General features: G+C 33.0%; 2 protein-coding genes across 3 annotated transcripts in view; one reads left to right on the top strand and one right to left on the bottom strand.

Annotated features, from left to right (window-relative positions):
• Window positions 1-13,006: 13,006 nt before the first annotated feature.
• LOC110030729 (methylmalonate-semialdehyde dehydrogenase [acylating], mitochondrial) lies at window positions 13,007-39,351 on the bottom strand. 2 transcript variants are annotated; one of them, XM_020733617.1, is made up of 19 exons: window positions 39,205-39,348; window positions 39,084-39,130; window positions 38,918-38,992; window positions 38,679-38,840; window positions 38,510-38,588; window positions 38,229-38,383; window positions 37,925-37,988; window positions 24,328-24,407; window positions 23,780-23,845; window positions 22,958-23,008; window positions 22,677-22,828; window positions 22,461-22,551; window positions 22,151-22,231; window positions 15,270-15,347; window positions 14,952-14,987; window positions 14,752-14,795; window positions 14,586-14,664; window positions 14,228-14,318; window positions 13,007-13,271 (listed from the first exon to the last, which is right to left on the bottom strand). In XM_020733617.1, exons 1-19 carry the CDS (start codon window positions 39,230-39,232, stop codon window positions 13,162-13,164), a joined length of 1,569 nt encoding a protein of 522 aa, XP_020589276.1. In that variant the 5' UTR covers window positions 39,233-39,348; the 3' UTR covers window positions 13,007-13,161. The 2 variants fall into 2 exon arrangements, with proteins under 2 accessions (XP_020589276.1, XP_020589275.1); XM_020733616.1 differs by having other exon boundaries at window positions 14,586-14,795; window positions 39,205-39,351.
• Window positions 39,352-46,201: 6,850 nt separating this feature from the next.
• The window catches only part of LOC110030725, a 61,674-nt gene continuing 52,820 nt past the window's right edge, over window positions 46,202-55,055 (top strand). Inside the window, exons 1-2 of the mRNA XM_020733610.1 lie at window positions 46,202-46,884; window positions 46,976-47,160. Of these exons, the coding sequence (XP_020589269.1) occupies window positions 46,202-46,884; window positions 46,976-47,160 (868 nt within the window). The remainder of the gene's footprint in view (window positions 46,885-46,975; window positions 47,161-55,055) is intronic.

The following is a 55,055-nucleotide window of genomic DNA, read 5'->3' as shown; positions in this document are numbered from 1 at the left end:
TATATATATATATATATATCTTTGATGAGTAGTCTTTTTTAAAAATTTAATTGACTACAAGGCTACAAAGATTTATATTAAATTAAAAGTATTAATGAAGAAAATAGAATAAAAAATATTAAATTAGATTCAAAATGATGTTTTAAACCTTGCCCTAAATTTAGTCCCAATCTTTAACATTCTACGGTTGCGTGATTAAGAATGTCAAAAAGATTATTTGTGAACGGCTCGTATTCGGCTCGCTAAGCAAATGAGTCGAACACCAACACACTTTTTGAGCTCGAAATATAAACGAGCCGAACACGAGCTGAGCCTATAATTACATAAGAATTGAGTAGCATGTATGTCAAGCTTCCTTCTCTTTGCAAAAAGATCGATTCTTCGATTGGAAATGTGCTGAGAAACCAGTTAATGACGGAAAAAAATATTATGCGTGGATAGATAGGTGTGAATTTAGTGGTACCGTGGTGTTTATAAATCATAATATCATCACAATATAACCAATCCGCACATACGTGCTAAATGATATTAGTGTACTCCGAATGGCCTTGAATGCCCATATTGTGATCGCCACACCTAAACATCTCTATCGCCGTCTTCTCTAAGAAAATTTATTGCTTCCGAACACTAGACGTAAATTTGCATCCGGTGTTCAATTGAAAATACACCTGTTAGGATGGGTCTCACTCTTCTAAAAAACAACAAAAATAGTATATTTCAGTGGGACTTAAATTTTGAGGTGACTGATTTTAATTGAACACCGGACATCCTCTAAACGAGCCAGCACTTCCGCAATTGGTGATAGCTCCCACACCTGCGTCACTCAAGTTTTGCTTGGAACTTATGTGTGGCATTTACATACATATGACCCTAGTTTTACCTCAATGATCATTAGTTCAATCGGAGTTGAACCGGATATTGATTCGGAGATATAACCTAAATGATGTAATAAGGATAAATATAAAAAAAAGAATAAATTAATAATAAATAAGAATTCGGTCGAGCCGAATTTGAAGGCTATAAAGCTTTTGTAGTACAAGCCTACACGGGAGCGGTGCCCTTAACATCGTGGTGCGACACCCTTACGCCACTCGGGATTGCACAGAATTGGTCGTGCAGAGCTAATTTGTGGATCGACTAGTTTGCTGATCTATATGTTAAAACCACCAGTTCAATCGGTTCTGGGCGGTTCACAGACTGATCATCGTGCAGAGCTAATACATTTTTTCATGTATATGTAAAAATCGAAGTTTAATATTATGATTTGTATGCAAAATCATAATATTATTTTAATATTTACATAAATTTGATTAGCGATTTAATTTTTTTTATTTTAAGGTTAGATGGATGGAGATGTTTATTTGGAGAAATTATTTCATACGAACAGATGCATGTGCCGTCCGATCTCGGCCGTCGATCACAACTTTTTTTATTTATTTATTTAAAAAAAAAAATTTGGGCCCACCGAAATACAGTTTTACTGTGATCGACGGTCGAGATCGGACAGCACATGCATCTTTGTCAGTATGGAAAAATTTTTTGTTTATTTGTGGCAATCTTAAACATTTACAAAAAGGGTATTAATTAACAAACGTATAACATAGTATTTACATATCTAGCACCTAAACTTTAATTTTTTACATTTATAACACTTATATCTTCTATCACATTAATAATGACTTAAACAGGCGATATGCATATTTTCAATATTAGTGAAGTGGTATGCTTTCAAACATTGATGAAATGGTATAAATGCAAAAAATCAAAGTTTGGGGTCTAGATGTGTAAATAAAAGAGAATTGAGGGGTATGTATGTAAATCTTCCTAAAAAAGGACTTGCCTACTTTTACTTGTACAACAAACAAAGGAACCAAAAACTCTGCGTAAGAGAGAAAATAAATCATGAATGGGCATTAGGACTAAGGTTTAAGAGAGAGAAAAATAAATGATGTATTTATATGATGATGTATTGCATCTAATGTTGAAAATATTAGATTTAAATTTCACCCACATTAAATCTTAAAATGAATCATCAAAATGAAATCTCGATTATGATTAATAATGGAGCATTATATTTTACATTATTCTTATGTTTTCATAAGCATATTTAGCGCGCATAATAGTAGTATATCAGACATTTTCAGTCTAATTGAACATCTCGACGGAAGGAATCCAATGATGCAAAAAAATGATTTTATAAGAGTCCAAATGAGCCTAAATTAAGTGCTTGAAGCATAGTTAAAAACTTTAGAATATTAATTGGATGGGTAAATTGTACGGTTGAATACCACCTAATCAAATTCAGGCTCGAGAGTCGAATGTGTGCTAAAACAGATGATCAAACTTCTCATTTCTATCTTGCTAAGCTAATGAGCTAGTGAGTATGAATAGCCGAGTACAAGACTCGCCAGGCCGCCTATCATGATCAGCTAACTAATTAGCAAAAGAGGATTAGATATGACTCATTGAATAAAAATTCGACTTAATTGGGAGAGCAATTGCTCCAATGTTGAATTATGAAGTACCAAATTATCATGAAGTTTAGGTAGATTAACAAGGATGTGACCCAATAGGCATATTAAAAAACAAAAAACAAACATCAAGATACAACACTATTAGAAATAATATTAATTATGATGTCAAAATAAAAATGAGACAAAAATTGATCAATCTAAGATCTTCTGATAACTATGTGTAATAAGTATGTATTTTGTATTATACGTAAGAACACTCAATAAATAAGGTGGAATTCATGTAATACAGGTCAATCTCAAAAAAGTATTGAATGATAGACATTCTTCTTATCCTAAAGAGAGACATCCTTCTCATCTCTTTTGATTAACTCACACTTCTTCCTAAAACTTCTCGTGAGGGGTGAATCTACAAATAAATCAAGTTCCAATATCATGAAATGTATTGTGAGCATGAATCATGTCACAAATGAGAAGAAAAGTAACATAAGAAGTATAACCAACCAACATAGAGGTAATCTGCAACTTCATATGGGTTGTTCCCTTTGCAAGTATGGATTATCTATGGTTATTATCGCAAACAGTGGCTCCCAATTCCAGCGAACTGTCCCATTATCAATAATGATTTTTGCAAGCTGATTAAAGAGAAATCATTTTCTTCTAAACAAACTCCTTAGTATTTGCTCCTGTAATTTTAGTCAAGGGCTCTGCCTCCACCCACTTAATGAAGTAATTAACGGCCAAAATCTCAAACTTCCATTGTCAGCCTTATGAAAAGGTCCTACGATATCTATCCCTGATTGGGTTAACAATCAAGGACTTTGAAGAGATGCAAGTTCTATCAGCGGCATGTGAGTGAGACTTAAATAAAATTGGCAATTTTCACATTTATTGGTGAAATTTTGTCTATATTACTTCATCGTTGGCCAGCAATAACCGTATCTAATTATCTTGAAAGCAAGAAATTTTTCTCTTAAGTGTTCACCACATGTCCCATAATAAACTTCTCTTAATGCATAGTCAGTATCAGTAAAAAAAAAATGTATTTAAGGTATGCCCAAGTGAAAGCCCTCTTATAAAATTCTTTATTTATGATGGTGAAATTTGTTGATTGCCATCTGACTCAAAGAGCTTCATTCGTGTCTTCAGAATGTGCCCCATTTTGAAGGAAGGGGATGATAGGATCCATCCACAATCGTTCATTCATCTCCTCCATAGATTGTATCTCTCAAGCGTCAAGAATATCAGAAAAATGTATATTCTCAATACATCTTTTTTATGAATCATCGATTGTTGAGGTGACCAGCATGGAGAGAGCATTAACTCGAGTATTATGTTCCTAGATTATGTGAATTATCTGGTATATTTGAAAAAAGCATTGAGTGGTTTCACCAGGTCAAGATTCTGCTCCATCTAAGGATTTTGGATATTAAAATCTCCCTCCATTTGAGATGCTATTAGTTATGAATGAATATAAGCTATCAGGTCATGAATCTCGCAATTAATGAAAAGTCTTAATCTGATGACAAGGTCTTTGTATCCAGCGACATTATTTGTTGCAAGAAATTTCAGTTGAAGCACATATTTTAAAATATCTTGTTTAGGAGAGATCAACAAAACATCGACACCAGCTCCAAAATTCCTAGAAGCTCTATCAACATACAAAGTTCATCAAGAAAAATTTTGGCATGCATCAATTTTACATGATTTTACCTCTGTTTTTCCTGCATTTTATATGTTATTTTTACTCATGTACCACAGATTTACACTTGAGAAAGTTTTTTCTTGATGTAGTGTAGGTCATAGGTCTTTCTTGATGTTGTGCATGTTACATATGATTTATATGAGCAATTTGAAATGAGAAAAACTGATGAAAAAGCGACCTAAAGTGGCGTGACAAAGCTTAAAAGTGGTGTGACCACACCACTTGATCAAGAGTTGTGGCGTGAAAATACCAGATACAACATGACCGCGCCATAATCTGCAGACCTTCGTTGTGATCACGCCAAAATCGAGTGTGCCCACACCACCCTATTTAGCACCTAGGTGTGACCACGCCAACGAGTGGGAAAATACTTCTGGAAGGAGTTTTGCTTGCCAAATATGTGGTATTTCCTAACGTTAAAGACAGCTCAATGCAGAGTTTAGGGAGATTTTGTGTGCTTTCCCTTAAGGATTTCTTCTTCTAGATGTTGAAACCTTTATGGGGTTTTTTTCATCTTCTTATCTAATAATTTTAGAGAGAGTATTGTATGACAAGAAAAGTGATTTTTGTTGTGGAGAGGATAAGTTATTATAAGTTTAACATGTTTATGTTTCTTGCAATGAAATCTTGCATAGTTTTCTTTATTATGGTTTTCTTGACAATACGTGGCTACTTTCTTCTTAGTGTCTCTGTGATGTACGAGTAGTGGATTTTATCATGATTTTTTCAATTTTTTTATTAGCATTTTTGTTTGTGTTTTATGGTTTATATTGTTGGTTAACCAATGAACGACTTTTATTTCTAGTGTGGCAAACTAGAATATTAAAATATTTCTTAAAACTACTATATCTAACAGTTGCGTAGAATAAAACGTCAATTGAACTCCCTTCATCTATCAGGATTCTTTTTTATATTGTTGCAAGGCTAACCGATTCTAGTGCTTACAATAAGAGGTTCTTTAAGATCATATTCATCAAATATCATGGAGTGGTTGATACGAGATTTCTTCAATGAAGGCTACTAATAGGCATTTAATAAGAACTTGCTTGACCACAGTAGTCCTCCGACGATAGCTATAATCTTGTCAATAGTTTAATAATTCTCAAGTTGTTGATTAAGAGCTTGTTGCCAGTCAATCGGGACATTATTGTGTGTGGGATCTTACTTTGAATGAATTGCACAAGTAACCTTGTCGAATTAGCCTTTTAATCTCCTCATTGAATTAAAAACAAGCTTCGGTCTTGTGACTAAGAATTTGATGAAAGTGACAATATTGTTCCTAATTCACTGTATTCAACTTCAATAGAAGTGGTCATTTAAGAGTTTCCTTATCATAAATTAAATTGCCATCAGAATGTTAACAAGTGAAGTATTGTGCAGTGTATACTCTTTGTCGAGTCAATATTTATGTCTCTGCAGTCGAGGAGGCAAACCAAGGATTTCCTGTGATTCGAACTTCTTTCGCTAAGATGATTGAGCAATATCTACGTGATTCTTCTTATGTTTTTCTATTGCGACTCAAAATACTTTTTGTTTATTAATAACTTCATCACCAGTAATTTGTGCCTCAACAATGATGAATGAGATCAACATATGATCAAATTGTCTCTCGCATAAAAAAAAAAGAGTAAAAAGGACCAAGGTGTAGTCACCTCAAGAACACAACTCTCAAAGACTTTGAATCTACTCCTCGGATTTTATGAGCTTCAAAGGAGAAACATAGAAAAATAATCCTTTGGAGATTTCCTCTCACTATGACAAATCTCGAAGATGTGAAAGGAGTCCTTAATGATCCTTTGATTTACAATGAATTGCTCCATAAACACATTAGCGAGCTCATTGAATGTACAAATGCTCCCTCTATGAAGTGAGTAAAATCAAGCGTACTCTTGAGAGTTGTAGGAAAAACCTGACAAAGGAGAGCATCATGAACTCACTATATGTGCATGATAGTTCTGAAGTGATCCCACATATCCATATGGGTCATAAGTCCCATCATAAGTATCAATGCATGGAAGCTTAAATCTAGTTGGAAAAGGGTGCTGACGGATGATCTCAACTAGTAGAGAAGACTCTTGAGATCCACAGCGAGCTGAGAAATGGCTTCTATCCCGCATAGAGAACTCCTTACGGACTAGATTTCATAACGTTTCATGAATTGTGTTAGGTTGAGATGCATTTTCCATGTGTGTTAGGGGCTTGCTACTAGACTTAACTATATGAGGTGGATGTGTAGAACAAGAGTGTCCATGAGTGTGACCTCTTGAAAGGGAGCTTCAATACATAGAAAGGGTGCCAACTGCATACCTCTCATCAAAGGATCTTGATGTAGTTGTGTCTCGTCCCTCCCATATGTAAAACCATTAGTTGTTAGATTTCACATGGGAGCCTAAGGAATTTCATTATGAGATTCCTTTATTCTTCGTACATGATCTTCAAGTGGTGTGAGGGAATGCGTATAACTAGGTAACTGAGTAAAGGTTATGCATCCTAGATTTCGAGATTACACCCTGGAATGATGGGTGCTAGAGCAAGAAAAATGTGGATTACATTTATCATCTAATGATGAAATGTATACTTCTATCAACGGGACTTCATTTCCCTAAGACTGCAATAAGTTGTTATATGCTAGAAAATTTGTGGTGGTAGAGTAATAATTTAATATCAGTGCTTTATAAAAATCTAACACACACAAATAAATAGAAAGTAATAGGGAAAATATCAGGTCTTCTTACTTGGAAAACTTGGTGAGGGCAAAAATCATAGGGCCTAACCTAGTCAAAATGATCCACTATAATTTTGTAAGTACAAAGATAAACAAACCCTTATCCTACAACTAGAAAAGGGATATAATATTACACCAGGTACAATGTCTGTCTGTACACAATATATAGAAAGATTTGTTGTATTATAAATTCAACACTCAAGAACAATTGCCACTGAGAGTTATTGTCAGATTTTTAATACATTGTGTTCTAGGACGTCATTACGCAGTATTTGAGATACTTTGTTACTTAGCAGAGCCCTTCGTTACTCAACAGAAAACTTTATTACTCAACAAAGTCCGCCAATTGTGGGGAGCAGAGGGCGATCGATCATGATTAATGATGGCCTATGAACAGTAGTCGACTGTGGTCGGTGAATAAGGAGGTTTGAATGCATCAACGTATTTTCACTATAGAATAACATGAAAAATTGGCTCATTCCCTTCCTCCCCCTAAAGTGAAGAGAGGGAGTGGGAGTCTATTTATATGCTCTCAGGGAGAGGCATTTTCGTTGTATTGGCAAATAACTCATGCAACCACATGATTGAATGACCCACGTTGATTCCTCTTGATCATAGAAAGTCTTTTGATGATGACCTAAGACCCGTAATGATCTCATAATTAAAGGAGCTTAGGCTCGTTGGATTTATCATCGATTTGATTATAAACGCGTCAGATTGAACCAGTTTTTGGTATCATCAGGTCCCTCTTATCGAGTCAGTTAGTTTGACTATAAGCATATTGAAATTAGAGCTCTAAATGATATTTAATTTAACTCAAAAAAATTCTTGCTCACAAATATGCCTCAAGAATCATACCAAATTATGAAATTTCATAATGACACCCCAAATCTTATATGTATAAGATGATTAACAAACAAAAAATCAAATCACTCAATAATAAAATGCATTCACAAAAAAATATTATATGGAGTGCTAGTAAAAAAAATTATTTTTTAATTGTGATCAAAATAGTTCTGGACAGACTCTGTAATATTTGGTAATATATTTTTGTTGTAGAGATCTTAAGTAGCTACTATATTTTTAGTAATGAAGTCTTTGATTAGGGAATGATAAAATGGAAGATTCTTTTAATTTTTCATTGCTCCATTATTTCTTCAATTAACATTGGAAGAACTAAAGTCCCTAAATCCGAAATCCTACGAATCGGTGGAGAGCTTCTGATTGTCTCCACCGGTCATACCTACTTATTAAATCCTCATTAGCCGTTGTTGGGTGGGTATAGATAAGGAATCAACAGGCAGGCTCTGTCAACAGGTTCGGTTACTAGGTCAAGGTCAAGGAAAAAATACTTCCTGAACAGGTGGTGAAGGCTAAGTAGGTTCAGCCACAGGTTATAGGATTTAGTAAACATGTTGCCACATGGATTTCTGGCTTTAAACCATTTAGGGTTTATTAAATTTAGATTTATAAGATTTACTAAATCCTAATAACTAAAATCGCATTTATTGTCAGACAACCACCTAACGATTCAATTTCGAGATTGTGTTGGGATCGGCTCAAAATTGGTATGAAAAAAATTTGATTCAATATTTTACTTTATAGCTCGGTTTGTTTATTTCAATCTGATCTTGATCTAAACTATAATTTTAAATTAATTTTCACATGATTAATGTTTTTCAAGTTAAATTCATTAAATTTACAGTCCTTAACTGCTAACAATCTAGTTTTGGGCCTAGAAATCAGCTTCAATCTCGATCGGAGTTGAAATTTGAATTAATTTTCGAACAATCATCTTCGAGCTAAATTCACAGACCTGAGATATAGCACCCAATTCTTAGTATTTATATATCTCACCCCAAAACTTTAACTTTTACAATTAAAGCATATTTTCCTACATATGAAAAGATGGATTTCCATAATTTTCCTTTTTATAACATATAGCGTTTGGGTGTGAAATATGTAAATACATAAGAAGTGGGGGTTAGTTATGTAAATTTCCGTGAATTAATTTATTAGTCAGCGCGTATTTAATTCGGCTTTATAATGAGTCAAAAATCATATAATTTGAATCTATAACTTATGTATCAATAATGCTACTTAAATATAATATGATTTGTATTTCAAATTTTAATTTAGCAATTTCTTTATTTTAAACTATATAATAAAAATTGATGTAATATTTGCACATATATTGACATGTAATTGTCAAATTGACTCATGAGCCGACTGCCATTTGATTTGATAAATAAGTTTTGAGCCAATTCCAAAATTGATGGATTGGTATGTTAACTCATTTACTCTTGTCGAATTCTTTTAGGATGTAGGGTCTTATATCATTCGTGAGTACAAACAAATCGCTAAAGATCGTGTTTTGAGGTAGGAGAGATGTGTGTAAGACGAGAGAGGTTTCAGAGATTATATATTGAACTCAAGCCTCTGGTAAGCTGAAATACGCGGGATATTGGGCTCGTCGGAGGTTTTCCGAACTACAGGGTTTTTTTTTCCTAGAGAGAGAGAGATAGATCCTCTCATAAATTCATGAAAATCTTCAAAAAAGACAGAGCCCTCTTTCTCAACTTGACTTTCCTTTATTTCTAGTTATGCATGATTCTCATCCATGAATGTGAGATGATGCTCTTAAAGATTGATGGATATGCATCCTTCCTGGTAATGATGATGATCTCTAGTAGTTGTATCTCACTGCCCCATGAAATGGAAGAGACCGATTTAGCCATTTTAGCAGGTGGACTCCAGAATACACGTAAAAAGTTCTATACAGACGTATTTGTATATATAATACTTACAATAAATTAGAATTAAAATATTTAAGCAAAAATTATCAAGAGTTTTTTTTTTAATTGTATCTTCCTTAGAAAAGTGATTTTTTTTTATTTCTTAATATTTTTATCATTTTATTACAACTCTTTGAATCAAAATCATCTTACCCTCATCGAAAATAAATGTATTCCTCCAATTTAGTTTAAAACTTCTGTTCTCTTCCTCCTCCATTTGTCTCTTGCTCGCATTGAAACACCTCTTGCTCTCCCTCTCTCAGTTTCTCGTTCAAGCCCTTGTTGGTGTCCACATACATCATCATTCTCCTTCCATTCACCACCAATGCAACCGAAAGCCATGCGAAAAAACTATCACAAATTTCTTTATATTTTATGCGAGAAAAAATTTTTCTTACTACAGAGAAATAATAAATATTTTGTATGAACATAATTTATGGATCTACATTTGTCGTGAAATATCCTATAAAAAATTATTTTTTTGTCTCAATCTAGTAATTAGATAAATGCATATGTATGACTTTGTTTTTCTAAATGCTGATGTATGGATTTACATGAGAAATAATAAATCCAAATTTGTTGTGATAGATTCACATGTTAATGTATTTTGTGTTGGATAATTATTTTTCTAAGTAATTTGAGTCTTTGGACAAGTTAGGAAGATGATTTCTTAGTGTTGCTTGAGAGCTATAAGAAGGGATAGGTGAAATTTGATTATGTTGAGTGGTTAATTTTATGTGGAATTTAAAATATGGTTAGATTGGGAGAAATGATGAGTGTGATTATTTTTAGAAAGGTTTAAAAACTTAGAAATAAGCTATTTTAATATTTTATAAACTATGACATGGAATGTGGAGAATTGAAGAAAAAGTATAGATCAAGATAGATTTTAGATTTTTTCTTATTAAATTGAAGTTTGCTCCGTAATATTCAAGAAGAATGTAGGAAAGACAATTATAGGAAGAAGAACAGCAACAACAAACATTTATCCCACTAAGTAGGGTCTGCTACATGAATTTTTTTCTCTATTGTATCCTATTGAGTGTCACATTTTCATTTAATTCTAATATATTAAGAGAGTTATTTATCCAATAAACCTAAGTCATTTTAGGTTTTCCTCTGCCTTTCCTAATATATGGTGAATCTAAAATATCTACTCTCCTAACTGGATCAACAGATAATTGATGTTTAATGTGACCCAACCATTCAAGCGGACTCTCTAATCTTGTCTGCAACTAGAGCTACACCAACCCTTTCACAGATAGATCTGTTTCGCATTTTTTCTCCTAGTGTCAAGCCACTCATCTACCCAAGTATTCTCATCTCAACAACAGCTAAATTTATTTTATGTTTCTCTTTTAAAGGCCAAAATTTTGTTTTTCCTTCAAGTCTAAGTGGTACTTTTCTATCACACAATAGGCCTGATGCATTCATTCACTTCAACCAAGCAGCCTGAATTCTACTAATAATTTCTCCATCTATATCACCATCACTTTGCACAATAGACCAGTGATATCTAAAACGTTTACACATTTTAATGATTTGATCACCCATAGATACAATTTTGCCACTAAAGCTTCTTATAAAATTATATTCCATGTATTCAATTTTAGATCTACTCAAAGGAATGTCTTTAGGCTCCAATATAAAATCTTCATAATTCAAGTTTCTCCTGAGCTCCTTCTTTAGTCTTACACACAAGGATATCATCAACAAAAAACATACCAAGGTACATCCTCCTGTATATGTCCACTAAGAGCATCCATAACTAAAGCAAAAGGACATAGGCTTAAAGTTGACCCCCCATGTAGTCCAACTGAAATAGAAAAATAATGTGTCCATCCTCCTATTCTAACACAAGTAACAACTATAGTATACATATCTTTAATAACTTGAATATAATTCATATCAAAACATTTTTTCTCTAGAATTTTTCAAAGGACTTCTTTTGGAACTTTATCGTATATTTTTTTCTAAATCAATAAAAATCATATGTATATCCTCCTTTCTCTGTACTCTCCATCAAACCTCTCAATAAATGTATAACTTCCATAGTAGACTTGCCTAACATAAATCAAAACTGATTATGAGAAATCTTTGTATCAAGTTTTAACATATGTTCAATTACTCTCTTCAATAATTTTAAAGTATGACATATAAAATTTAAATCATTTATAATTTGCACACTCTTGTGCACCCCTTTATTCTTAAAAATAAAGATCAAAATATTTTTCCTCCACTCACCAAGCATTCTTTTAGTTTTTGAAAGAGTTTAATAAGCCAATAGACTCGCAAATCTTCTAGATATTTCTACACTTCAATAGGTATATCATCAAATTCTATTGATTTTCCACATTTGATTTTATTTAAAATCTCCTTAACATTTTTTTTACTAATGTGATGGTAAAGGTAAAAAACTTTATTATTATGAACAAGATTAAGATCACAATGTTCAATCATATTTTCAAAAACTTCATTGAAATATTTATCAAAATAACTCACCCACCTAGATTGAATATCTTCCTCTAAGAAAAATATTTTTTTCATCTTTAATACACTTTGCTTGAATTAAACCTTTTTGATGACTCTTTATTTGGTTAATTTATACATATAATTTTTGTCCTCTTTAGAATGTAATCTATTATAAACATCACTAAAAGCAAAATTTCAGTTTCACGAATTATTCTCTTAGACTCCCTACAACCACCTCATATTTCTTTCCAAAAGAAAAAAACACAACAAAATAAAAAGAATATCATTTGTGAAATTTTTTCAAACCGCATTAACATCCATTACGCCAGCACTCAAAATTTTAGCTATGAAAAAATCTAGCAAAGTAAGAATTTGAATAGTTGGTTTAATTAGTGAGGTAGTAAAAAAAGGTTTAACTTTTTTTTCTTGTTGCTGAAATCTAGAGTAGCTTGCCAAAATCCTTAATTGTGTATAAACCTCTAGTTTGATTCAACCTTTTAAACCAGTATCCAAGTTTGGAGGGCAAGACCTCAGAACAGCTCAGAGTTCACATTTCTCATTTTATATAAGGTTTGTTTCAGCAAAATTTTCATATAGAACAATAAGGCATCCCAATGGTGCACACATTAGCATTACAAGAGTTATTATTATTACTATTATTATTATTAAAGATTAAATAAGTATCATGTTCTTTATTCTTTTATTAAATTTCATACATATCATAGTGTAAATATGCCTAGGGCCATCTTTTTTATACTTATTGGTTAGTTTAATGCAATATGCAACCTTTCAAAGCCTAAGCACACAAAGAAACCTTAATCTTTGCTAAAATTGACAATAATGCAGGAACATGGAATATATTCCAGAAAATGAAAATTATGAATTGCATAAGTTCAACATTCCAAACATATTTTAGAAAGCAGGATCATAAAAATACTTGAAAATTGTAATTAACAATCAAACAAGAGGATAAAAAAGTGTCAATACTGGCCTCTATGTTCTCAGCGATGTCGGCATTGCCAGTGAAACTCCCTGGACAGGCAAATCTTTCCACTGCTGTGTCACAGTTTTTATCTGAGTGTAGAATTGTACGCCGGCCTTGCCTGTCATTCAAAAGTACTTCTATGGGTTAGAGAAGGTGAAAAAAAAACACTGGTTTGAGTATATTCTGGCCCAAACTTTAATCTGAATGGATGGGTTTTAAATCACTCAAATTTGATTTGAGATGAGCACAATTCATACAACAACGACAACAACGCAATTCATACAACAACGACAACAACAAAGCCTTAATCCCACTACGTGGAGTCGGCTACATTAATCCTTTTTCTACCATTGTGTCCTATTTAGTGTCATATTTTCATTTAGTTCTAACAAATTAAGAACATTTTTTTTTATTCAAGAAGCCCAGCTCTTCCTAGGTCTACCTGTGTCCTTCTTAACATAATTCGAATATAGAACATATACTCTCCTGATCGGATCACTAGATGGTCGATGCTTAATGTGACCAAACCACCTAAGACTACTCTCACTAATTTTGTCGGTCCCAGAAGCTACACCAACCCCCAACCCTATCACGGCACATTTTGTCTCTAAGTGTAAAGCCACTCATCCACCTAATCATTCTCATCTCGGCAACACTTAACTTAGTATTATGCTTCTCTTTTAAATGTCAACATTCAGCGCCATAGAGCATTGCAGGTCTCACCACCGTCTTCTAAAATTTTCATTTCAATCTAAGCGGTATTTTTCTATCACACAAAAGGCCTGAAGCATTCCTCCATAATTCATAAATAATTAAATAATTCTTATGTTACAATTCATCCTAATTAAATTTTAATCAATATCCTTACCAAAGTTCAAGGAAGTAATTGAATTTACATTGAAATAAGTCTAATACATGAGTAATCAATTAAAATGTATATTGCACTGATTTGGGGGGAAAAAATACAATAAATTGGAAACCCATCCCAACAAAAAACTTAATCAGAATATGCTGTCCTGACTCTGATTACAAAGAAAAATGGTGTGGAAAATCAAATAATAAATCTGAGCGTACCATAGAAGTTAAGATCACCCGCAAAAGATGCCTTAGAGCCGGTGAATGAGAAGAATGGGAGAGGAACTGGAATAGGCACGTTAATGCCAACCTAACCAGTTATAAAAGAAAAAGAAGTCAGATAAATTTCTCCAGAAACACAAGACATTTATAAATATAAAGTAAAAACTATCTTGGCCTCATGTCTTATTTTCATAAATTTCCGATTTTCTGAGGATTTGGCTGCACTGCTACAAGTACAATGCACTCAATATTCCAAAATTTCGGTGACCGATCCTTTTTTTCCACTTTCTTTTGATGGATTATTTAAAGTTTAGTAATAGTTGTTTAAAATTGGCAATTGGCAACTTAAACATACCTGACCAGCTTCAATATTATTCTGAAACTTCCTTGCAGCTATACCAGAAGAGGTAAAGATGGATGCTCCATTACCATACCTAGCCAAAAGAAAAAGGTAATTTGGACTTGTTAAGTGACAAAAATATAAATACTTGAAAACTGTCCTGGAAGAAGAAAAAAAATACTTGTTGTTGTTGACAACGCTGATAGCCTCTTCAAGACTTTCGGCCTGTCAAAGTTTATAAGAGGGCAGTGTCATATAAGTCTGAGTGCATTTGCAATTAATTTTATTTGCAAGGTTAAAAAATGCAGGTTATACACAGAGCAAGGTTATGGTGCCTATATGCAAAAGTCAGCAAAAAGGGTAATCATCATAGGTGCGTACCTGCATGCAGAGGAGAACTGGACCGAATATTTCCTCCTGTTAGATTCAGCAGATGATGACATTAAAACATGTGCAAGATTAAATGAATGCGTCATTCAACGGTGAAATGTTTGCAATTTACAAAAGAAGCTTTCAACATTTAGTTTCTATATCCTTTTGAACCTTTACAAGCAGATCTATTAACCACAGTAGAAAAAAGGTCGATGATCGTGGTGAGGACTGAGGCAATGAAAAGGATAATTATGATAAATGGTGGCAATGCCTGCCAGAACATCAATAACTATGATGAAAAATAGCTAAGGTAAAATGCTTGAATACCTTGTAACATTCCATGTCAGATGTGACATCAGCTAAGATTGTAGGTCCCACAAAGTTGCCTGCTTCATAACCAGGAACCTAGAGAACAGAGGATCACAGATAAAACGAATTAAGATTTTAAATATTTATGATTTTGTTTTATATTGAAATAGTAAGGATAGTAATAAAACTTCCAGCAAAATTCAAACAAAAAATAGAACATACACAAGTCACAGAAGTTTTCATGGTTAGGTCATTTATATCCAAAACTGCACAAGAATCAAATGCTCGACTAAACTTTAAAAGGGAAGTTTATTAAAAAAAAATTATACAAAGTTAGAGACAATTAGACACTTGGTCTATATCAATGAATGAAAAAGAGCATTGCCAACTACTATGTAGATGAGAACAAGTTGAGAAAAGGACATTATAACTTTCTTCCCTTCTCTCTTGCATCCATCCAAATGAGGAAAGAATATTACGTCCGGACGTCCCCACATCCGGATGGCCAACTGCCGAGCACCACGTCGCCCGCCGCCAATGTATATGGCGACATGGCACCCAAATGAACTCGCACTTGTCCGGACGTAAGTATTTGTATGTATTTTAATGAGATGTAAGAAAGATTTGTTCAATAACTTTTAAGCTTGATTTTGTGTTTTAAGACATATTCCTGAGTTTGATGCATTTGCATTAATATATGGGCGAACATTTTAGAAAATTTGTTATTGAAAGTCTTGGATACATTAAATACTTACTTTTCCATTATATGTCTCACACTTGAAATGTGCACAAGATCTTAAAAATTATAAATCTGCATGTGCCCCATCAAATTAAGTAGTGCATAAATTTCAAGGGTCATTCAAATAATTCTTCTTCTGATAAAAGTGCAAAATTCTTTTGGAAAGTTTAAGATTATTTTAAAATAAAAGAACCCTCATATATCAAAAGTCAAATCCAAGATAATTAAATTACGCATGCTCTCAATCGGGTTGACTTGTCTATGAAGCAAGGTTATAAGTCCTACTCCAAAAATCTAATCTTCATCCTCTTATGGAGTGGAGTTGATAGGTCTAATAATTTTAAAATAGATTTTTAAATCATAAGATAAGAATTTGCAAGTTCAAATCACTTAATTCGACCCTCCTCCTTAATAGGACTGAAGTTGGCATATATACTAAAAAGCTTAAAAAACCAAACTCAAATGAACTTAAAATTTAAAATGTTTAAATATTCAAAATCCTCAATGATATCAGAGTTAATAAAATATTTAATATTGAAATTAAACTAAAAGCACAATGAAAAGAAAATATTATTGTTGAAATTCAAAAGGGATTACAAACAAAAGCAGTTTAAATAGAAAAAAGACAAACACAAAAGACTACCTAGGACAAGGAACTAGGGTGGTGGATTGTGTGTCAAGGCAGGGGAAACAGAGAGTAGTAGGTGGTAGAGAAGTTTACGACAGTGAGGGGAAGGTGGTTTGGCTGCTAGCAACGACCAAGATACAATGGAGTATGTAGCGGCAAGCGAAAACTATGATGGTGGCGGCTAGAAAACAAGGGTGCGGCCTATGGAGGCCGAAGCCACCTAGGAGTAGGAATAAGTGGTAAAAAGGTGGGCGCGCAGGGAGGGCAACAACAAGTAAATGAGGGGGAAAGGGGAGAAAAAATGTGGAGATAATCACAAACTTGAAACAAGATACAGTCAGAGCACCGACAGCAAAAAAGCTGAAGCAAAAACTGAGCTAAAAACCCAAAAAATAACATATAAATATTGTAATGGTGGGGCCCCTTAGTTGAGCGGCAATTTCCCGTGAAGAAGTGATCATATTGTGGATGAACCGGTTTATGCTAAACAAACCCCAGTTCGACAACTGGGGTTCCCACATCCTACTCCAATGCAGAAGACGCGCCAGCAATGTGCAGGAGATGCACTCGCATCACTCTTCCAGTTTTGTGGAGCTTCAAACTCATCTCACTGTCAAAGCTTATGGTCCATGTAGCACGGACTCAATCTGCTATGTTAAGAGTAGTGAAGCCCTGTAATCTCACTGGGTTGAGGCGTCTTCGACTATAGTCCGAGAAGTACATGGATATCACTAACAACTACATTGTCCCCCAAAGCACCTGAGGAGTTTTCCACACTTGCGAGCAAACATCCCTACTGTTCCACCCATCTGGGAGTACATTGCTGAGCTGAACTGGGATTCCGAGTCAAAGTGTATTTTGCTGAATTCTCCAAGAATAGCCCAAGGTAGATATAACATGTTTTTGAGGTGAGAATAATTTGAATCATTTTGAGTAGTGGCAGTCAAAGTGATAGGCAAGCAAACAGGATGTCCTGAAACTCTCTCTGTACTGACTGACATGTGTCTGCTACAGGCTCTTCTCTCTCGTGGTCCTCAATCATCCCCAAGAACGATCCTCCCAATGCTTCTTTGTTTGCAAGGGTACCTCTAATCTTAGACTTCGTAGAAGGTAGAAATGCTATGTGCTCACCATCTTTGGTGAATGAGTAGGTGGTCATGTACCCATCAAGTTGAGCCTTGTGATCATACTGCAACAGTTTACCCAACAAATTATGGTAGGTATTCATGGGCATCACATCACATCAAACAGGATCTTGTAGCTTGCTCCCAATAGAAAACTCCACGAGATATCTCCTGCCAATATTGATCATGTTCTCCTTTTTCAACCACATCAGGAAATATGGATGGAGATGTCTCTGAGCAGTAATGCTCAACTTGTCCACCATCAGAGTGAATGTCGCATTCTTGTCGCTATCTCCATCGATTATGATGCTATATACATTTTCTTTCACGGCGCAACGAGTGTAGAATATATTATGGCAAAACTAATGTTGCTCCTTCAGGGTTTCAATTTGAAGAACTCGTTGAACCACCAACATGTCTCCATTATATGGTGAGCTAGTACTCCTCACCATTTTCTTCAGTTGTTTTCTCTTCGCTAACTTCCTCTACTACACCCTACTCGGTAAAGGACACAACCCAACTCGTTGGGCAGCTGGAGGTGATATGCCCAAATATATGGCATCTGAGCATTTTATAGCTTAAAACTATAGTGGGCGTGCTACTCTTCTCAGGTTTCTTCTCACTCTAACTGGTTTCATCCTTATCATGACCAATCTTCTCAACTGCCTGAGACGTGCTTTTGTTGACATCTCCAACTACGAGTGGTCATTTGAATGTTGCTGATTGTCTGCTTTGTTTTGATTATCTCTCCATCTTCATTGCAAAGATCTGAACATCTCCTAGTGACCAATAGGGTTGCAATTGCACATGTTATTGATGGATGGCTTCAGACCTTCCATATATCGAACTATCATATGTTCCTCTGGCTTGACCAATTCAAATTTTACATTACATTGGTCAAATCATATTGTGAACTCCTCCAGTGATAGGTCTCACTGTTGTAGGTGATGGAGTCTCAGAAATATATCCTGATGGTAGTGAGGAGGTAAGTACTTCCTTTACATCTCCTTTCTCATCTTTTCCTATCAAGTAACATTGTCACTCATCTCCTGTCTCTGCAAGTTTTCCTGCCACAAGGAAGTACTCTTTTTCAATTTAATGGATGTGAGTTTTACCTTCTTGTCTTCTGACACTTCTTTGTACTCAAAGATTCTCTCGACCGACTGCAACCATTCGATAAAATTACCTGGATCAATCCCTACATCAAACTCCGATAGATCCACTTTTACTCTGAAATCTATATATTCACCATAAGTCGTCTCCTCTCTCGATCTTCTCTGACAATGAATTCAAAAGCGTTGTGGTCTATCCTCCTAACCCTTTTCATCAGTTGTTTCCTTGTCGCTAACTTCCTCTATTGCACCCAGCTCTGTAAAGGACACAATCGACTCGTTGAGGAGTTGGATTTGATATGCCCAAATCAATGGCAGCTAAATCATTTTATAACTAAAACTATATTGGGCATGCTACTCTTCTCGGGCTTCTCAACTCCCTAAGACGTGCTTTTGCTGACGCCTCCAACTACAGGCGGCCGTCTAAATGGTGGCGATTGTTTACTTTGTTTCAACTGTCTCTCCACTATCAATGTTAAGGTTTGGACATCTCCCAGAGACCAATATGGTTGCAATTGCAAAATGTTATTGATAGTTGGCTTCAAACCTCCCATGTATCGAGCTATCGTATTTTCCTCTAGCTCGACCAATTCACATTCTATTTGAAGCTAGTTAAATTGTATCATTAACTCCTCCACTGATAAGTCTCTTTGTTGTAGGTGATCAAGCCTCAGAAATATATCCAGACGGTAGTGATGAGGTATTTCCTCTACATCTCCTTCCTCATCTTCTCCCATCTGGTAATATTGTCACTTCTCTCCAGTATGTGCAAGTTTTCCCACCACAAGAAATTACTCTTTTTCAAATTAATGGGTGTGTGTTTCACCCTCTTGTCTTCTAGTACTTCTTTGTACTCAAAGATTCCCTCGACTGACTGCAATCATTCAATGAAATCATCTGGATCCATCCCTCTATCGAACTCTAGTAATCCACTTTTACCCTGAAATCTATATATTCTCCATGTCACCTCCTCTCTCGATCTCTTCTAATAGTGAATATCAAAGCGTTGTGATATGTCCTTCTCATCACTAAAGTCCTCCCTATGGAAGGGATTCAAATTCTCTTCCCTTCCTTTGCCTCAACTCTTCATGTCATGGTTGAGGGTAATTTCCCCTGGGTCTCGTCACCAATCTCTGGTGGGACTCTAGTAAAGTGAGCAGATCTTTCATTATATATCTTCTCGAGTAGGTTCCGACATATTTCTTCTTGGTGGCATTGTTAAGTTTGTGGGAGTGAAAGAGGTTATTTGAGGATGGGAAAAAAAAATTTTGGGGTGGAGGTAAGTAGGGATGTTATAAACCCTTGGATAGGACTGGGACTAGGCCAGCTCTAATACCAAATGATACTAAAGTTAAAGCAAAAACATAATTGAAAAAAAGTATTATTGCTGAAATTTAAAGGGGATTTCAAACAAAGACACTTGAAATAGGAAAACAATAACAAACACAAAAGACTCCCTAAGGTGAGGAAGGAAGGTGGTGGTTTGTGTGTTGAGGAAGCGGAAACTGAAAGTGGTAGGTGGTAGAAAGGTATACGGAAGCGAGTGGAAGGTGGTTGGCGGTTGGACAACAACCATGAGCCTATGGATCGTGCGGCAACAAGCAGGAACTGCGATGGGGCAGCTGGATATCAAGGGTGTGATGTAGGGAGGCGACAACAACCTAGGATGAGTAGGGAGAAGCGATAGGAGCAAGGCGGAGGCACAGGGAGGGCGGAAGCCATTGAAGGGGAAAAGGGAAGGAAAAATGTGGAGGTAATCATCACCTTGAAGCATGATACAGTCGCAGTACCACCTATTCTTGGATACAACCCGAATAAGAAAAAGACACAAACAACAGAAATGTTGAAACAAAAACTGACCTAAAACCCAAAAAATAACATATAAATGCTACTATGATAGCTAATGGTGGGGCCCCCTCAGTTGAACGACAATTCTCTGTGAAGGGGTAATTGTGTGATCCTGATCCCCTCGGGATGAACCGGTTTACATGAAACAGTGCCCAGTTAGTTGGTTGGGCTTGTCGCATCCCGTGCAAGAGACACACCCATGCCATGTGGGAGACATGTTTGCGTCAATATTTCAACCAAAGGGGTAAATTTTCAAGATCAAGATTTTCAAAATAACCAAACAAAATATTCATGTAAAATTAAATCATTTAACAATTTAATGCAAGCCGCATCCACCCTTCGCAATATTTTGTCAAGACTGACAAATGTTTGATTGACTTCAACTCACAGAAGAGTTAATTTTACACCGGGTGTATCATTATGTTTACACTCAAAGTAGTTTCATGCCAGTAATGATATGACTCGAGTCCTCTGATCACGTGGATTGGCCGAAAGTCTCCACAATATAGAGATTACGACCAAAGCTCTCTAACTGAATGATTGACTCCAAATGGCAACATTATATTGCGTTCATGACTGCAGCCCGTATTTTCCCTAATAACTTCACGTTTTTTGAGTTGTGAATCATAAGAATACATATGATTGGTACAAAATCTTTTATTAGCTAAGTTCGAGATTAAATGTGTTGCCTTAGACAAATATTCACCCCATATCTATAAGGATCTTTTGGACGACACAACTCATAGTTGCTGACAAGAATCCTTCAGTCGAGTTGAGTAGGCTATTTCCTCTAACTAAGTAGGATCAGGGACCACGATGACCCGGGACGACGAAACCATGGGATCTTGATCGGATTAGACATTATTTCTCCCATCATCTACTTTAAGCTCTAAGTGATAAAATTTACAATTTAAAATGTAAGTTTGTTGCTACTATATGTTAAATATGTTGATTATTTAGTATTCAATGACTAACCTTAATCGAAAGTGCTCTCCTGTGATCTTGAGGGGTAATTAATTATTGGAGCTTGCACCTATGAGAACCTCGAACCCCAAATAAAAAAGTCTTATCTCAAAATGAGGGTGAAATCTCTAGATAATGTCTTATCTACAATCTAGTCTGTCTTATAAAATTTCGACCCTCAAAGCTTTCTCAACACAACAAAATAGTCTAGGGCATCAGAATTTTTGGAGCCCACACATAGCCCCCCCCCCTATATTTACTTTTGACTCTGGGATGCAAAGTTCATCTCTCACAAAGTTCTATTTGTAGTGAAAACAAAGAAACCAAGAACTAATTTCCAGATCCCTCAAAAGTCAATAATATAATATTTTCAAGATCTTTAAATTAATAAAGGGTTTCCAAAACAAAAGAGTAGAAGTAAAACTTCGACTTAAAAACACTTTTTATGGTAATTCTACGAACATCTAGTCAGAAACAAATCTTACCACAATGTTTCTCCCATCAAGCACTGCCCTGGCACCACTTTCAATTCCACCTTGGATCAATCTGCAAATTCGATCCTTTGCCTGTTTATAAAAAGCAATCAAAGGGCACAGGGAATATCCAATGCATGTCAACGATGAGTATCAAACACAGGAAAATCCCCAACAAATTTCATTGAAATGAAAGAATAGAATTTGATGCACATCAAAAGTTGAGACTTGAGATATATATAAACACGGGAAAATCCACAAGCTAAATACAGTATATATTTATAAAATGATACTATTTAGGCAAATATATCGTTAAAATCACCTGTCTGCTGATGACAGGACCAAGGTCTGTACCAGCCTCCAGCCCAGCATTTACTTTCAATGCTTTGGCACGTTTAATCAGTTCATCCTCCCTGAATAGGGCCAAAAAAATAATGAAACACCATCCGAAATGCTTCTAAATTAAGTTTGAGCAACCACTTTTGTCAAAATTTTTTTAATGAAAATCCAAAAAAACTCAACAACCAAACTATAGTACCATGGTCTTGATCCCCCAACAAATACAATGGTACTGAGCGCCATGCACCTTTGTCCGGCAGCTCCAAAACCAGCAGCAATTAAAGAATTTAATGTTGCATCGATGCTAGCATCAGGCAAGACAACGGCATGGTTCTTCGCACCCATATTTGACTGAGAAAGGGAATCATTCTTTAGATAACTCTAATACTTAAGTGAAAGAAATCTAATTACCAATAGTTAAAAATAGTTAAGAAATCAAATATGGAAAGATATAACATAAATTCTCATAGACAGGTTTACCTGAACACGTTTCCCCTTAGCAGCTGCTCTGGCATAGATGTGCATCCCAGCCTAGACAGAGACAGCAGTCTAACATAAATTAAAACCCATGGTGTGGCAAACATCACCACCTTTTGAAAACTTAGACAAGAATAGAAAGTTTTTAAATTACATTTTTATCTGGACAATATCTACTTCTAACAATTAGTCATAGGATGCAGTCTTAAATTCCACTTCTACTTATACAGTAACAGCTGAGGTAATGTAAAACCATATGCTTCTTCAAACTTTAAAATATCTACGGCCACAGCCATGAAACTTCATAATCCTTAACACAGACTATGCTTGATTACCATGAAACTAATAGCATTTCATAACAAAGTACAATGCCAAGATTCAAGTCCCAGCAATGATTGAACAGTAATAACCTTTCTGGGATCAAGCTCTCCCTCATGTACCTCAGAAGACACTACAAATGTTAAATTCAAAGCACGATATATTTGAAGAAAAGTAACACCTCTTTTTCAAACCAGTTAATATTTATGGCCCAAGACTTTTGCCAGTACTGGTTTAGACTCCCTTAACAGATGGAAAGGAAAACGTAATGCTGTGAGACTAAATAGGCATGTCAGAGAACGGAAATACAACTAAATGGGCATGTCAGAGAACGGAAATACAAATCTATACAGTGAAATACACAAGTTGCATCAGAACCGCAGGAACGCGGGTATTCCCTACTTCTTGTAACACGTGACATGCAAAAGCACAGCAAACAAGAAGTCCAAGTTCTGATAAAACAACAAAAATTAAAAACCATGCTCAAAAAGTGCTAGCTTTGCTTACTGTGTTTGAACCAACAAAAGATATAGCCCTGATATCATCATCATCGCATATGTTGTTAACAATGTCCTGCCAAATTCAACAAAAGATATATCCCGCAACAGCATGTTAATTAATGTACAAATAAAACAGAGCAAAATAAGTAAAATAATAATCAGGGCCCCTAAATTTTTTTTGATTTATATATGCCATATATCCTATAAAAAAACACAGGTTAATTCATCCATAAAAGTAAAGAGAAAAAATGCATCAACACTGGCAGATCAAAGAACTAACAGGACCAAGAAAGCGATTATAATATTAATCTATAAGTATATGAAGATATCCATCATTGTGACACCTGCTGAAATTAGCGCCAAAGACCTTTAGGATAGAAAACAAAAACAAACAAGCATTTTATTTGAGACAGCATAAATTGGTGTGTGTGTGTGGGCGCGCCCATATACTTAAATAATGATATAGTGAGCTATATTAAATCTCAAAGGACAATGTAAAAGTCATGCAGACGCCCTAATATCCTCCCAATGCATCAATTGTTACTTCACACTTACATGTGTACCATGAACAATATTCAATACTCCATCAGGTAAGCCAGCCTCCAGTGCTAACTCTGCCAATATCATTGCAGCACCTAAAGAAAAGTCAACAATATTCATCTATTAAAGGATTTGGTATATCTAGTTTAGCTAGTATTGTACTTCTATGTGAAAGTGCAAGCCACTTTGCAAAAGCCTAAAAATTGATTATGACGTGCTTAAGCTTAATAATACTGATTGGCCCATATTAGAGACAATAAAAGCAAAAAATATTTATTAATTAAAGGATTTGATATATCTAGTTCAGCAAGTATAGTACTTCTATTTGAAAGTGCGAGGCCACTTTGCAAAAGCCTGAGAACTTGATTATGATACGCGCTTAAGTTTCATAATACTGATTAACCAATATTAGAGACAAGAAAATTACAAAATCATCTCCAATATCAGTAACAAGAAAACACTCTTAGAACCAAAACAAGAAAAAAATACATGGGCATGCTTGTTGCAATTTGATCCTTTTCCATCAAAAGTACTTTGCATAAAGTTACAAAAAGATCCTTCTCTACTGCAACTGTTATAATAGTACTGTCATTTCATTCTACTATTTGTTTTTTTTTCTTTTCTTTAAGGTGGAGAGGTCCATACCAACCTTTTTGACAGGAAATTATTTTTTAATGAAAAAGCTACCTTAGAATTGAAAAAAAGGGGGCAAGTTGGAATTGAAAGAGATAGTATCACCGGTTTACTTACGTATGAAGGAATATAAAATTTAACAAAAGCCTGTTACAACATTTTCAAAACTGCAGAGTACGAAATTTTCAAAGGAGCAGAACAATTGACATGTAAGAACTTGAGACAATTTACAATTTGCCAAATTCACATATTAACATGGCATTGCACCATCATCTGCTACAATTTAGAACATTTCTATGTTTGTGTCCCCCAAATATTATCATCCTATTTGTATTAAAGAATAAAATGGAAATTTATGTCAGGAAGATATTCTGAATTAAAAGGTTACCATAGAATTGAGAAGGAAAGGAGGAACATTTTGGAAATAAAAGGGCTAACATCACCAGTTTATTCAAATATAAAGGAATATCACATGCAAGGGAACCTGTTAAAGCATTTTGAAAAATGTTGGACAAAAAATTTCTGAGCACCAAGATACTACAGACATGAAAAAAGCCAGAGGGACAATTCACCATTTGCTAAATTCACATACTAAAATGGCATTGCAACATCACCTGTACCAATTCTGAAAATATTCAAACTAGCCATGCCGCAGTATTGCTATCCTACTGATATTAAAGAATACAATATAAATTTATGTCACTCAAAGTAAAGTCGGCTGGATACTTAAGTTGCATGGGTAATGTTTGTTCAACTCTAACCATGTTTTAAAGTTAAAACCGAAGAGACCTAGATGCCTAGCATCTAATAAAAAGCATGAAGATTAAAAATTTCCACGGTTGGACAATTTAATGATGTTAATTATGTGCATGTCAGCATTTGCATCTGCTAGTATAGTTTCAGTTGAGAACCAAAGACGCTGAATTAACAGGTTGAAAACTATTAATCCTCATCCTGTAAAAAATCAGGATGCAGAACAAGTTAGTCAAGAAACTAATTGGGATGTCCGGATAAGATTTAATCCGAGAAGATCCACTAATCTTACACGGGTATCTTATCCTTCTTCAAATCATTCTCAAAATGATTCAGATGAATTTTCAACAATAAATCAACGAATAGATAAAATATATATATTGAGTAATAATCTATTACACCCAAATAGGGCGGAAAACTTATCTCAGCAATCAAAGACAAGTTTTAATTTTAATAATGACTGACTTAAAATAATTCGCTCAAAAACAAATACTACAAACTTTAATCAATTATTAGCTACAACCAAAATATGAATCGTTCAGAAACTGATATTGAAGTTGTACTACGGAAGATGATAGAACAAAATTTTTTTTAATTTATTTTAAAGAAAATGAAAATAGATTCTATGAAGAGAAAGATTTTTTTTTCATTTTTAACATGGTTTAGTAATGAAATAACCAAAAATTAAAACATGAATTAGACATGTTAACCAGAAAATGAAATATTAATTCTGAAGAAATAGTAGAATTTATTTATCCACCAATTGTTTCCAGAGTATTAGACTTAGATAATAGGAACCCAAATTTTGGGTTAAATATTTTTGGATAAACTCTAAAAACTAATGCTACCAAAGATTTTATTAGTATAATTAAACAATTAAATTTTACAAGTACTAATCTATCTTTTGACCTTAAATCACTGAATGAAATTAGAAAATAAAATAGACCAACTTATTTTCTCTTTAAAAACTCAAAACAAAAAAGAAAATAAGTTCAGCAATTATTTCTTCAGCTCCTACTATAAAACAACCTCATAATCCTAACTTCCACTTATGACCATTTGTTCATGATTTTGAAGAATTAATTAAGAACATAAAATGTACTAAAATTTTGACCTTAAATAAAGATGATTAATTAAGTGATGAATCAGAAAATTCTGATAATGATAAACTTAAACAAATTAAAATTGAAAACATTGAAGACCAATTCTAAGATAATAATTCAGAATTAGAATAATTTAAACTACATTAATTAAAGGACAATAAAGCCTTAACTTCATATCAAACTTGACAGAAGGGTCGATACTACTATCTTCAACCTATCTCTGCAGATATTTTATATGAAGAAGATAATAATAAATATCAAAATGATTATAATCTATCAAATATTTATGAATGAGATATAAACGGTATGACTTATCGTCATATAAAATATTACAATGAATGATGATTATGTCTCTGCCGCTCAGACTCATTATGATCGAGCACATCAAATTGTAACCCAATTAACTTGTGGGTTTATTGGCTTTCTGAAAGGCTAGTAAGATAATTATTTAACTTGGGAACAATGAGAAGAATTTTTAAGTCCCGTAATGATAAGAAATTATAATCAAGAAAATAAACATGTTGTTTATAAATTAATCATTAATATTTTACAGGAATAGTATCTGATAATGGAGAGCAACTTCGTTCTCTTCTATAAAAATTAAGATAGCCAACTTTGACACATTTTTTATGAAATAAAGATGTATTTTTAATTAAAGTGATGTCTCTATCAGATGCGAATAGTAAGTACTGAAAACAAAAATTTATTAAATGTTTACCCAATCTTTTTGTCAATAAGATTAAAAAGACAATGACAAGATATTACTATCAAACATATTTTACATAAATATTTGACATATGGACAACTAATCAAAATGTGTGTACAAGAAGACTTAGGCTTATGTAAAGATCACAAATTGAGATATCAGATTAAAAAGAAAAGGTTAACAGAAAGAAAACGATTATGAGCTTTCTGTGAACAATTTGCTTATGATATTCCTAAAATTTCAAAAGAAAAAAAATCTTTTCATAAAAAAATATCATAAACAACACTCTGAAAGATATTATTCAGATAAAATGTCTAAGAATTCTCATAAGAAAAATAAAAATTAAAAAAATTAAATGCTACAAATGTGACAAAACAAGTCACAATATAAATAAATGCATAGTAAAAAAAAGTGAGTTTAATATTGATGAAAATATTAGGTGATCTATTTTCAAAATCATTTTAAATTTATCCTCTAAAACTTCTGACAATTAAGATAGTGCTGATGAAATTGATAAAAATTCTTCATATTGTCGGAATTTTATAAAAATCATTGCACAACAAAATCTGAGTGCAAATGTAATAATGAAAGTTATTACAAATCTATAGATAAAATGAACAATTTATTTATTTTATCTTCTTTAACGAGAGAAGAAATACTTTGAATTGCAAACTAAACTGAAGATAAAAAAATCGTAATAAAATGTTAAAAATAGTTATTGTAGCTAAAGAAGAATCATCCTTTTCAAATATTGATTTTTTCGGATACTATATGAAGGAAAATTTAAATAAAGCTTTAATTTTAGATACTGAAAATAGACATACAACGATAATGATTTAAAAAGTGAAGTTAATATTTTAAAATCTGAAATAAATATTTTTTTAAAGAATAAAAAAAATACTAGACTATTAAATCTAGAATTACACAATATTATACCTGCTAAAATACCAATAGAAAAATAAAATGATCAAGAACAATCTTTTTATATTCTTTAAGAAAAAACTATTATGCATAAATGATTTATAACTATTATTTTAAATATAAATACAAAATATACTTTATCCCGTCTCACTGCCCTCGTTGATAGTGGTACATATATGAATTGTATTGAGGATGGAATATTTTGAAAAAATCATGTAGCAGTTAACTTCTGCTTCAGGAAAATAAAATGGAAGTAAATTATAAAATTTTCACAGCTAATATTTGTAAAAATGATGATTGCATTAATATTCATAGTCTACTAGTTAAAAATTTAACACAATACATTGTTTTGGGAATTTTGTTCCTCTACAAAATAATGTCAATTAATAAAATTGATAATACTGGAATCTATTCCAATAAGTTTGGCAAACCAATTATCTTTGAATTTATTATTAATTCTACAGAAATTATTTTAAATCAAATAGATAAATTTAAAAGAAAATCAGGTAAAAAAGACTTGTAATTATTTAACTGATTTTCTCACTCGTCAATTTTTGCAGGCCGAAAGACAAAGAGGGGTTACCCCTCACCCGTGCATTAAAGTGACACCCCAACGGGGTGGCTCCTCCTTTCACGGGGGAAGAGGCAATAGTCAACCTAAAGTGACACCATGAAAATCTATTAATTTACAACAATATCTTTATGGAAACCCAATGGCATCCAGCTCTACATCGGGAGTTAAATCTCTTCAATCTCCTGACTTACAAATTCAAGAGGTCATTGAATTTGTGCTAAAAAACTTCTAAATAAAAAATTCTTGAAATCAATTTAGAAGATTATGAAATTTATGATCTTTGAAAATCTAAGAAAAATATATGGGTACAAATGTCTGCACTCAATATATTCTTGATCGTAAATCTTACGAGGCAATCCCCGCTTCATTAAACTGTTTTAAAATTCAACACAATCATAATGAACCCAATAAATTTATTGCATATAGTTAAGCGATAATTAATCGCATACTACATCATAAGAATAACTCCTTTCCAAATCAAAAGATTTGAATTTGTTCATCATCTATCTCATCAGAAAAAATTAATTTATTTCAATTACTGAACTTATATTCAAGCAATGAATCATGTTTTTTTTAATTATCAATCCAAGGCACAAACATTCTTGGCTCTTCATTTTAATGTCAGAAATCCTCAATAAGGATATACCAAATTGGTTTATAGCATAGTGAGACAAATTCGGTGCCATCAACGAATATTTTTTGAAGAAATTACTAATTTTTACCCAACTTTGGTTGAATCTTCTCTGCATCTCACCAAAATAAAAAATAATTTTTTGGCAGAAGGTATATGCGAATTACTTTTCTTTTACCAGACCTAAATAACCTGAATTTTCGCTTGGAATTTATGTCATCAACAAGACAGTATCAATAATAAATGTTTATGAATAATATTTTTCATCAAATTGTGATATACAATTATTGTCGGTGACGAAATAATCCAGATTAATAATGTCATCATATCCAATCTTCTCAAAATTTAAGAAACAAAATCCAGAAGGATTTTCTTTAAAAGAAATTTATGAAAATGAAATGAAATATCCTCGAGAATCTCCGAAGCAAATCAAGCAGCGAATGCAAATGTTCTATAAGAAAAAAATGAAAGAATTATTTGAATAAGAGGAAAGTATGCTAATATCTCAGACGACGAAGAAAACTAGGAACAAATGGTAACCTACATCGACTCAAATTAATAGCATCAAAATGAAAGCTACTTAAAGTGGACTCTAATAAGTTCACTGTACATAAACATTATGGACAATAATTTTGGTGGTTGAAATAATATCGGTTGTTGGAATAGTTGTTGTAATAATACTGGTTTGAGTAATAGTATTTGTAATTGTTCTTACTTTATGTGATGTCAAATAAATTTGTTATCTTTTATTAAGTTGTATTATATTAGTTTAAAAATTCAATCTTAGCTATAAATAAGGACTTTATTTTCTGTTAATGTGTGAAAGTTTTTAGAATCTTCTCATTGTAAAATAGAAGTGTTCGTCTGGTGTTTCTCGCAAGCTTGGAGTCCTGTAAGTTCTTATGTTATTAATATATTTCTGTTTTTCATATCCTGATCTTGAATTAAAAAAGTAACCAGATAAACATCTAGAACTCTTTTTCACTAAATAAGTCTAATAGGGTAATCCAATAACAGCTGGATGAAAACATTATTGTTCCACTAAGTTTTTAATTAAAAATGAGCCGAGTCAACAAGAATCAGGCAAAAACATGTCCATCCTGGACATTAAAACGCCCACAAACAAGGATGGCTCGTGGATTAAGCTTAGTTAGAGCAATAGTATAATCAGATCAGAATGTCAAACTCAGTATAATCTGCATGTCAGTCAAGAATATTAAATTGCAGAACAACACCCGACTTTACGATGCAAGATATACCTATCCTGACAACGTTAGATTATCATATTAAATTACTTACAGAAAAATAGTTCTAGAAAAGATTTAGCCACCATGACTCTTTACCGACTCAAACCGGGATATCAACAAAAATAAATATATTAATAACAGGAGATCATACAAGCCTCCAAGCTTGCAAGGAATAACAGGAGAACACTTCTATTTTACAATTAAAATACTATAAAAACTTTCACGCCTTAACAGAAAACAAAACCCTTATTTATAACTGAGGGCGGACTTCAAACTAATATAATACAACTTAATAAAAGATAACAGATTCATTTGATGTGATATAAAAAAAGAATAACTATAGACACTATTACATCAACCAGTATTATTACAACTATTATTTCAACAGTCGTTACTGTTTCAACCACCAGAATTATTGCCCATAATATTTATCTCAAGTGATCTCATTGGGGGTCCACTTTAAGCAACCTTCATTTTGATGTTATCAATTTGAGTCGAGATGGGTCATCATTCGTTCTCAATTTTTTTCGTCGTCTGATCTGTTATTGGTACTAGCATGTTTCCCTCTAATCCAAATAATTCTTTCATTTGTTTCTGATAGAAATCTTGCATTCGCTGCTTGATTTGCTCGGTAGATTGTCGTGAATATTTTTATTTCATTGTGTCATGAATTTCTTTTAAATATAATTTTTAAGATTTTATTTCTTGAATTTTGGAAATATTTGATGTGATGACATTATTAATCTAAATTATTTTGTTATCAATAATAATTGTAGATCATCATTTGCTGAAAAATATTCTCCATAAACATTTATTGTTGATATTGTATTATTGATGACATAAATTTCAAGCAAAAATCTAGGGTATTTGGGTCTGGTAAAAGAAGAGTAATTCACACATACCATATGCCAGAAAATCATTTTTTATTTTGGCGAGCTGCGGAAAAGATTCAACTCAGGCTGGGTAAAAATTAGTAATTGCTTCAGGGAGAATTTCGTTGATGACAACAAATTTGTCTCATCATGCTAGAAACTAATTTGATATCTCTTTATTGAGGATTTTTGACATTAAAACGAACAGTCAATAATACTTGTCTTGGATTGATTATTAAAAAAATATAATTCATTGCTTGAATAATAAGTCTAGTAATTGAAATAAAATAAATTTTTCTGCTAAGATAAAGGATGAACAAATTTAACATATTTGTTTTGGAAAGGAGTTAGACGTCAGTCCTCATGTCGTATGCAATTAATTATCGTTTTACTATATGCAATAGAATTATTGAGTTCATTATAATTGTGTTGAATTTCAATACAATATAATGAAATGAGGATTGCCTCATAAGATTCACGGGCAAGACTAACTTAAGCATAGGCATTTGTGCCCATAAATTTTTCTTAGATTTTACAAGGGTCGTGAATTTCATAATCTTCTAAATTAATTTCGAGAATTCTCTTTACATATTTTTTGCAAAAATTCGACAACCTCTTGAATTTATAAAACGGGAGATTGATGTCCCAATGTATAGGTGAATGTCATTGGGTTTCCAAATAGATATTGTTATAAATTAATAAATTTTTATGAGGTCACATTAGGTTGACCGCTACCTCTTCCCCCGCGAAAGGAAAAAGCACCTTGTTGAGGTGTCATTTTAATGCGCGGATAAAGAGCAATCCACCCCTCGTCTCTCTCTGCAAAAATTCACTAGTGAAAAAGTTAAGTAAAGAATTATAATAACTTCCAATATATTCAATATCAAAATTCAAAACAAGATAATTGAGTTTGCCAACAAGCAAAAATTTGTTTGAAGATAAGATTTTTGACATTCTTTTGCAGTATATATTTAATTGAATTACAATTAATTTGTAATAATTTTTTTTTGTTTAATAAATCATCTTGAATTATGGAGGTCTACATTGGAGTCTAAAGGTCTTCATTTGAGTAGAAAGTAGAACTAAAACTAAAACTAAATACATGGAATGTCATTTTAGTAGTAGTAGCTCTAGCTACAGAAGTGTAACTTTGGGTGATCAAATTATTAAAAGATGTGAACAATTTAAATATCTCAAGTTTGTTGTTCAAAGCAATGGTGATATAGATGGGGATGTTAATAGTAGAATTCGAGTTGGTTGGTTGAAGTGGAGGAGCATTTTGTGTGATAGAAAAGTATCGCTTAGACTGAAAGGAAAATTTTATAGGAGGGCAACGAGACCTGCAAAGCTCTATGGCGTTGAATGTTGGCCTTTAAAAGAGAAGCATGATACTAAGTTAAGTGTTGTCGAGATGAGAATGATTAGGTGGATGAGAGGTTTTACACTTAGAGACAATGCAAAATGAATATCTTCGTGATAAGGTTAGTGTAGCTCCAGTGACGAACAAAATTAGAGAGTCATCTTAAATGGTTTGGTCACATTAAACGTTGACCATTTGATGATCCAATTAGGAGAGTAGATGTTTTAGATTCGACTTATGCTAAGAAAAGCAGAGGTAGACCTAGGAGGGCTTGAGCTTATTGTATAAAAAATGATCTTAATTTATTAAAACTAAATGAAAATATGACACTAGATAGGATGCAATCGAGAAAAAGGATTCATGTAGCATACCCCAGTGGTGGGATTAAGGCCTTGTTGTTGTTGTTGTTGTTGTAATAAATCATTTTGAAATTTGATAATACATTTGACTATCGAAAATATTTCTTTATTGATAGTCGAATATTGTTCTAGAATGATATTTCACTTAGCAGATGTAAAGCGAACTAATTATTTAGTATTCAAAGTTTTTTACTTTAAGGCTCTGTCGTAGCCAAAATTAGAGACATATTTCTCCACTATTTTAGAAAGAGACGAATCTGTAATATGTAAACAAGATAACATTTTACTTTTTGCTCAATTAATTAGACAGGTTTAGCATGATTTTATGTACAAGAATTAAGTTATTATTTTTTAATTTATTATAAAAAATAATAGTATCTATAGCAAGGCCTTTATGATAATCCACTATATAAATGAGCTAACCTAGAAATCTCTGTAATTGACGGGGATCAGTAATTTCATCTGAAAATTTAGAAGTGAATTCTATATTTTTTTATGATAATCCGCTACATAATTGAGCTAACCCAGAAATCTCAGTCATTGACGGAGATCAGTAATTTCATCTGAAAATTTACAAGCGAATTATATGTTTTTTTATGATAATTCGCTACATAATTGAGCTAACCAAGAAATCTCTGTAATTGACGGAGATCAGTAATTTCATCTGAAAATTTAGAAGTGAATTTTATGTATTTTTCAATTAGAATAATTGTATTACAGACAATATTATTTTTCAAAAATCGTATTTCGATTTGAAATAATTTGATTTTTGACGTTGAAATTACCATACCATTATTTTTAACAAGTCATTGAAATGTCTGTAAATGTTTAAAATGTTCTTATATTGATTTAGAGAGAACAATAACATCATCAATGTAAACTAATATATAATCAAAAAATAGAGTAAAGATTTTATACATTTTTTTAAAATCCAAAAGGAAGATATTTTAATCTGATGGCGCAACATTCCATTCAGTGTCCAAACAAAACAGTGAAAGTCGTTTTATACATGCCAGACTCAATGATATGAACCTGCCAGCACCTAGATTTTAAATCAGATTTTGAAAAGACTAAAATTTTATCTAATCGATTAAGCAAATCACTTTTATTCGGTATGGGATACCAAATCCATTTCAATATTTCCTTTAAAGGTTTATAAATAATTACTAACTTGGTTTATTTATTCCCTTTTCTGCATTATTCATAACATAAAATGCAATACAGATCCAAGGTGAGCTGGATTTTCTAATTAAATTTTTATCAAAAAGTTTATTAATTTCTTATTTACAAATTAATTTATAAACTGCGTTACTATTTTCTTGATTAGGATTTTTCTATTATTGTGTGACTTAAAAATTCTTCTAGTTGTTCCTGGGTTAAATAATTATCGAATCAGCCTTTTAGAAGGCTAGTAAACCCACAAGTTAACTGGGTTATATTTGATGTGTTTGATTATTATGACTGAGCGATAGAGACATAAATCATCATTCGTTGTAATACAATTTATATCTGACGATCAGTCATATCATCTATATTTCATTCATAAATATTTGATGGATTATAATCATTTTGATATTTATTATCTTCTTCATATAAAACATCTGAACAGGTAGGTCAAGAATAGTAGTATCGACCCGTCTGCCGAGTTTGATATGAAGTTAAGACTATTGTCTTTTTAACTTATATAGCTTAAATAATTATAATTCTGAATTATTATCTTAAAATTGATCTTCAATGTTTTCAATTTTAATTTGTTTAAGTTTATCATTATCAGAATTTTCTGATTGATCAGTTATATGAACATTTTTATTTAAGATCATAATTATAGTATCTTTTATATTTTTAATTAATTCTTCAAAATCTTGAACAGATGATCCTAAGTGGAAGTTAGGATTGGGACGTGGTTGTATAGCATGAGCTGAATTTTGAGCTTTTAAAAATAAAATACGTTGATATATTTTATTTTCTAATTTCATTGAATGATTTGAGATCAAAGAAAGATTAGTATTTGTAAAACTTAATTGTTTAATTATACTAATAAATTTTTTTATAGCAGTAGTTTCTAGAATTTTTCTCAAAAGCATTTTACTCAAAATTTAGGTTTCTATTATCGAAGTCTAATAGTGTGGGAACAAATTGAGAATAAATAGATTCTACTATTTCTCTAGAATTAATCTTTCATTTTCTCGTTAACATGTTTAATTTATGTTCTATTTTTTTTGTTATTTGATTACTAAACCATTTTAAAAATAAAAGAAAATATTTCCCTTCATAGAATTTATTTTCATTTTCTTCAACATAAATTTCAGAATTTTTTCTTCTATCATCTTATGTAGCATAACTTTGATACCAATTTTTGAACGATTCGTATTTTAGTTGTAGATAATCATTGAAAAGAGCTTAAGATTATATCTTTTAGTTGATTCATTGATGATATGCCTTGGATAAAGTCTTACAACTGTTGAATTAATTGTGTCTTATTAGATACAAATGCTCTAATGACATTATTGGTTGACACAAATGTTATTGAAACCATATTGATAGTAAAATTTATTTCCAAAAATTCAGCTCCTTCCCTCCTAATACGCTTCTGTGATTTTATTCAAGGACCAATGAATAGGAGTGAAGATATTTATTACAATAAGTGAGAAATTAAAATAATATGGAAAATGCTTATAATATAGATGACTCAAAATTAATAAAATAATAAGTAAATGATACCCAGATGTAATATGTTTAAATATCATTGATCTATCATAAAAAAAATGAAAACATAGATATAGATATATTTTCTAAAATTAAAGCTGGATGTTTAAAAAAAAAGTGACTTAAAATGTTTTTGTGAAAAATGGATATCATGAAAATTGAAGGTACATTTATTGAACTATTATTATGCTAATAATTTTATACATACTTGAATATTGACCTATTAGAATTCATTGATATCTAAGTTAAGGACGACAAAAATAAGAATGTTAAGATAAATGTGTGATAAAGGTAGGAATGACTATAGATGATTATATTTGAGAAATTTTTTTTTGTTTGTCATAAACATAATTTTCACGAACTTTAAATTCACATATTTCAAACATTGAAGCTTTATTTTTTAAAGTAAAGACTTCATACATTTCTCACTCATATGGTTAAATTTGCAATGTCAAAGACCTGCATTAGCTTGTGTTGCAGTAACATCAATGAATTGTCATCTCATTGGTTAGGTAATGAGTGTCTTTAATATTACCTTGAACTATTACAATTGTTTCTTTGGTCACCTTCCATGAATCATCTGTGAAAGTAATCACGTACCCTGACTTTGACAACTGGTTCATCGAGATCAGATTTCTTTTCAAACCCGGAACACTTCTAACTTCACTGAGCTTCCAAAATGTTTCATTTAACAACTTGCTATCAACATTACTCTTTCATACAATACTACAAACCTTGCTATCTCTCAAATAAATATTTTTCTAAATCACTCTGAGTGTAATCTTTAAACATCTCTTTGTTGGGACATGCATGAAAAGTGATATGTGAAACTACCATCTAAAATTCAATACTGACTAGGGATAAAATCAAGGAGTCACTTTCACTTTTCATCGAATCTTCAGTAAAGAAACACCCCCTTTGATACCACTTGTGGGATGAAAACCAAAGCTTCGATCGATATTTACAATCAAAACCATACTGCTAAAAAATGATCACACCGATTCTAGAAATTCAGAATAATAATATCAAATGGAAACGCACAATAAAGAAATACCATAAAAACACACAAAGATTTAATGTAAAAAACCCAATAACGGAAAAAAATCACAGAGACGCACCATACTGAAAATTTTCATTATGAAAAAATAAATGTGTAGAAATTTACACCACTCATAACTTCTCTACTTTGCCAAAACTTACAACAATTTTGCCCCTTCCTATCTTGATCGCACAAGGGAAATCACGCGCTAAAATCCAGCTCTCAACACATCACACCTTCTATGCACCGTTGAAAGAGAACCTAGACTGTCGCAAGAGAGATAATACTTCGTCGCTCTTAATCGAGGGCTTAAAATTGAAATGGGAGACAAACCGCACCTGTTGTTGGTGCATCGCTCCTCAGCATAATTAAGCCACCCACTCTGTTCCGAAGCCTAGAATTGAAGGAATCGCGACCTAGGTATGCCACTACTTAGAGTAAATATGTAGTCCGATTTAGCTATGTCCGATAATGGTGTGGCTATCTAGTCTTGTGACACAAAAGAACTAGAATCCATCAAATTGGAGTCGGATTGCTTCTTCCTCTGTTGCTACTGCTAGGTCCTTCCTGGTATAAATCCACATCTCACACAGCCTAACAAAAATACTTTAAAAATGAACAATTAAATGTTCTTTTTAACATATTTCACATTGTAATTACTGTGATCAGCATACAAGGAAAATTAAGAAAAAGAGAAAAGAATGAAACCTGGATCTTTCTCTGATGGCTTTAGAATGAAGGTATTACCACATGTAACAGCCATAGGGAACATCTGCAAGAACTGACTACATTAGAGACCAATACATCAAACCCCATAAACAAAATTCAAAGTTATTTCTATATTTGTCTCTGCAAAATGAGGAATCATAACCAGCTGGCAATTTTGGTAAACAATTCAGAAAGAAATTTTAGATACGCCAAACAGAAGATCAGGTTCAGTTATATCACACACTTGTAAAAGGCAAGAGACATTTAAGTAAAGAAGATTATATCAGAATTGAGGTAGGCATACCCACAAAGGAATCATTGCAGGAAAATTGAATGGGCAAATCCCTGCACAAACACCAAGAGGTTCCCTAATACTGTATGTATCAATGCCATTGGAAACATTTGAAACATATTCACCCATTTGAAGAGTAGCCATTCCACAGGCATGCTCCACCACCTCTGCATCATATCAATCATGATACTACTGATGCATCAATTATAATGATAAAACAATCCAAACCTCTACCAAAAATTTTCCAGCTCAAAAGGTTACAACTCAAATTTTTAAGGGGGAAAAAAACTAACCTAGACCACGAAAGACATCGCCCTGAGCATCACGCAAAGTCTTTCCCTGCTCCGTGGTAATATTCAAGGCAAGCTTATCCTGCAGAAAGCACGCACAAGATTCAAACTCATATCTAAAGATTCACATTAATTGGTTCAATTATAGCATCACGCAAGTAGCATTCCCAACCATATCCCTCCGGATGAGCTCTTGGAGCTTGAACATGACCCGCTGCCGCGCCGTGATAGGAGTATTCCTCCATTTTGGATAAGCATTCTTTGCAGCACGAACCGCAGCCCTGAACTCTTCATCCGTAGTCAGAGGAATCTTAGAAACAACCTCTTGCGTTGCCTGCGACCGCCAGACAAAGAAAAATTTTAAGAAAAATATTGAAAATCCGATAAAGAAAATGGCAAAAGTAATCATACCGGATTCACAACGTCTATGGATTCCACCGATCGCGATTCAACAAACTCTCCTCCGATGAGATTCCTAACTATTGGCTGACAACCAAAAAACAAAATTACTAATTCGGATTCCAAATAAAAAAAAATGCTCAGCTAAATCAATCGAGGAAAGAAATAGTTATCCTACCGGAGGATTTCGGTAGATCGGCTCCGCCGCCGTGGAGAGAAATCGAGCTGTGGCACATACAAAATAGGTTACGGAGGGTTTCAAAGAGAGAGAGATGGAAAAGGGGACGGGCGATGCATACCGCTCCGGCGAATTGAAAAGCGGAGCATACTCGACGGTGACAAATTGGAAGTGCGGCAGCGACGCGACGAGAGTGAGGCTTTGTGGTGCTGTCCGTCTGTCCGTGCCCGGAGAAAATATTAACTCAGCGACAGTTGCCTCCAATTAACGAAACGCACGTGGAATTCCGGATAAATAAAGGCTGCATCAATTTCGGGACAGCTTTCATAAAATCATTTTGTACTCGATGAATTCTCCACATATTAACCCAATTTCGGACTCATGCAGCTAGGTTTTTCAGAAGCAATATTTCTTTAGGTTTTTGTATTTAGTTTTGAAAACTTCTTCCATTATACATATATCTTAAATTTTATTATTTTTATATAATCTATTAATAAATATAAGTTATGACATATAAATAATTTTTTTTTATAACAAACTAATAATACACGAATAATATACCAATAACACATTAATAACACATAATAACACGTAATAACACATTAATGACATATAATAACACGCATAATAACACAATTATACACTTCTCTAGTCTGTGGTATAACACGTGGGGAAGTATGTGTTCTTATGTGTCATTATGTGTTATTAGTATGTTATTGGTGTATTATTAGTTTGTTGTTAGTGTGTTATAGAACAAAAATAATTTATTTAGAGGTCATAACTTATATTTATTAATAACTTATATAAGAATAATAAATTTTAGGACAGATGCATAATTGAGAAGTCCATCAAAACCAAACACAAACCCGAAGAAATATTTCTTCAAAAAACCCTAGTTGCATGCGGCCGGAGTAGCGAAATGTTTCTTCAGCTGGCAATAGAACAATAGTGACTCCATCGAGTGCGGAATAATTTTATGAAAGCAAGGAGAAATTGATTGGGTTGTGTTGCGGTCTGAGTCGCACGCGAAGTTCTATTTATTTCTCTATTTTCATCTGTGAGGCTGAGATTCCACGTGACTTCTGTTGATTAGACTCCGCAGGAAGCTGTCCCTGCAAAGTCCTAAGTTAATATTTTCTCATGTGCCCGACACAGACAAGAGAGATTGGTTGACGTGGCTTTGTGATTTATGTCTAATCAATCACACCAAGTTGTTGAGCGTAGGACAGAATGTGTGACAAATATGATAGTAGAGTTTTGATGGGGTTAATTTAATAGTGATTAAGTGTAGAAATGGTCGAGGTTTAGATTTGAAGTAGAATGAGTCAAAAAAGAGATTCAAAGTTAAATGGATGAACCATAATTTGACCCAAAATTGAACAGAGATTGAACTGAAGGATGAACCGGGTGACGTTATAAATATAAAACATTATTAAAAAATAAAATTTAAAATATGAACTTAATAAGATCGTAATATGTGCAGTATGAAATATAAATCATTTCTTAGCTTAAATAACTCATTTAAATGACTAACATTTTATTTTATATTAAAGGTCACTCAATCAATATGAATAAAAGTGCTTATAATTGAAACAACAATAAATCAACAAGGTTGATACACTATTAGTGCATGAAAACAAACAGTCAAGTATTATACTCTAAAAAATGTCTCTCAAGAAGCTCTAACAAAATAAAATAGAGATCAAAGTTCCAAATTATGTCTCAAAAAGCAAAAAAAAAAAAAAAAAAAAAAAAAAAAACCAAAATAAATTCGATATCAAGCATATTTATGGTGCTTCCTCGAATGTTGCATCTTCAAAAGTCGTGTTCCTAAAGTTTGTCTCCCCAAAAGCTTCTAAGTCCACGTGTTCAACTATCTCGTTTGCTATCAACAAATTTGCATGCATCCATAAATCAAATTTATAGAATTATAGTTTTCATCAAAATGAACAAATTAAATATAATTAAAAACTTATCATTTTTTTTTGTCTTTTTTTTTATTTGGCTCTTGAGAAATGGGAAATGCATCATAATTATAAATTTCATTTTCCAGATCATCATAAGTAAGTTTAGGAGTACATTCATCTTCAATAATCCAAAAATCTATAGCTTCAATGTTCATGTAATCCAATGAGTCATAATTTCTTTTTCTGGAGATCAACCTATACATTAATATCATAAATTATATTCACCGCTAAAAATAATAGAATACAAATAATATATATATATATATATATTAGTAAGCATGCTTATTCTTCAAATTAAGATTGTGTCGAACATATACTAAATCATTCAGTCTTTGATTGTTTAAATGATTTCTTTGATTTGTATGAATTTGCTGAAAAGCACTCAAGTTTCTTTCACATCCAGATGAAGAAGACGTTTGGCGAAGAACATGAATAGCAAACTTTTGTAAATTTGAAGCACTAGAACTAGACATCACCCACCAATCTTCTGTCAAATATTAATTATGATTAACTTTAAGAAGATGCATAATTAAAAATATATATCATCCAATGAAAATTTAGAAATAAATTTTGCTAATAACTATTAATATATGAGAACTTACCGGGTTGCATTTCTTTTGTAATAGAGCAATTTGTTTCCCAAAACTTTCTAATTTATCTCAAAAAAGCCTACCCTCATTCATCACAAATGCAAAATTTGCACAGACTTCCTTGTTTCTAATACTTTCAACTAAAGCTTGCATTACTTCTAGTTTTTCACAATAATTTGCAAAATCATATTACAATTGTATAATAAAAAAATATAATGTAGAGTAATTTCCTTAATGAAGTTGACTATCTCATCTCCTCTTATGGATGCATGTGTATGGCTTGTAAACCTTTTTACATTTTGTAATATGTTTTTTATTGTTATTTTGGATTTATACATTCCATCATAAACATACCCAAGTGATGGCTTCTCATTTGCATCAACTATTTGTAATAACTTTATAAGCGGTGCTGATATTTTTGACATAATTAGGCAACCATTCCAGAAATTGTTGTCCAACATAATAGAGCATGCAACTTTTCTTTTAGTTGATTTTGTCAATTTTGATTGCGTGTAATACTTGATGTAATTGTTGTGGATAAGTACTTGAAGATATTCCAAGATCTGCGCCCACTATTATTTTTAGAGAAATGAAGATTCGATTGAAACAGAGAATCGATTGATGTGAATTGAGAAGATATTCAATATTATGACCTGTCTGGATGAAAGAAGAGTGTCATTAGCTACATTTGTGTTTGATGGAGAAGCTGAAAGGTGGCGTGGGCAATGTCAGGACAAGCGCGTGACATACCCTATACGATGGTCAGTTGGGAAGAAGTCATGGAGCTATTTAGAGAGTGGTTTGAACCTCTATATACTCGAAGACAAATACATGACACGTTTATCAGATTGGTTAGGGAGAAAAAATAATCATATAATACAAAGCAAAATTCACTGCACTATCAACATATGTGCCACCGTTGCTCTCTATTGTAGAAGCAAAATGCTACAGATTCATTTCAGGATTAAAAAAATTTCAATCAAACAACCACTTGTGCCTTTGGGGATCAATTAATATTTAATATCAGTGGAATGAGCTAGAAGAGTAGAAATTCATTGTCAACTTACTTAGAAGTGTGAGAATATCACACACTAGAGGAAGAGTAGTGACGAAGGAGAATATTGTAAATCAATAAGAAAGATACAATGAAAAGACATTCAAGTTTAATTCGAGTAAATTTAGTAGAGGTATGACTCAAAGTAATGCAGTCACTTGTGCTAAATGTGGAAAATAACATAAAGGTAAATGTTTGATGGGCTCTAACACATGATATTTTTGTCGTCATTTTTATCTTATAACAAGATATTGTCTATTTCTGACCAAAAGAGCATGGAATATAAGAAATCAAGTGGAGCTCCTTCACATAAAACTATAAGTGGGTAGAAATGGATCAAATCTATAGCTTCAACTCCCACACAAGTTCAACCAGGACGATCTGTTCGACCTCAACTTTATTCCCTTACTCATAGTGAGCTTGAAGAACCTACTGTTGCTAATGGTGATAAGATCTGATGAGTTTGGCATTTTCTCAACATATTTTCCATGTGTTGGACTATTTTCTTGGTTTTTGTTGTTGAAGGGAGGATAGTTGAGCCTGATTGTATCAGGTCTTCACCTTACAACAATTTTTTTTTAATCTTGGTGAATGAACCCTAGTTCTTATCATAAAATTTATGGATAGTTTATGTTGACCTACTTGACGACTCATATTTTTTTTATAAATTTTAAGGATGAAATTTTTGTAGGCGGGAAAGGTTGTGAAATCCAATTTCAAATACACGAGAATCAAAGTGGAGTGAGGCAGCGAGGAGTTAGGAAATCGAAGAGGGGGGAAATGGATGAACTCACTCTATAAATAGTCGCAGTCGACTTACTAGTAGAGTGGAACAATGTGTACGAAGCAGACGAGGATGCTAATGGAGGAGGTGTTATCAAGTAGAGGTGTGACTGTAGGGCTTTTGTCCAGTCGAAAACGGATACATCAATTGGCCTAGACAATATACGAGTCTAGGGCTCGACGAAGGTGACAAAGCAGCAAGTGCGAAGGTTTAGCGAGGTGATGTGAGAAAGGGGATGCATGCAGGATAGCCAAAGCCTTAGTTGTTTGCATTTAGGAGTTTGATCAAAGGAAGACGACGTGCATGTTGGAAGGAGGCGGGTCCCGCATGTGGAGATGAGATAATTAGTTTTTTTGCATGGATTAGGGCTCGGTCGAGAGATTATAAAAGCACGTTTTAGTAACTTTAATTAAAATATTTTAAAAAAATTTCATACATATAATTTGAATTATATATATATATATATATATAAACTTAAATAATATAAATTGTAGTTTATTAAAATGATGAATTAATTAAATTTTAGACCCATGTTTATTGTAAGCTTAAATTTTAGAAGGGTCTTGGTTAAAACAAATTCAAGAACAAAGTAATCGTTATCCAAATGAGTACGCTTACTCTTAATATGACTTATAGTATTATTTTCTCTTCTCAATCACTTGCATTAATACTTATTGATATTTATAAAATTCTTGTATTAGCTTATCCATATTTATATAATCTTCTTTTTCTTAGTCATATATATATATATGTTATGCTCATTTTAGTAAGAAGTATAAAATGTTATTTAATGATTCTTATATATTATATTATATGTCATAATGATATATATACACTTGCATATGTATACTTGGCTATGATGAAATCACCTTTTTATGATACTAGCAGGGGAACACCAATATATCTGTGCACGTAAATGAAAAAATTTATTGATATTAAAGTTTCTTAATAAGTACAATTTCTAGACTGTGCTTATATGACGGTTGTATGGATATAAAATGATATAAATATGTTATTGGTATAATAAAACCCATTGAATAACACGAAAAATCATAAATAATCATATCAATTATTTTATAATGATTTATTAAGAGCTTAACTGACATGCATATTATTATTTTTTCATTGTATTACTATAATTTAGAAGTGCGAGTATTCACTGGCTTTAATTAGCTCTAAGTTTAGTATTTAATTTATTAAATGATAAGAAACGAAAGAAAACATGCTTACAAAAGAAGCAGACAACCTGTAATGTAGTAAATTTAATTGCACTATTTTTATTTGATTTCTTTAAAAACTCTTTCATTTGCGAATAATTAGTTATGAAAAATGAATGTAAAAAATTTAATTCCTGCCATAAGACCCTCTGTAGTTGCCTTGTTAACATATAATGACTAAGTGAGAGTTTAAAAGAGTTCAAACATTAGGCTTTAATCAGGTTCATTATTTACAAGTTTTAGATTAGGGATCTAGAGCACTACATAATAAACAAAAAAAAATAAAATAAAAAAGTTTAATGAAATATAAAAGGCCTATGGCTCATGTACAAACTCAAGCTAATAGGGGACCTGTGGTTCTTTTAGCATGGACCCATTGGTCTTATGGTTGTAGTAGGCCAATCTAGTTTGTTATATCTATTGGGTTCAATATGACATCCAAATTCTCATTCTAATAAAATAAGTATTTTATTTATGGATGTAAAAATAAATTTTATTGTTATAGAATGGTGAAAAAGGATAAGCTGGATGGTTGAATTATAAAAAGGAGAATTCAAATATGTGAATATATAAGAAATATGTGGTGTGTATCTAAATTTGCCTAAATTATCATATTCCTGAAGTCGTGTTACAGTGGCTCCGGACGTAGAGGTACGTCCGGAGTTCAATAAAATCACGCCACGTGAAGGTAACATAAAAATTAAAAAAAATTATTTTACCACAACAAAATTATTACCCATGTTATTTCACGTTATTTAGGGTGTTATTATAGTTGTATTCATATATTATTGTATTTGAGAATATTCTTGATGATATAATTACATAATAACACATCAATATCACAATAATAACACTTGAATAATACGGATAAAGGTGTAAACAAACTGAACACGAATGAACAGAGCTTGTTTGAAATTTAGTTTGTTTGAAATAAACTCGTGTTTGAAATTGTTCGTGAAGTCATTGTTTGTGTTCGTTTCTTAACGAATGACCCGAACACGAGCAGTTCGCGAACGACGAGCCAGTGTCACATCCCTAATATTAATATATATAAATAATATATCATATTAATTATATAACTTATATTATATAAATATATAATATCTATATAAGTATATTACTAATATTGATATATTATTATTATTAATTTATTATATATTATAATTTATTAAATTCAATTTTTTAAATATCATAAATATTTTATATATAATTATTTTAAATTATTTTATATTTCGATAAGGATTCGAACACGAACGAACACATCACTGTTGGTGTTTGGTTCGTTTAACTAACCGAACGAAAAAAATTTATTCACGTTCGTCTCGTTTATTTATCGAACAAATCGAACACGAACTCATTGACGAACCGAACACGAACTATTCGTGAGCAATAAATTTTTCTTAGAGCCCTAAATACGGAAAAACATAGAGAAATTTTTGTTTATGCTAAAATGATTTTTTTTTTAATTTTTTCATCACCTGAATTTGAATTTATTTGACTCCGAATATGCCTGAGTCCGAAAGTAATAATTTTTCGGGCCGCATTATCATCTTTACCGCAATCTACGACGCTGTTCGCTTTGCCCTTCCCTCCACGAGGAAAGAAAGCACAAATAAAGCAGCATCGAAGAGATGCGAGAAGATGACTGCGCTCGCGCTCTCACGCACCCCAGTCCTCTTCATCTCTGGCGAACCCCGCCGTCGATTCGCCGCCCACTTCTCTCGTAGGAGTCAGAAAATCGCCGCCCTCAGACGTACTTCGATCCCCCGGCACTTGGCAGGGTTATCGAATGGGAGGAAGCCGAGGCGACGGGATAGAGGGGGAGGGGTTTGGACGGAGGAGGAGTTGAATGGGAGCTATGATTTGGAGGCGGAGATCTATGAATTCATGCAGAGGTCGGCGAATCCGTTGGATTTCCCGAGTAGAGATGATCTGATAGCTGCTGGGAGGGGGGATTTGGCGAGAGCCATCGAGAAGGAAGGGGGTTGGCTTGCCTATGGCTGGGAATCGGATGCGGAAGAAGAGGAGGGGACTGTCAGTAAGGTTACGGATTTGGCCGGAGAGAGGCCGTGTGAAGATTATTCGAGAGTATTTCAGAATAGGATGACTTCAGTCAATGGTGAAGCTAAAGCTTGCTTGAAAACTGATTCTGAGAATTCTTCTGGTGCTTCTACGTCTGGGAGGCCAATGTAACTCGTTGTTTTGGTTGTTTTTTCCTCCAGTTCTTTTCCCCGCTCTTGCGTATAGTTCTTGTTTGATTTATAAATTTTGGTTTTTAAGGAGCACTGCAGTTCCGCAGGATTCTGGAATCGAGGGTATATTGTGTCGTCTTGAGAAAGAACGGAGTTTAGCTTTTGGTTTTGTCTCTTCAAAGGAGAAAGAGGTGATGGTTAAGAAGGAAGAGAGCCAGTCCATGCAAAAATTACAGTCCATGAGGGCTGTAAGGCATGGATTTGGAAATGTGGGTGAGTTTGTTCGGCCATTTTTAGAGCTGTTTTTCATCTTATGTTTTCTTGTTTAGAACTGTTCGGTTAAATCGAACGCTTTCATGTAAATCACTTCTTGTATTTGGTTCAGAGCTAGGTTGGTTAAGTAAACTTCAATTTTCATTTTCTTCACAAATCTACTGTAAAACTTTTTAATAAAAGTTCATTTTATATAATAATACCTTAAAGTCAGTGAATATATATTTTTAGAGCAAAGTGAGTGCTCAAACCCAAACCCTTGAGATTTTTCACTTTCTTTCCAACTAGTGTGATATACGTTTGATCACAAGTGAATATTATTATTATAATTATTGTTTCAGGATTATTTGCATATATTCTTAATTTTTTTAACCTTTTTTTATTTTCAAAATAATTTAAAATTGGCTATGTTTTAGATGTGACTTTTGCTAAGAATGGTAGAGAGAAACCCGGCATGTTTTATAAAAATTAAATGAAATTATGACACTGAATAGGACACAATGGAGAAAATGATTCATGTAGCCGACCTCACTCAGTGAGTCAAAGGCTTGTTGTTGTTGCTGTAGGTTTATGAAAACATTGTTTGCTTTATCACATTCTCAATCTATTAATCTTGATTTGTATCTCATAGAAATAAATGACTCTGTTCAATTTCCACATAATATCTCTGACATGTCTACCGAAAACAAAAAAAAACTCAAGTGAAAATTGAACAAAACTAAATAATATGAAAAATGAGTTTGAGGTTTCTTGGTTTAAATTGTATTTATAATGCTATTTGTGGTTGATTTTGGAGTCGTTTGGTTATTTCATTCCATATTTTGTATTTTTGTTTCTTCTGACTTGGATTCATTTACTCCATTTAGATTCTGTAGTGGATGAATTGATATCTTTTGTACAAACGTATGCCATCTCTTTGTTAATTTACTGATTGGTTCTCTTTATTACATCTCACCTTATTGCATGTCACAATTCATTTTGACCCCTTCTCAATCAAGCATGAGATATTACGAAGGCTGATAATACAATCAAATACATTTCTCATTAACATCTATCTTAACCTCATTAAACAGGATTGAGTGATTACGAAAATAATCCATCTGGATCACTATATCATTTGACCGCCCTTTTATAATCATTCAAATAACTTTCATAATCATTAATACAGAAGTTTGTATTATTCAAATCATTAAAATTGACTGCAATGTTTCTAAAAAAAATTTTTAAAAAAATTATACGGAGCAAAAATCTTCAATTTATGCCTTGTGCATCTTTCCTTGTATTATACGTTTAATATTGTACATCAAAACTACGATGAATGCCAAAATAAGGTCACCTGACTATGACCTCACTTGCATTTTTTTGCATGAAGTAATAGTTAACGAAATATCTGATGAGTTAAAAATTTAGGGGGAAATAGTTTTAATATATGATTCAAAATACAAGAAAAAAAACTAATAATATCTTAATTTTTTGAACGAACATGAGCATTATTTATTATTGATATAATTAGCATAGTATAATAAATTTATATTAAAATATATTTTCATATTTAGTGGAGTAAATATGGAATTATAAATAGTAAGAATAAATAATTGATAGGAATAACGAGAAGCAATTCCTAACTTTATTGGGGCTTAGGATCAATTAGAAACTAAACCACACCACATAATAACAAGATCACATAAAATCAAGATAAATTGGAACAAAATCTAAGGAAGCACAATCAAAGCAAATTAGAGAAAAACACGAGAATTTAATGTGGAAAAACCGATAATGACAAAAAAAAACATAGAGCCACATCACCAAGAAATTTTACTTTGAAATTCAGAAAGTTTTAACAGAGAACTCACACCCTCTTTACACACAAGGAAAATTATGGGACTCGCTCCACACTCTTCCTTCAGATCGTTACGAGAAACGCCCTTAGAAATCGCAGAAGTCCTCCTCTCAGATACTTTTAACCTTCACCGGGATTTCTGTCGAAGAACACTCAATTTGCAGGAACTTCACGCCTACCATCCACCGCTTTAATTCATAACTTAAAGCCCAAAAAATCAAAGTAACTGCACCGGACGTAAAAACACCCGGGCTTGGGCTAAAAAACACCCGTCTCTTGGGGAAGAAAGGATCACACACAACACTTTTGGGCGCTGGAGCGCTCAAGGTGGCGCTCGAGTGCGGGCTTCACAATTAGCACCCCAAAGTTGCACCTTGGGCGCCAAAGGGGGCGCAAAAGCGGTCCCCTCTCTGTTGAGAGCCCAAAATTGGGCGCTTAGGCTCCCAAAGAGGGCACAAAAGCGCTCTCCTCTCTGTTGAACGCGTGCTGGTGCTTCAAATCAGGCTCCACGCCTAACAATAATTGCAAGAAAATAGTTATGTACGAGGTCCAGGCTTAATTTAATATGATTATTATCAACCTCCCCTCAATTCTTGGATTGTGTGACAAAGTTTCCAGTATTGAGGGTTGAAAATTTCTTTTGGCATCTATTGATGTTTATTTCGTTAGAATTTTTGCTTCTCCTAGTTTATGTGATCGGAATTTGCCAACCTACTCATATCACATGACGTTTCATGAATTTATTTTCTTATCAACATCTTCTTCACAAGATTTTTAAATTTCGTAACATTAATAGCTTGCTTGTCAATAACGACTAACAAACAACACGAAATGCCCATGGAACCATAATGTATATAGTGCATCGATGCATGTTGTTTTTAATATAGCTCGAAATTTTGAAAATTATAAATAAGAAGGTAGCTAAATAAATAAATAAAAAACTATCGGATGAAAAGACAAAACATCACGATAAATGAAATTAATTAAATTAATGCTTAGGTTCAAGTAATCATCATCTCAACCATTAGATTAAATTGTGACAAGTAAGAAAAGGTTTAATAAACCTGTTTGAAATCAACATTTCAAAGCTATTAGTAAATTTGATAATTGCATGCTGAACATCAAATTGCATTATTTATTCTCTTAATGTCTTAAGAAGCTTCAAATTTGTTTAAAAACTTGATGCCTATTAGATCATGTAATACTTGTCTTCTTAAAATTGCTCAATATAAAATGCGTCTTGAGGCCCACCTCAGTGCTTTTTATAAAAAATTACAATGAGGCATATACCTCAATATCCCATTGTGAGGCGTACACCTCACGTAGGCTAAGGTGAGCATTCTCTCAAAAACACCTCAAAATATTGAAGTTATTTGCAATTTTTTTTAACAAAAAATAGAAACAATATCAATATATCTCATCTATTATCTTTCAAATCTTATGTATTATATAACAAGAAAAAAAGAAAAAATATCCATAAAAATTATGTTGCCGACGCTCTAAATTCTAACATAATTATTATTTTAATTAATGTTTTTATCGATGAGTATTCATTAAAACGAAAATAATAACTAAGATTAAAGATAATGAGAAATGAAGAATATATGTACGACTAAGGATAAAATAGTATATAAATAATTAATTATGCTAATGATACTAAAGAAGATCAATTAGGTGCTACTAGTAATTAGGATTTTTTAATTTAAAAATTTAAATGTTTATAACTTGTTATATTCTTGTTTAAGTGGGTGTAGCTTGTGTGGGAGAAAAAAATTTATCTTAAACTTATTTTGATTGTTATCTTTTGCTGCTTTAATATTTTATTTTAATATTTAGCTCATTGTAATAATGTAATGTTTGTATAACTTAGTTTATTTTATAATTTGATGTTGCGATATTAACATGTTACATTTCATTTTATGCAATTTATTATTTTTAATTTTACTTAGCTAGAATATTATCATATTATTTTTTAATTTATTAATAAGTTAGAATATTAATATGTTATTTTCTATTTCATATTTTATAGTATATAAAATATCTATTTATTTAATATTTTTTTAATTTTGAGACTCACCTCTCGTCTCATGAATGAAAAATGTCTCAACAACCAATTGCAAAATTTAAATATTAAGTTAATATCCTATTTTAGAGAAAATAATATTGAATTTATTATTATTATTCCTTTATGAATTAGAAGAGAAACATAAATAATACTTTCTATATGAATTTACAATTGAATTAATGAAGTCAATGATTTATGAAGAAATAAGCCGACGAAATTCGAAGAGATGTGCAGTTTGTGGTAAGAGATAGGGTGCGTCTGAAGCTTCAACTCTATTGACAAAAGACATTGGCAAGGCACACGAATGAGAAGCTTTCCCTATGCTATTTTGGTTTTTATGAGATAATTGAGCGCATTGTGGCGGCAGTTTATCATTTAAAATTGTCGCCTTTGTGGACGCTTCATCCAATGTTCCACATATCGCAGCTGAGATGTGCTATTGGTGATAATATACTCTCATCTTCACTTCCCCCTACTTTTAATTAGGATATAAAAGCTCTCTTGGAGCCACTAAAGTTAAAAGGGGTGCATCAAGAATCAATAGGTGAGAAAGAAGTGTTGATTAAATGGAAATGACTGCGAGATTATTACCCCAGGTCGGAACCATAAGACTTGATCCAACAACAATTTTCTCTCTTTCATCTTGCGGACAAGGTGTCTTATTTGGATGTGAATAATGTTAGATTGGCGCCTACAATGCTTTCTGCCTCATGATCCTTTGAGTCAATTGGTCCCGTTGAATCCACGTCGAGCCTGCTAAATAATTTGAAAACCTGTTTTAGGCTCAAGACTAAAAGGGCTATCTAGTCATTTCTTAGTTTTTATTTTTTGGTATAAATACGGCTTCATATGATTTGGGTTAGATACGTGATTGTTGTCTCTAATTTTAGGAGTTGGAGTTTGGGAGATAATTGTTAACCTCTCGAATTATAGGTTTATCTTTTCCATATATTGGATTGTGTTGTTTTGTGCTGGTGGAGTAAAATATTTTATTTTTCCATAATCTTTATGGAAACTTGTCTATTTCCTATTAGATGCCCTGCTATTTGCCTGCTTGCTTTTTTTCTTTCTATCTCTCAATATGGGTCAGCTGGATCCATGGCATTTCTTCTTTCATTTCTCCTGCTTGTCGAGTCATGTGCTACAGTAATCTTTTTCTAATTCTTGCCGTTATCTAGTGCACGCCCATGTTTGTGTTAAAAAAATTGTATTAATATGTTGGCAACTTATATTTTTATATTTTAACGTCTTCTTTTTACAGATTTCTTATCATGACTCCACAAAGTTCCATTAGTTAATATTCCAATTATCGCTAATTCAATCATATTAAAAATTGTATTAATATGTTGCTCAATTCAATCATATTTTTATTTGATTCTATTAGCTGCTATTTGATTCTATTAGCTGCTAGATGATGACCCATGCATTATATGACAAGTTTAGTTTATTTAAAGATTATTAATTATAAGTGAGAATTATTAATAAATAAGATTCAAAACAAAGTTGTGAAAATAAATTTATGTGTTATTTAGAAAACATGCGATTTGATACTTCTGAAAGTACTTTTGTGTTAATGAATTCATATATTTTGAATATGATATGTTGCGTTGTTGATAGGTCCATAATCCAATTATCGCTATTGAAATGGCCCAAGATATAGTAATTCTTTTGTGGAAAAATAGAGAGAAGATATAATTTCTTATTCCAAACATGAAACCATTAGTTCTTTTATAGTGGTTGAGACACTATAAATGGCTTTTTAGGAAAATGATCTCAAAATCACTAAAACAAGAAATATTAAAACATTACATAATTTGAAACAAATGCTACATGATGCAAGTTTCATTTGAATCCATATTCTTGGGTCATGGTGGGTCCTTGATGATCCAGCAGACACTCATCTCCTCCAGTGAGTTTATGCTGGTTCGGAATGCATTCTGATTGAAGTTCACGAATCCCCCATTATTCAATTTTGTTCGCGGAATTTTCTACATTGATTTGGTGTAACTTATAACAATTACTAGTAGTATTTTTGGTATATTGACATGCGATTCCACTTTGGCATCATCACCCTTCCTCTTTTTTACGTACATTTTCCAATGAAAACTTACAAATTCTTAAACATCACTTCATGTACTCAAGATGTGATTCCCATCATTATTGTCCTTCTGAAAATTTTTTGCTTCTCCATGCGCCACTCTTTGTTTTTTCTGTAATGCTCAAAATTGTTCTGAGTCATTCTCTAGCTGGAAGAAGAAAATTTCGGTGCAAGTTTTTTGACTACTCTCATACATGTACAATTTCAAATCTTTTTTCCTCTTTCTCAAAAGTGATTTGTGATGTTCTCTAGCCAGCTAAGGACATGTTAGGATAAATTTCTTAGTACTCTTATCATTTTTCCCTTGCCTTTTCAACTGAATTAGCATTTTTATCTGTATCGTATTCATTCATCATTCAGTATTTGGTAAGTCTGTTCTTCAGTTTTCATTTATTTGGCAATTGATGTTTGTTTCAATATGGATTTTGCATTTAATGTCTGGTGTCGAGCTCTTTTTTATAATGAATTCCAGAAATTTCAAATTATTGGTTTTAACTTAAAGAGGCTACTCGAGTAACCATCCCGTGTCCTTTATGACCAACTTGACCATTTAAAAGATGAACCATTGTATTCACTATTTGTGTTCCTTTCACTTCGGGCGAAGGCTGAGGTTTTTTTGGTGTGAAACACCGTAATTCAATAATGCATTGTAAATTTTGGTGGACATATTTGATGAAAGCTTGAGGCAATAACTTGATTATTTGTAAACTCTTCACATGTTAGATATTGACATAAAGACATATCAATGTTGAAATGCAGTAATTATCTAGGGGTGCGTTTGGCACAACTTTTTTTGCTGCGGCACATCACAAAAATGCGGATTTGCGTGTTTGGTTTGTGCGGCGTGGGCACCCGATAATTTCTGACTTGCCTCGGCCCTGCATTCGTTGCTTCGTTGGTTTTCATATTACCTCAGTACGCCCCCCCCCCGCCTTCGGTCTCCATTCACTCGATTGGGCTGCCTAGGGTTTTTCTCTTCCCTTCATTCTCGACACTGTTGACCTCATTTTTTTCGTGAGGTCTAGTATTCCTCGTAGGAGTTAGGATCTAGCCTTAGGGGTCTCCCTGCGACTATCTTAGAACCTTATAAGTGGGACCCGCATCGTTTTAGTTTGTCTCTAATTATTTTCTTTCTTAGGGAGTTTGAAGTAGTATATAACCAAAATTCTATAGGTCATGCAACATTGGTACGTATCCAACATGAGGAAACCCAAAAGGGATAACCCAAAAGGGATTCCCTATAGGACCTTCCTGAGCCTTAGGGTGGCCTTTTGCACAATCTCCCGCGCGCACAAGCTTTGCTTTGCAATTCGGAGAGTCGATACGTCCGATCGCCGCAATTCGCATTGCCTGCATTGTTACTTGTCGAATGCTTAATTAAACTTTTTGGGACGATCGATCGCATGTCGAAATTTTGTAAAATTTGAATTTCGACGCGTTTTTGACCCGATTGTCGACGACGTCGTCCGGGCGACCCCGGATGACAAAATAGACTGCGCCAACGCGTCCAGAACGTCAATTTTGTCCGGGGAGGACACCCATTTTGTCGCGTCGCCGCGCCCGGATAAATTGTGTTTTAATTAATATATATATATATATATTTATATATATATATTTATATATATATTAATTAACCCTTTTACTCGCTTCCCCCTTTCCTCTTTAAGCCCTAACTCCTCTAACGCACGTACCCGAACTCTGTCTCCTTTCCCTCTTCCGTTCGCGTGCCTAGCCCATTCCCTTTCTCGTTCTCGAGCCGACCGAACTCGTCTTCCTCCGCGCGAGGGAGGGTTGACCCCGTTCGTCCTTGCCTGACATGCTGCTGCCCGCGGCCTTCCTTCCCGAAGCGGTGCCAGTCTTTATGAGCTGTGGCTTTCCTTTTCTTGGTAGTT

The sequence above is a fragment of the Phalaenopsis equestris genome, unplaced genomic scaffold (assembly GCF_001263595.1).
Source record: "Phalaenopsis equestris unplaced genomic scaffold, ASM126359v1 Scaffold000755, whole genome shotgun sequence".
In the NCBI taxonomy this organism is placed as follows: domain Eukaryota; kingdom Viridiplantae; phylum Streptophyta; class Magnoliopsida; order Asparagales; family Orchidaceae; genus Phalaenopsis; species Phalaenopsis equestris.
Note: the sequence above shows the minus strand (reverse complement) of the source record. Positions and strands in the feature narration are given on the sequence as shown.

Excerpts from the sequence above, each read along its gene's own strand:
- LOC110030729 (XM_020733616.1), bottom strand. The coding sequence starts at position 39,232 with ATGCTCCGCTTTTCAATTCGCCGGAGCG. Across the intron at positions 14,988-15,269 it reads CTGACATGGAATGTTACAAG|GAGGAAATATTCGGTCCAGT; the intron begins GTATTCAAGCAT and ends TGAATCTAACAG. Across the intron at positions 13,272-14,227 it reads GGGTGATCTTAACTTCTATG|GCAAGGCCGGCGTACAATTC; the intron begins GTACGCTCAGAT and ends TTTGAATGACAG.